General features: G+C 40.6%; 1 protein-coding gene across 1 annotated transcript; it reads left to right on the top strand.

The window, feature by feature from the left end:
• Positions 1–30,164: 30,164 nt before the first annotated feature.
• LOC141595361 (uncharacterized) lies at positions 30,165–31,565 on the top strand. Its single transcript, XM_074415325.1, has one exon. The coding sequence runs from the start codon at positions 30,165–30,167 to the stop codon at positions 31,563–31,565; it is 1,401 nt and encodes a 466-aa protein (XP_074271426.1).
• The last annotated feature ends 40,524 nt before the right edge of the window (positions 31,566–72,089 follow it).

The following is a 72,089-nucleotide window of genomic DNA, read 5'->3' as shown; positions in this document are numbered from 1 at the left end:
TTTTATCATCTTGTTTTCGATTTGTTTTATGCATATTGTTGTTTTATACAGAAATTATAACAATATGTCATGTTTTTGTCAATTGTTAAAATTGATTTTATGCGTTTTTGATCAAATTTGTTGTAGTTTTGTATCATAAAACTTGTTTCACGAGGGTTTGGAGTTTTTCAGAAAGTTTTGTACTCGATCGAACAAGTTTTTAATCGATCGAGTGTTTTTTCTGTCTTGTTTTTGCTCGATCGAGTCCCTGTTGTACTCGATCGACCCCGTTCCATAAACCTTTTGCTCGATCGAGTCCCTATTGTACTCAATCGACCCCTTTCTAAACCCTACTGCTCGATCGAGTTGTCCTCGTACTCGATCGAGTAGATTTGCTGATAAAGGTACTCGATCGACCACTAGTTTAGTCGATCGAGCACTTCCTGTTTGGCAACCCTCTCGATCGACTTGCAGTTCAGTCGATCGAGCCCTTTTGTCCCTCGATCGAGCACTTATGTCCCTGGATCGAAGGATTTATGTTTTGACAGCTTTGAAAATTTTTCTTTTTGCTTTAAATTTTCGTTTGGCTTCAATATGTACTTTATACGGATATTGTACACTCGCTATGATTGTGAAACGGCTCACACACGTACCATTAAGTTATTTTAAAGCGTATTTAAAGTAACGGATTGTAATGGATTAAAATTAAATGATAGAAGCGGTTTTATCACATGAATTTTAATCATTAAAAGGTGGTTTGGATAAATTTAACATAATTACGGAATTATGTCACGAATGAATTTGTTTTTAGTTGATGCATTTTTATTTATCGTTTATTTTGAATGCCGTGAATGCCTTTTATTACGTATTTAATTTTTTTTTTTTACAATCAGTTGTAACTTAGTGTGGCCTTAGTAGAACGTGTTACCGTAATGATGGAACACGGTCTTGGTTGTATTTTGAGATCTCGTATCTCCGTTTTGGTTTTTTTTTTCACTTGTAATTACAGTTTTAATTAGAATGTAATTAGGTTTATATTTTGTAATTTTAATTGTAATTTTTGAGAAGACCAAAGATGGAGACCGGATGCTCACTCCCGCTACTTGGATCAAGATGGAACATCAAGACAAGCTTTTCGGGTCCAACGGTGGATTCCAAAGTTGTATTATGTTCTTATACTAGGATAGGCCACACTAGGACCTTTTTATTTACGTATTGCATTCCTTTATTTATTTTTCGTAACGATAATATGCATCATATTCCGCCTAAAAACCAAACCACCTAATAATTGCATGAAAACTGACACATATAGAGGTCACGAGTTAGTTTTCATTGACATTCTCATGTCACACGTTTTTTAAGCCATCATCCAAAATAATTCATTCACGTAGACGCTAGTTATTCGTTCACTTAATATGAATTATAATTTAGTTGATGGGATCTTCCTCGTATAAACAAAAATTGAGAACGGTCTTTATAGGTCAAACTCCAATGAGTCCCTTCTTCGTCGGTAGGCATAATATGACCCCTTCTACGTCGGGTAAGTTGGAACCGATTGACCTATTTTATCTCAACACTATGGTCACTCGTACGATCCTGTGATCATGGTGTACTAAAGATAGGATTTACAGAAATCTATCGACCGAGAGTTCTTACGGAAGAATTGGCTAAACAGTTGGCTTATCAATTTACGGAAATTGAGTCTTGGGATCACTTGTATCATTCTTGAGGGAGATCAATTATGCAAGTGCAAGAGTCTACATGTTAAAATGAATTTTAAATAGACTTAAATCACCTCGATGAGTTGCTTATTTCGTTTTGTTTTTCTTTCTTTTTCAGTGTAGATCACGTTTTTTTAAAATCGCTAAACAACAAATGGCTGGTTCTACGATAACCCAATGCCAAGTGCCACATTGGACCGTGAGTCCCGGCTTAGATCTTCATGAATCGGATGAATCGGTCTACTCGATCAAGAATGATGGATCCAACTTTGCGGACTGGGAGGCGGCATTACGGAATGCTGCTGCTGCTGACGGGAAGCTCAAATATCTCTTGGAGCCCATCCCGGCAAACCCAGGTCCCACGGCTAGAGCTGCTGAAATAACCAAGTTTAATGATTTCTGTATGGAAGCGGGTGCGATTAAAAACGTACTCATTTTTGCAATGGAACCCAATTTGCAGAAACGCTTCATAGCCCATGGTGCAAACAAGATTTTCACCACGCTCACCAAGGAATTCTCGAAAGCACCGAGAATCGTGACCTATGAGCATACCACTCGCTTCATTGATGCGAGACTCCAGAAGGGCCAACCGGTTAGCCCACACATTCTCGGCATGATTGAGAATGTCGAGAAACGGAGACCTTTAACTGTAACATCAGCGAGAACATTGTTATCGACCGCATACTTCACTCACTCCACGATGGTTATTCGCAATTTAGAGCGAATTACTATATGAATGATTTGAAGAAGACTCCCCATGAACTGCACTCCCTCCTCGTACAGACCGAGAAGGACATGAAGTTCAGTGGGAGCATGAAACAGGATGTTCTCGTTGTGTCAAATAAAGGAAAGGGTAAGGGCAAAGCTCAGGCAAACCTAGCAGTAGGTAAGGCGAAGTTCAAGAAGTCGGGCTCAGGTAAGAGTGGTCCTGGTGAGTCGAGTAACTCATCAGGCGCGACAAAGAGCAAGAAAGATAACATGGAATGCCATCACCGCCACATGATCGGGCATTGGAGACGCACATGTCCTCTGTTTATCATGAGGACTTAAAAGCAGGTCGTGTTAAACCTGTTGGTATGTCTTCTTCTTCTACTTTTATTCATATGATTGAGATTAACCACGCAAGTTACGGAACTTGGGTACTTGATACTGGTTGTGGTTCTCATCTGTGTAATCATGTGCAGGGGCTCCGAAACATCGAACCCCTCGTAAAGGGTGAGGTGGACCTGCGTGTTGGGAATGGAGCAAGAGTAGCTGCCATCTCAAAGGGGACATATGTGATCCAGCTTCCAAGCGGATTTGAGTTGTCATTATATGACTGCTATTATGTACCTAGTCTTTCTAAGATAATTATTTCAGTTTCTGCACTTGACAAACTTGGTTTTTCATTTGTAATAGAAAATAATGCTTGCATTTTCTCATTACACGATATGATTTACTGAAGGCGCTCCATGAATGGAATTTATGTTTTAGATCAGACCACGGAAATATTACACGTAATGAATAAAAAGTTAAAGGTCGGTGACAAAGATCAAACGTATCTATGGCACTGCCGTATGGGACACATTAATGAGAAACGCGTAAAACAGCTCATCAAACATGGAGCTATCTCGGCCTTTGATTTTCAATCATTTGGCACGTGTGAATCATGTCTCATCGGTAAGATGACTCGGATTTCCTTCAAAGGTGTTGGAATGCGCGCTGCTGACCTATTAGGGCTCATACACACGGATGTATGTGGTCCTATGTCAATCACCGCACGAGAAGGCTATAGGTATTTCATCACTTTCACGGACGATTTAAGTAGATATGGCTATGTCTACTTAATGAAGCACAAGAGTGAATCCTTTGAGAAATTCAAGGAATACCAAAATAGGGTACAAAACCTATTGGGTAGAAAGATAAAAACACTGCGTTCGGATCGTGGTGGCGAGTATCTTTCTCACGAGTTTGATCAACACCTAAAGGATCGTGGGATTGCCCTACGCTTAACTCCACCGAACACCTCGGTTGAATGGTGTGTCCGAACGGAGAAATCGAACACTACTTGATATGGTTCGATCCATGATGAGTCACACGGTTTTACCCGATTCATTATGGGGTTATGCTCTTATGTCGGCCGCTCTAATACTTAACCGAAGTCCGTCTAAAGTCATTGACAAGACTCCATATGAACTATGGAAGGGAACGGTCCCTAACTTGTCCTTTATACGGGTTTGGGGCTGCGAGGCTTATGTCAAGTGGAGACACGAGGATAAGCTCGGCCCGCGATCGGTCAAGACATACTTTATAGGTTATCCTAAAGGAACACTTGGTCATTACTTCTATTCGCCAACCGAACAACGTGTTTTTGTTGCGGCTAGTGTGACATTCTTAGAGAAGGAATTTCTCGAGAATGCAAAGAGTGATAGAACCTTCGACCTGTCGGAGATTCCAGAACCAAGTACCGAGCAACTATTGGAGGAACCTATTCCTTCAATCCCGGCTGCGGTTAACATTCCTGAGGAACCTAGGAGGTCGGGAAGAGTCTCTATTCCTCCGGACAGATACATCGGTATGGTCGAAGAACATGACATAGATGACGTTCTACTCTTAACGAGTAGTGAACCCGTAACCTATAAAGGTGCCATGACTAGTTCTAACTCAAAGCTATGGCTTGAGGCCATGCAATCCGAGATGGACTCCATGTATGAGAACAACGTGTGGGATCTTGTTGACTTACCTGCTAAGGTTCGTCCCCTTCAATGCAAATGGCTTTACAAGATAAAGCATTCTGTGGAAGGTCAACAAGATATCTACAAAGCACGACTAGTTGCTAAAGGTTTCACCCAAGTGCCAGGTTTGCACTACGATGAGATTTTTGCACCCGTAGTCATGCTGCGTTCCATTCGGATTATCTTAGCGATCGCCGCTTTTCATGACTATGAAATTTGGCAAATGGACGTGAAAACCGCCTTCCTAAACGGCTTTTTGGAAGAAGAGTTGTACATGGTACAACCCGAAGGTTTCATCGATCCAGTACATCCTAAGAAAGTGTGCAAGCTTAAGCGTTCCATTTATGGACTTAAGCAAGCATCAAGGAGTTGGAATCATCGCTTCGACCAAGTGATAAAAGAAAATGGATTTACTCGATCGGTCGAGGAACCATGTCTATATATCAAGTCGAGTGGGAGCAAGATTGTCTTCCTAATATTGTATGTTGACGACATACTCCTGATTGGGAATGACATACCTCTCTTAACTTCGGTGAAAGTATGGTTGAAAAACCATTTCCAGATGAAAGATCCGGGAGAGGCACAAAGAATTCTAGGCATCCGTATCTATCGAGATAGATCACGACGGATGTTATCTCTCGATCCAGAGTCTTACATAGACAAAGTCCTAGAGAGATTCAGCATGACTAACTCCAAGAAGGGGTTCCTTCCTATGGCTCCAGGGGTGCATTTGAGCAAGTCTCAGGCACCAGAGACACCGGAAGAGAAAGAGCGCATGACACGGATTCCTTATGCTTCGGCAATAGGATCAATCATGTATGCCATGATATGCACACGTCCGGACGTGGCATATGCATTGAGTATGACAAGTCGATTCCAACAGCAACCAGGTGAACCACATTGGTTGGCTGTCAAGAACATTCTTAAGTACCTCCGGAGGACTAAAGATTGGGCATTGACTTATGGAGGCTCTCAAAAGCTATGCGCAACCTTACGCTGTGAGATGCTAGCTTCCAAACGGATCGAGATGACTCGAAATCTCGGTCGGATTCGTTTTTACTCTTAATGGCGCTAACGATCACTGGAAGAGTTCGAAACAAATCACATTCAGCAGATTCTACGACTGAGTCCGAGTACTATGCCGCGTCTGAAGCAACAAAGGAAGCGATATGGATGCGTCAATTCTTACATGGGCTTTCTGTAGTGCCTAGTTCGAATGACCCGATCACCATCTATTGCGACAATAGTGGTGCCATCTTCCAAGCTAAGGAGCCAAAGTCTAGCAACAAATCTAGACATGTACAACGGAAAGCTCATCTAATCCGGGATTACGTGGAGCAAAAGGAAGTAGTGATAGAAAAGATTGCTATAGATGATAACATAGCAGATCCTCTCACTAAAGCATTACGACAAGATAAGCATGAAGGGCACGTAAATTCCATGGGAATCAAACGTGTTCCTGAGTTGTAGTACTCTTTTATGGATTAGATTCATTCTCCTTTGTACTCTATACGACATCATCGTTTTGATATTTATATATATATATATATATTTTGTTTTTCATGTGGAATTGTACGACAATTTTGAACACCACAAAGTGAACTGAACGAACATTATATTTTTAGTCCTTAATTGCCCACATGAGCTGATAACTCTGGCAAATATTTTGTGACGTTGGTTGATGGTGGGTTCAACGAGCCATAAGTCAACCAGGTTGACCGACCAATCACGAGGGCGATTTATACGGATATTTCGTAGGACACCATTGTGACATCGACGTGGAGTCCTAAATGTTTTATAACATTTGCTGCCCGGTCGTGGATAGGACTTCCATGGTGATCCTTAGAGTCGAATCTTTTGACTATCGACTGTCTCTTGAGACTAAGGCAGATTTTGGGTGACTTTGGTTTCTTTCTCACGGTCATCCGTAACAGGGGGCCAAGTAGATTTTTTCTGGGTCATTTCATGCTGTGCTTAGATCGGAAGGAGTCGAGTTGAAGGAAATATTCAGCCTTTATCGTGTACTTGATATTTCTCGGGGCCACTCGAGGAGTCAGAATCGAAATGCATGGCCATGCTCGGATACGGATTCGTTTTATCAGTTAAGTTACTCTCTAGTCGGGGAAACCACTCTAGATACAGATCGATTGTAAAATACGACCTTTGTGGATCCAGATCTGCAAATTGTTTTACATTGAGTGGGAGAAATTTTAAATGAATATGAGAATCGGTTATCGCACATACACTTGTACGGACAAGTGGGAGTTTGTTGGAGCTTGTGTCCTCCAGTTAGTGCGGATAACGTCATTGCACATACACTTGTACGGACAAGTGGGACTTGTTGGGGTTGGTGTCCTTAACAGTTAGTGCAAGGACTTATAAACCTCTAAAAGGATCAAAGGGCATACTTTTGGTATTATTATCAGTTGATCCACGTTTATCAATAACGGTTGGCTTGCTAGATAAGTTTGACGTTATTGTCATACAGATGGCGGTGATCAACTGGTCCCTAAAAGTCACACCTATAGGATACGTTCGAGAGATGTGACGGTATGAAAATACTGTCATGTAGATGCCAAAATTGACTAACCAGTTAGTCCGAGTTATTTGACTAGTAATTAGTCAAAATGTGATGTTGAGATATTATATTTAATACGGATTAAATATCATGGGCTAAGGCGAATTAACCAGTTAATTCGTAAAATTAAATATAAATGATTTATATTTAATTAAATGTATATTGAATATAATTATACAATACTGTTTTTGTCGGACACGTATTAATAATTCAGCTAACCCGTATTATTAGCTGATGCCTAAATTTCCGATAACCGATAACAGTTTATAATCAGACCGTGTTATATACATTTAGCAATTCGGATCGTACCATGAGTTAAAAATAAGAGAAAGTGGAAAGCCCACTCTCCCCAAAAGAAGCTCACGGCCGAACCATACAAAGAGGGGGTCTCTCCTCTTTGTAACTTAATTGTCATTTGCAAAATACATTAGGGTTTTGGAGATTAATTTTCTCTCTGAAACTGAGATCTCACATCTCGAAAAACCTCACATTCAGTTCTCCCTATATTGCAAGGCAATCGGAGAACACCATCTAGCACGAGGGCATATCTCGGACAAGGTCTTGGGTGCAACAATTAGGAGGGAATCTCTGTTGATTTCTGTTCTTTACGCCGCACTATAAGGACCCGAGGTTATTTCTTGTTCCTTATCGTTTCTATTGTATTTATGTTTTATGACAATAATCACATGTTTAAATTTACGTTATAGTCCTAAATTTAAAGGGTATTATACGGATGTATACCCACAAGAAATTCAAGAACCACATGTTTCTTTGGGCCCATTTAATGGCCCACTCTCTTCGGCTCTCTGTAGTAAGCGCCATAGCAGTTTGCGGGACGGTGTCAAGCCTCGGGATCGTCCGTTTCAGCCCAACTTGTATCATCAGCCTTTCCGGGAAGATGCAAACCATAAACTCCAATCCAGGAATGGGCACGGGCCTAGTGGGATCCAAAGAAGACACTCCAGTGACGGATTTGAGGTGCCACCACGGTACGACCCACCTAATCAATGGGCCATCGTCGCTCTTCAACTTGTTCTTCCAGTAATCACAGACCCGAGTAAAGTCCACCATGTACAACCTCGTCCTCATCGCAATCGAGCGGGCATGATAGGAAAGCACATGAACTGGGGGCTCGATCAATCGGAGCCGTTCCATAAGCCAAACCTACCAAAAGCGGGTATTAGGCATAAAAAAAAAAAAAAAAAAAACGTCTTTTACCTGCAGAAGGACGGGGCTTCCCAAATACGGTAGATCGCGGTTGGATTTCCTATTATCCAAGCCCAAAATAATCTCTCCTAAGCATAAGCAAGCTGGGCTCCTGCGCAGCTCCATCTGCTCAACAAGGCCCAGAAGACGGGGATCACCTCTCAAGTCTTCATCAACATGCCCTTGGAAGACATACACATGCAACAAACAAAAGCCAAATGCCCTCCGCCTAGCAACATGAGAAACGGTGGGGTCGGCTCTGTTGATGAATCGATCTATGAAGTCTAACATTCTCACGCCTTTCGAGGTAACTAGACGGTCCACCTCAAGTCTAGTCAATCCAAGCAAGTCTCTAAATTTGCTCTGGTACCCTTGCGAAGTAGAAGGGATGGCAGGCAAGTGTTCGGGATCCCACCCACCAATAGCAACAATTTCTTCAGGAAATGGGCAAATATCACCTCTAGGGAACGCAAAAACATGGTAATTCGGGTCCCAATAGTCAAGGCAAGCATCCAAGAACGGTTTACCAACCTTGATGAGTTTTAAACTCAACAAAGACCCAAAATTATAAGCACCCATATCATGCTTCCCCATATTCGAAAATTCGTTGGTCCATTCCTTCAAGCGGATCTCCAAAGTATTCATGATGAAAAATTTCTTTTGAGAATTTTATGTAAGTAGACGAAGAAGAGACGGAAGAATTATGTGAATAAAAGCTCTATCGACGTCTCTATTTATACTAATTTATGTTTCCAAAAACCCGTCAGAGCAAGACACCTTGGGAACAGGCGCAACACCTGTTGCGCCTCTTCAAGGGGACGCAGCTCATGCTGCGCCTCTTCCTCAGCTACACTTCTGTGATTTTCCGTGTTGGATCTTTCCTAATTCCATGACGAATAATTTCCTATTCCTACGGGTTATTATTTTGGTAAATACGAGAAGGTTACCATGTTTCAAGTTTTCTAATTTCGCGAGCACGCATTTCGAGGCGACATCGACATTTTTGCCATTTTATCACACTTGTATATTTTCATTTTAGGAAGTAATTTTCCTTTTAATTCATCATTTTAGAGAATAATTTTCGTTTTAATATTTCTCATTTAATTCATCATTTTCGAATCTCAACATTTCTATATTACTTTCAATTTCTTAATTTCATTTCTGCATTTCTAACTTATAGATTTCTTTTTTTCTTTTTTTAGGGGGTAACCCTCCCTATCGTCCGGTCATTTCCGGCAAAATTTTTGCATTTTTGCATCCTTTTGAGTCACTCGTTTTGCGCTAATGAAGGCCATATGTATATATAAATGTATGCTTTGCGTGTTTTCTATGTAAATTTCGGCAGCATGACGGCGTAAACCGTCATCTACCAAACCTGTTCAAAACTAACCTGCAGATACAAGCAACACAACCCAACAGCAAAGGCACTCAGGCCATCGTATATACACCAAACAAAGTAAATGTACAACAAACTGGGGGCTCGAGCCCTAAACAAAGTCCAAAAATGTTCAAAATCAATGTCCAAATGTACAAATGTACAAAATACGGCAAAAAGCTACACAAAACTATTGTTGGGCGCCCTCCAACTCTGCAACTCTTGCCGCAAGAATGGCGATCTCGGCGTCCCGAACCTCGAGCTCCCTCAACAAGCGAGCTGTCTCCTCCCGAGACTGAGTCAACTCTCGCTCCAGCTCGCGGTCACCCTGTAAACAATAAATTGGCTCATGTCAATCGATTCAAGCAAAATCGGAAAATCAAAAATCAAAAATGAAATAGGCATAAGGTTCATACCTGACGACCTCGACCGCCGACAAGTGCCTCGACGGCAGTAGCTCGTAGCCGGTTGGCCACCCTCCACAACGCCACAAACCGAGACGGCGCAACCTGCATTTTCAAAAAGAAATTCTCAACAATTGAACAAACTCAATCAAATGTGTTCTTACACAAAAGTTAGAGGCTCAACCTCCGAATCAGATGCTGCCAATCGTCCAGGCCAGCATCCGTCACAGCTACGTCAAAGTCACGCTGCTCAGAGATCGTCGTCCTCCCGGTCGCGTCAGTGTACTCGAGGTCTCGGGGTACTCTGGGGGCTCGATACCCGCCGCCTCGACCTCCTGCAAAGACAAATGGTTCTCACTAATCGATGATCTTTCATCATAAATCTCAAAATCAAATCAAGAGGAAAAATAAAAGATGCTTACCACTACTGGCCAGTACGCCAACCTCCCGTAGAGGAACGCCGAGTAGTCATCGCCAGGCAGAAGGAGGGCGTCACCACTGGCACCAGCCAAGTCCGCCTCCCTCTCAGCCTCAGAAGGCTCCCTAAACATCGTCCTGGGAGGATCGACGGGAACCGTCAACACATCCCGAAAACACTGACGAGCCAAGCGCTCGCCCAAGTACCACACAGGACCCATCGACGTCCTCAACAGCAGTCGGCTCGGGCTCCTAGGCCGAAGGACCTCAGCCACGAAAGGAGGCGCTCCAGCGTACTCCGCCCAAGGTCTGGGCACCCACTGTGACAGGATAAAAAGGATCATTCCTATGATCAATTAAAAGCAAATATAAGAAGCACGAGTGAATATAAGTGAGATACTCACGCTGTCCAGCTGAAGAGCGTTCACGTCCCGCCGGTAGACGTTGTGGGAAGAACGCTTGCTCTTCGTCCGGCACATCACCCAATCCCTCACCACGGGATAGGCCTTCTCCAGCGGCTCCGTCCTCTTGGGCGCGAGGCTCGGGAAGTAGGAGTACACCCACACCTGTAAACCAGAATAATCAATGACGGTCTTTCGTGATTTGATAAAGAAAGGGAATTTACTTTGGTCTAAAGGAAGGTTCGTACCTCCAGCAATAGTCCAGGCCCGACAGCACTAGGAGAAGTCCCCTTCTCCATCAACTCCGGACGAACCTTGGCCCTCATGAAGCGGATGAGGACCGCGAAACCAGCAGTGACCCAGTCCCAACGCCCTAGGGAACTCAGGTCATAAAGGAAGGGAAAAAGCTTCGTCGACAGCCTCTCGCCCTTATCTCTGAGGTAAATCGAAAACAGAAACCACCAGAGCCACAAACGAGCCCTCTACTCAGCTGTACAGGGAGGAGGAGCCGTCTCCCTCCCGTCAATCATCACCAGCGCTGGGGTCTTTCCCGCAATGTAGTCTCGAACGTAGTAACTGGGTATCAAACCCGGCACTGTAACAGCCTTCGGCGACAAATTCCAGCCGATCAATCTCCTCGCCTCGGCCGAGTCCACCCTCATGGCAGTCTCTGGCCACTCCACCTCCTCGATCCCGCACGGCAGACCAGAAATCATGCCGTAGTCCTCCAGAGTGACTCCCAACTCACCGAAAGGCGTATCCCAGAATCGGTCCAAGAAAGCGCGGACCAGGCTAAGGTTAGCCCGCAGCTTCCTCTTCGCGATGTCCCTCCAGATCTGCACCAAAGGACCAAACGTTCCACGCTCGATCATGGCCCGCTCCTCCGCCGACAGCCGCTCGTAGTGCTCCATCGCTGTCGTGTAACCTGAGAACGACCTGATGTTCCTAGCCTCCTATTGTGATTTGAAACAAAAGCTATCTTTAGTTTTGAATAAAATTTGAAATGAATTTGAACAAATGAATGAAAGAGGATGAGCATTGAGTAGTGAATTCCTATTTACCAAACTCTTCACCGTCCTGTAGGACAAGTGACCCTCTGCAGCCCACAACAGGTGCCTGCTCTCCCAAGTCTCAGCCCACGCAGGAGCTCCCCTCAGCTGACGACCTCCTCGTCCAACGTTGGCCCGTCTCGGGGCCTCCTCCTCCTTGACAGCCTCCTCCTCAGGGACCTCGTCCCCAGCAGCCATCACCGCGGCGGTGAAGGCCTGCTCCAAAGCCTCGTCGACAGTAGCAACGTCTATCTCCATGGGAGCTCTCCCAGAAGTAGAAGCCTCATCACATGCAACATTAAAGCAAGTTTAGGCCGCGTCACGTGACGACAAGCCTTGGTTAAGGGATTTTCGAGCCTTCGGAAGCCCTGAAATCGTTCTTTTCTTGCCATCCTTGGCCATATTCCAACCTACCCGATCACTCATGTGGTAATTTTGGTCAAGTCATGCCTAATTTGAAGCTTAGTTCCGGATTCGAGTCGAAATTTCGGCAGCATTTCGTTATAACGGCGATTATGCCCTAGAAAAGTGTCCTGAAAAAGCTGTCACAAACCAAAATTCCGAGATGGTAGAAAGTTTACCCATCATTCAAGGATCCCAAATATCAAGTTTCATCGCAAACGGGCAATCCTAAGGCTATTTTCGAAGCAATTTACAGTTTAGCTGTGAAACCGTCTCAAATTTCACTCAAAGGCTCAAAACTCGACGAAAATTCAAGACAAATACATGGTTATGTTCCTAATATTACCTATTATCCATTTCTAATGTCAATTTGACAAGGCAAATGCGTTTGGGGGACAAAGCCCCAAAATTTCGATCAAATGGGTCATAAACCCTAATTTTTCGGCTCAAAATTGAGTAAATATAGACGATTAAAGCAATAATGAGATACATACCTCGATTAGTCATGATTAATGCAAACTTTTGGATCAAACCTTGGCAGAAATGGTGAAGATTTGAGAGAGAAATTGTGTGATTTGTGTTTCGAAATAATGAACATAAACCTCTGATTATCGCGTTTTTACGCAGAAATAACACTTTGGGGAATAGACGCGGCGGCGCCGCGCCTCTTCAAGAGACGCACTCTTCTTTGCGCCTCTTCCATGTGTTCCCTCCATACGAATTTTCAAAAATTCGTTATGAATTCGTTATTTGTGGGCCCATCTTTGGTGCGCCTCTTCCCCGATGCTATTTTATTCTTTTGGTCCGTTTGACAATTTTCTTTCGTTCCGTCCCGCATTTCCAAGCCAACAGCAGACTGTCGCACGTTATTTATTCCTTCCAAGACCTTTTGCTTGTCGCAACGAGCATGTATTCCTTCACAGAATTCGACACACCTTCATTATGTCTCCAGCGAGAGTAACGGATACACTTTCCCTCTCATGACAAGAAGAATAATTCCCAATCATGTCTCCAGCGAGAGTAAGCGGACGTACTGTCCCTCTCAAGACGTGAGTATTAACATCTCCCTAAGCAGATTTCCCCTCAGCAGTTCCCGCCTGTGTCATGCTACTCGCAATTGTTTCTCGAAGACTACCCAAGCAGTTCTCTCAGCAGTTCCCGCCTGTGTCCTGCTACTCACAATATTTCGTGTTTCCCCGCGGAGTTCGACAAAGGTATCGTTCTCCAGAAATTCCCAAACCAATAGAGTTCCTATACCCAAGCTTTGGTTATCCTTAAGTTGAATTTATATTTGGCCTCCTTCCCGTCAATGTTTTCCTTTAGGGCCCCATACCCTAGCACAATCCTTATATATCTTTTAGGTCTTAACCTTAGCTCCTATGCACCCCGGAAGCATCTCGAGAAGAAGTCTCAGGTATGGTCTCTTCTTATGGCTGGCGAGCCTCCTTACGTAGTCTAATGGACTTTAAACGACCCTCCCCGGAAGTCGACAGACTCTAAAATGTTCCCGACGACAGGTCCTTGGTTCAAACCCCTTGAGCCGCCTCGCGTCACCATAGTCGTCAGGTTGTAATCTTCGATTGACCTGATGGCTATACTTTGACTTTCGCCTTGTCCAAGCCTCAGTCAAAGTGGGGGCTCTGTAGATACCTCATTTCTGCACCTCTCGCAAACCACCCGGTAATGATTGGGCCGCATGTTTGGTACGCGAAACGATTTGTGACAATTCGTAAGATTATCGTCAAGTGATTGCTCAAATATTAATGTCTACCTCTTAGTTGTCATCTACGTGCCGATACGGTCGTTTTGACAGTAATTAGAGTACATTTGGAGTCCGGGCCTAAAACCGTCTCCATTTTCTGATAACCGTTAAATCCCGAGTCAGAATGTTCTGGAATGTTCCGGATATTTCTATTCCATATTTCATAAATTTTATCTTTTGGTAAACAATTTCCCGTAATATTCACTTAAGATATTAAGGAAAACCGAATTATTTTCGTCCTACCATAACTCAAACACGGAAATCTTTCTTCCGCAGGAGGAAACCCCTTGGGAACAGACGCAGCAGGTGCTGCGCCTCTTCCAAGAGACGCAGTTATTGCTGCGCCTCTTCCCAGGCCCTTTTCTGCGTATTTCTCGTATATTTTTCATATCTTTCCGAGATTCACTCCCAAAGAGTCTCCGAAACCCTAATTCCCCCACGTGATTAGTATAAATAGGAGACTTCGCTCCTCATATTTCTCACGCGAGTGTCCGCCCTTCTCTTCTCCCTTTGCATTCTAGACTTTGTTCTTACTTTTTGGCGTCTACGTGCTTGAACATTCGACCACGTAAGCTCGGATCCTTCTGAGTACCAGCCTCGTTTGCATGATCGACCAATTTGACCAACTCCACATCAATCAACTTAATTAATCTAATCGTTTTCCTCTTACGAGGGCACGTTCTTTGCATTCGCGTCGAGCATCACTAATCGATATCTTAGTCCTTCTCGTTTCGTCAACATGTAAGTCTGAGGGTGTATAATCTCTCTTTTATTTGTTGTATTTTATCTTATTGTATCATCAATTGTAAGGTTTATGTCGAAAATATCATTAAAACCGATTTCTAAATCGTGCTTTAAAACCTCTTTTTACGGATTTCCAGTAGATAACCGTCGAGAAAGGACGCAGCAACTGCTGCGCCTCTTCGAAGGAGCACAGTACCTGCTGCGCCTCTTCGTGAGGCTGCCGCAGTTCCTGCTTCCTTTCTTCTTCGTTCGTCCTCTGTTATTCGTCAAAATTCCTTTATTTGTTTCGTTTGTTTGTTAATTCTCCATCATAATAACATATAATTCACTTGTATATTTATTATTCATCTTTAACATGTTTTAAATCATCACAAATCCGACTTAGATCCTTTATAACCAATATTTGCGGGTTTTCGTCATTAAATTCAATTCCGGGTTATAGAGATTCAATTCATCAATATTGGGTTTCTGGAATTCGTCTTTGATATAGTTTTCATATGTCCTTTGTCATGTTTATCACATATTCGTCATTAATCCATCGTGTTTAACTTAATCAATTGATTTAATTTGTTTAGTTTGTTAATGTCTTTCACTCTTGTAATTAATCCATCTTATATTAATCCGTTTAATTCCGTCGCATTCATGTTTTATCGTTTCTATGACCCATTCATATGTAAGTAATCTACTAATCACTTTCATCCGAGTAAATAATTTTAATCAATCTTTAAATTCACCAATGAATGCTAACAACGCGCAATTCCGGCTTCACAGCCAGAATTCAGGTCAGGAACAGACGCAGCATCTGCTGCGCCTATTCCAAAAGACGCAGCTCTGCTGCGCCTGTTCCGGGTTGAATTATGTCCCTGAACTCCGTTTTTGCTTGACTTAGTTATTTAGTTTACGTATTAGTTAACTATTAATCGTATTATCACCTTCTGATCCGTTCGTAATTTATTCTTTTATTCTTTTTCTCAAATTATCCGTTTTAAAGGTATTTTCGACATAAATCGCCTATTCTTTTGTAATTAATGTAATTTTCATTATTGTAATTCATAATTATTGGATTTCTTTTATTGTTTGTATGTTTTCACATGTAATTGAGCATTAAATCCCTAATTCGACCCAATTGTATGCTAAATTAATTGTCCACCGACTTAGCCTAATTCTCACATGCTAGGATTAAAACTTGGATGTTGCATTGCATGCATATAGCCGACGATATATCGAGTACGAATAACTTCCCTAATCATTAGTAGAGGCCGCTATCGAGGCGGGCGGGATTAGGTGTTCGATCAAAAGAGCTTCCTAATACGTACCCTCACCCCTTACTCCAGATCTCCGTGAGCACCCGTGTTCATTGGCATCCACTAGAGTCATTCTAGACATAGAATGCTAAGGGTAACGATTGCTTAGTGTTCATGTCTTTACTTTATGTCTAGACATGGCACGAGGTACTCGAACGGTTCCAATTTCCCATAAAAATTGGTGGCGACTCCATTCAAAATGCAAACGCTTGTTTCTCTTTTCCTCCCAAGCGCCCCCGTGGGCCCCCGCTGTCCACAGGTTGTCGCAAGCGAAATTCCAATAAAGAGGAGAAGCCCATGAACGGTATTTAGTGATCATGAATTCTCGCTGGGGAACAAAATACGTGGTTGTCTGTGGTCTGCTGAAGAGAAATCGCCGATTCGCACGAAGAGAACGCCAAAAAGGAGCCATATGTTGAACATAAGATGTCAGGGAAGATGCGCATGAAGCCCGGGTCCCGTTTGTAGTTGTGGTGGTTCCTTTCTTCGATTTACTTCGGAGACGAGGGAGGCTATCGACGAAGCTTCTTCCGTTTATTTTTGACTTAAGTAGCCTAGGTCGCTGGGATTGGGTTACTCCTAGTTTTGTGGTCCTCACGCCATACATGAGGGGCATGGTCCATCCGGAGCTGATGGAGAAGGGGACTTCTCCTGCCACTGTCGGTCCTGGACTCCTCTTGGAAGTATGAACCTTTCTTGAAAATATGAAAGATCATTTTTGTAGAAAGCGACTTGTAATCATTATTATTTTGCCTGCAAGCGTGGGTGTACTCTTACTTCCCTGTCTTTGCGCCCACGAGGGTGGAGGACGTACCGAGACCCTACCCCGTTGTGAGGGACTGGGTAGTGTGTCATCAGAAGAGCTGGCGGTCTTTTTACGATATTTGTCGGAGGGGCGTGAATGCCCTGAGTTTATAAAACGTAAGTGTCTTTGATCTTCATTGTATTTTTCCTTTATTTAGAGATGATCATAGGAATGACCCCTCGTTTTCTTGCTTTAGTGGGTACCCCGACCTTAGGAGAGCTACTCTGGTGCTCTAGCCTTTGTGGCTGTGGTTCTTCGTCCCCGGAGTTCGAGTAGGTTTTTGCTGAAGACACCAATGAGGCCTCTGTGGTACTTGGGTGAGCGTTTGACTCAGCAGTGCTCTCATGACCTTTACGATTCCCATCGACCCTCCACGGACGATGTTTAGGGATCCTTCAGAGGTTGGGATGGCAGCTGACCTGGCTGGCACAAGTGGTGACGCCCTCCTTCTCCCTAGTGAGGAGTACGCTGGGTTTGTTCACCGGAGGCTGGCGTACTGGCCGATCGTGGTAAGTGTAATTACTGTTTACTTGTCTTTGATAGAACTGAAGAATAATGAATGATTAGCGAAAAATGAACCACTTGAGTTTTGTATGAGATCGAGATGGCGGGCGTCAAGCCCCCAGCTTTCCCAGAGACGTTGGAGTAAACTGACTTGGCGGGCATGACGGTGATCTCAGAGATCCAGTCTTTCAGCGAGGCGGTGACTGATTCTGGCTTAGATGAGTGGCAGCACGTTGTGAGGAGGGTAAGCCCCCAGCTTTGGCTGTCTTTAGTATTTTATGCTTTATTACATAGGAATGCATTTCCTTGAATCTTCTCTATAGTTGAATGAAGGTGGCACCGTCCAGGCATGCGGAGCTGTGGAAGAAGGCCAACCGGCTGCGCGCTACAACCATTTAGGCCCTTACTGTAACACCCCCATACACCGAGTGCCTTACCAGGACCACTCAGGTATGGAGACATCACCATCTCGGTTGCCCGAGGTATGATAATCAAACAACAGCGATAAAGAAACAACATTTATTATTAATCGTTTAATGAATGAATACAATCCTTGAAACCCAAACTGATAGTAAGATACATAATTCCAAACTGTCTACTCAAACCGAAATGTAAATAAAAGCTAAACTACAAATGAAGACTCTATCGTCATGTCGTGGCCATCCCAACTATCCCGTATCATCTCTATACCTGCTCAATATCTGCTCACCATCCCGAATGGATCACCGCAGTTTTCAAAACATCACCGGGTCGGTACTAATCACACAATCAAAACAGATAACAACAATAAGACAAACAGACAAATGAATCGCCACACACACACACACATCCACCCAACCGTCTCAATCACGATCGTCCACTGGACCACCTCGCTGGGGGACCGCAGCCGTTCCCACCTAAGCCCCGCTCATCGTACGAGCGATAACCCCGTCCATTAATGTGCACATCCCCTTTCGTGGCGGGTTCCACTAAGGGCGAAACTAGGGCGTGAGATCACTCCCGCAAGTGACCCCACTCAGCCGAGAACGCATCTCGAGAACCATCAACAACACAACCACAATCACAAACACAATTACAATCATCAAATCAATTAACTAACTACAAAGACATCACCAATATCCCATTATGGGACTAATACCGAGTAGGAAATCCTACCCGGAAAGCACACAAGGCATATCGGTATCTACAAATGCCTCAAAACGCCTCTTCTATGAACTCTCCTCCTAACATATACACATGAATACTACTATTCAATCACTTATTCATAAAAACCCCCAATTACTAAATTAGGGTTTCACTAATCTCAACAAAACGTTATAAAAATTATGCTAGAAGCTTACCCTTGACGCAAGGAATCCAACGACACAACCTACGATGCAAACCGACCGTCTGATCTCCGGGAATTATCAAGAACGCGATTAGGAAGAAGGACCAACTGCTTTCTCTCTTAAACAGGTTTTAGGTTTTGGCAAAAGTGTTTTAAAATAAAGACGAATATGTTTATATACCTTAATCGCGTAATTAACAAAACCCGAGAAAAAACCCCCGATAAACCGGACACTCGATCGAGTACCCAAGGTACTCGATCGAGTACCCCCCTACTCGATCGAGTGCCCCAGCTACTCGATCGAGTGCCCAACAGGTCAGAAACTATTTTATTCTGCGACACACCCCTACTCGACAGAGTAAGGGCTACTCGATAGAGTACCCCCAAGACCATAAATACGGAGTATTACACTTACAGGTGGCTCAGGGTGACAGGTATGAACCTTTTGTACCCGTCTTTATTTTTATTACTTCCAATTTTTTTGAAGTGAAGTATCACTAAGTTTTCTGTGTAGAGGGAGGGTGACCTGGAGCGTGAGCTGGTGCAGTCCCAGGTGGAGACGACCCGTTTGCTAAGAGAGCTCGAGGCTAGAGATACTGAGATCGCTGCCCTTGAGGCGACAGTGACTAAGCTGAAGGGTCGTCAGGACTAGTTTGCTGACTTGTGTTTGTGCATTTTGGATGTCATTTTGGACAGGAGCCCATATTTTGATGTATACTTTTGCATTTCGGTTGTATATATGACGTCCTGCGTGCCTTTGTTGCTGGGTGTTTGTTGTATCTGCTGGTTAGCTTTGAAAACAGGTTTGGCATGTGACAGTTTGCGTCGTCATGCTGCCGAAATTCACGTAGAAAATCACAAGCAAAACAAATAGCAAAAAAAATTAAGATGGCCTAAATTAGCGCGAAAAAGAAGAAAATGAAAAAAAGTGGCCGATAATGGACAAAATGACGCAAAAAAGTGCCCGACAATAACGCGACCGAACGGTAGGAAGGGCTACCCAATAAAAAAGAATTTAAAAGAAACGTCTAAGTGTGTCACAAACATTTTTGAAAAGAGGGAGTGAAATGATTCCCCGAAAAGCAAAAAAAAAAAAATGAACGAGTAAGTGTGTGTGTTTGGTGAAAATGTCGATTTGGCCTCTAAAAACGAACCCGTAAAAGATTAGAAAACATAAATTTGGTAATTAATCGAAATAAGTCCATATAAGAATATGAAACTTTAACTAAAACAGATTAGGAAAGATCCCACGGCAGTTAAACGGGGAAAAGAGCCTGGGAAAGAGGCGCAGCAAGAGCTGCGATCCTTCGAAGAGGCACAACTTTTTCTGTGTCTTCTCTCCAGCTAGTCGGTTCCCAGCAGATTTTAGGAAACTTCAAATCGTATAAATATAGGCTTCGGTTGAGCTTCTATTCTCACAATTCTCCCTTCCTTGACTTTGTCTTTTACATAAAACCTCATATATCTTCTCAAATTTTCCCAAAAAACATGGATGCTTTTGAAAATCGCATTAAGGAGTGGGCAAATGAATTTACGAATGTGGAGAAACACGACATGGGTGCTTTTAACTTAGGATCAATCATAAGTTTTAAGCTAGTGAAGGTAATTAGGTCCTTTTTGGATGCTTGTCTTGAATATTGGGATCCGAATTTTCATGTATTTGCCTTTCCGGGAGGCGAAATTAGTCCTTTTCCTGAAGAAATTGATGCGGTTGGAGGATGGGATGTAGAAGATGTTCCAGCTATACCCCCTAGCTCTGAAGGCTAGAAATAAATTTAGGGATTTGCTTGGATTGACTAAGGCTGAGGTGGACCGTCTTGTGACCTCAAAAGGTGTCCGTATGTTTGAATTTGTCGATCGATTTATAAATAGGAAGGACCCTACTATCTCTTATACGGCGAGGTGTAGAGCTTATGGATTTTGCCTTATTCATTGCTACGTCCTGCGAGGGCATGTGGCCAAAGAGATGAGCGGTGACCCTCGAGTTTTAGGCATAGTGGAGCAAATGGAACTATGCAGGAGCCCAGCATGCTTAGTTCTAGGGGAGACCATTCTAGGATTGGACAATAGGAAGGCGAACCACGAGTATCCTTATCTTAGGATTCCTATTATTTTACAGTTAAGAATCATTTTATATCCTATTCGGCCGTTCTTTTTTTTTTCCCGCCGGTTTTGGATACTATTTCCCGTCCCCTTTTAGCAGATCTGGCTGATATAAAGGTTGCGGTTGATCGAGCCCCAGTTAACGTGACAGGATATCGCTCCCGATCAATTGTGATGAGAACGAGGCTATACATGGTGGACTTCACTCGAGTATGCAATTATTAGGAAAACAAATTGAAGAGTGCAGGTAGGCCCTTCATTAGGTGGATTGTGCCATTGTGGTGTCTTAGATCGGTGACTGGGGTATCGTCTTTGAATCCGACACGGTCAATTCGTTTTCCGACTTGGAATTCATGATCTATACTTTTCCGGAGAGATTGATGAGGCAAGTGCGCCTAAGACAAAAAATCTCGAAGCTAGACACCGTCCCTCAAACTGCCTTGGCGCATACTTCGGAGTCTTGTCGAGAGTGGGTAATTCGCTGGACCCAAAGGAATATGTGGTTCATACCCGTTCCGGTTGGCTCGTTATGGGTATCTGACTCGTATCTTCAGTGGAGGAAAGCTAGCACTCCCATGGAGCGTGAAAAGCTAAGGAAGCACGAGCCCGTAGACTATAAGATCCGCAAAGTGGCAAAGGAGAACCAAAAGCACTTAACTAAGGAGGAAGAAGAGGCCGAATATCGGGTCGTCCGTCCGTCGAAGAAACCAAAGAATGCTCCTTCCGAGAAGATGGTGGTGGATAGAAATAGGAAAGCTAGACCGCGAGATTGACCGTTAGTGATTACGTTGGAGATAAAGCAAGAGCGTCCCGCTCGTGGTCGATACAAGAAATGTGACAAAGGCGACAAAGGCAAGGGGAAAATGGAAGAGTAGCCTTATTCATTTTTAATAGTATTATTTATTATTTGAGTTGTAATAAATGGCGGGGTTTTTAGAATCCTAGCCTAGCATTTTAATTTTTAGCATTTTAATTTATATGTATTTGATGTATTACTATTATTTAAGGAGTAATGAATAAACGATTTATTAATTAAGAAACTTTTACAAATTTTCTTTATTTATTCTTGTCGAATTTCAAATGCAACATGAAAATGTCCTTCTATTTACATCTTGAAATGACCGGTTGTATCCTGTAAAGGATTGCCTACGTATTCATTAGAAAGTGAAATCAAACACTGTCCATAGTTCGAAAAAATGTAAAAGAAAAAATGTTCGAAGCAAGAACTTGTAATGAACATAGAAAAATAAATGTGTGCTTTACTTACTCCTAAGTAAATGCAATTCAATTTATTTGATGATATGAGGATGTCAAAATGTCAAAACGCAAGAGCGAAATGTCATAAGCTTTTTAGCGGGCCAGGGGCTGTTTTTATTTCGTGTCGCAAGAGCGGGACGTGTGTCACGCGAGGGGCATTTTGTCCTATTCTTAGGCTAGTACCGTTTCAATTGGTCTAGTTTAGTCGGATTAGAAAACTCATTCCCGTATAGGTTTGTGATCTTAACTGCACCCCTGAAAGTATGTACTTGACCAAAATTGGTCATGCCGAATTAGGTTTAAATTTTCCCCGTGGATCGACAGGTAAGAGAGCTCTGATTGACTTGATTACTAAATCCCCTTACTTGATATTTATGGGTTTGACCCGTTTATTAAAGGCTCGTTTGATACGTTCTTGGTATGACTACACATTATATAATGCGCGTAGCCTCCGTTCGTCCAAGAGGACGAGTTCATCATACCTATCCCTATTCCATTCAGCTTCTGGAATTTTACTTTCGAGTAAAATGCGTAGGAATGGGATCTCTAGCTCTACTGGATGTACAGCTTCCATGCCGTAAGTCAAATAGAAAGGAGTAGACCCAGTGGGCGTCCTAAGTGACGTGCGATATCCCCACAATGCAAAGGGTATTTTGCTAGGCTAATCGCGATGATTGTCGATCATTTTCTTGAGGATTGTGACGACATTTTTGTTAGCTGCCTCTACCGCGCCGTTAGTTTGAGGTCTATATGGCGAGGAATGGTGCTTGATTTTATATTTGGCTAGCAACTGTGCACCTTCGACCTGAAAATGTGACCCGTTGTCACTGATGATTTTATATTTGGCTAGCAATTGTGCAACTGGAGTGATTTTTCCGATGTTGTCTATTCCCCAAGCAGAAAATGGCTAAGGAGATGTCATGATATATAGCATTGAGGGAGGAACATGTTGCACATTCCTGAAGATCTGGCAGTTATGGCAATGCCTGACGTATTTGATGCAATCTGACTCTATTGGCGTCCAGTAATACCCTAGACGTGTAATTTTCTTTGCCATCATAAGTCCACTCATGTGAGGACCGCATTCTCTATCGCGAACTTCTTCCATTACTTTCTGTGCCTGTGAATTCTCAAGGAAACGCAAGATGACACCAGGTGGTGTTCTTTTGTATAACTCTCCCTGCATGAGGAGGTATTCAGAGGCAAGTAGGTGTATGGCGCGTTGTCCCCTCTTATCCATATATGGTGTATATGCACCATTAAGCTTGTAATTTAGAATGGCCTCGAACCAAGGTTCCCCTCATTTCTCCTCTTTATCTGTAAGGAAGTGTACATAGGCTGGCTCTGACCACCGTACGATGCACAAAGGCATATCTACCATGTTGTCTGTCATATTAATCAAGGATGCGAGTTTTGCAAGAGCGTCCGTAAACTGACTTTCTTCGCGAGGCATGTGTAAATAAGTAACCTGATCGAAGAATTGAGAAATCTGATCTATCTTAGCCAGATAGGGTGCTAGACTTTCACTTTGGATTTTCCAGAATCCAGTGATTTGGTTAATGATTAAAGACGAGTCCCCGTGAACTCGAAGGTTCATGATGCCGAAACTCGCTACGGCTTATGGACCAGTCGAGATTGACATAAAGTGGTGTATGCTCGCCTTCAGGAAAAATAAGCAATACTCCTATTCCAAATCCTCTCAAATTGGATGCCCCATCAAAGTAAAGATCCCAAGAATCCGTACTTGTTTGTAAAATATCCTAATCTGGAAACGACCACATGTCTATTGCTTGCGTATCGTTGATAGGATTATCTACGAAGAATTCAGCCATAGCGCGTCCCTTTATGACTTTCAAAGGTGCGTATTGGGCATCCAACTGTGAGAGCATTAAGGACCATCTTGCCAAGCGTCCATTGAGGATGGGTTTCTCGAAAAGGTACTTGACGGGATCCATTTCAGAATACACTTTGACCGAGTAGCTAAGCATATAATGGCGTAGCTTTTTTGTTGCCCACACAAGAGCGAGGTATGTCTTCTCGAGAGGTGTATACTTACTTTCGTACTCCAAGGACTTCATACTAAGGTAATAGATAGCTCTTTCTTCTTTTCCAACAGTCTGTACGAGCATAGCCCCTACGGCTGTTTCGGTAAGTGTGAGATATAAACCAAGAGGTTGATCTTGTTGTGGAAGCATTAGCACTAGTGGCTTAGCAAATATCTCCTTTATCCTGTCAAATGCCTTTTGATAGTCATTGTCCCACACGGTATGGTCTGTTTTCTTGAGCTTTTTGAAGATAGGTTCACAGATGATAGTGACTTTCGATATGAATCAACATATGTACTGCACTTTGCCCAGGAATCCTCTAACCTCTTTTTCTGTTTGGGGTTGTGGCATCTCGATTAAGGCCTTGATCTTGGATGGATCAATTTCTATACCCCTCTGGCTTACAACGTATCCCAGAAGCTTGCTTGACGTTACTCCAAATGCACATTTCTAAGGATTGAGCCTCATGTTGTATTTGCACAATCTGAGGAAGAACTTGCGAAGGTTAGCGATGTGCCCTTTTCTATTCTTATATTTGACGATCATATCGTCCACATATACGTCCATCTCTTTATGAATCATGTCATGTAGCAACGTAGTCGCAATGCAGTGGTACGTAGCTCCAGCATTGACTAGCCCGAATGGCATAACAGTATAGCAATTTGTGCCCCACTGAGTGATGAAGGTTGTCTTGTGCTTATCTTCTTTGGCCATTTTGAGTTGGTTATACTCTGCATACCCCTCCCTGAAGGATAACAACGCGTGATCTGCTGTATTCTCTACCAATATATCGATGTGTGGTAGAGGGAAGTTGTCTTTAGGATTCGCTTTGTTCAAGTCTGTGAAAACAACACAAACTCGAATTCGCCCATCCTTTTAGGGTACGGGGACTATATTAGCCAGCCAGTCTGAATACTCGGAAACTTTGATGAATCCGGCTTTGAATTGCTTATCGACTTCTTCCTTAATCTTAAGAGCCCATTCTGTCCTCATCCGACGAAGCTTCTATTTTACAGGTTTGAAACCTGACTTAATTGGAATGCGATGTTCTGCAATATCCATGTCGATCCCTGACACGTCTTTTAAGACCAAGCGAAGATATCTTTGAACTCGTGTAGGATGTCGATGAAACTGGCCCTTTCGGTTGGGTATAGGGTAATCCCTATCCTAAGTTCTTGGGGTTCTAATTTCGTTCTTACGTTGATAGGTTCGGTATTTTCTATAACTGGTGCCCCTTTCCCCCTCTTCTTGTATTTCTTCAGTTATATAGGGAGGTAATTCGATTGAGTCTAGGTCAGGATCATCCTCATTATCATCGTAAACAGAATTGCATTCAGAATAGCACAAGGAGTAAGCAGAATCAGATTTATTCATATTAAAGTTTGAAAATAGATGAAACAAAGAAGCCATCTGCACAGTAGTTAGTGGCGGTGGAGGGACAGTCGCTGGGACATTCCCCAAGTTGTTGTTACTAAAGGATACTATGGTAGGAGAAACAAAAGGGTAGGGAGTGACGATAGGAGGAGACTCTCTAGTGACTTCTATAGACTTAGATTCCGACTCCGACTCTGATTCCAACTCTAACTCGAACTCATCATCTTCGAGTTCTCCTTTGAACATCTCTCCTTCTCCAGTAGTGACCTTAAAGAGTTTTCCTTGATTGTTGGTCCACTTGATCGTTTTTCTCAACCTTTCTGCTGATTTGAGTTGGTGTTAGTGATCAGTGTTGTAGAGTTGAAATGGTCGTCTTAAAGTATCATGGTAATGATCTCATCCTGCGCTGCCTTGACGAATCGAACCTCTCCAAATAGAAGGCTAACAGCCTGTTCGTCGAGACTAGCTGTCTGACGCGTTTTAACGGTAGGAACCGTTTCTGGAAGAAGGAAGATACCGTCGTTTAGTACCAAAAATAAATACCTAAGACAACTAACAGAAGTTAGCGAAAGTAGGGTCGATTTCCACAGGGAGGCTATTATATTTATCTGCTATCATAGTCTGTCTGGAAACAAATGGGGGTTTTAAATTGATTTCTAAACTAAGAGAGATTAAGGCAGGAGAAATTAAGCGATAAGAGAAATAAACGATATAATTAAATAAAGAGAAATATGCTAGGAAGTCGGTTCACTATGGCAGTTAAATAACTCAGTCATAAAAAGTTCAGACGATCTAATGTGAGAAGGGTAAGGGAAAGGTCCTTCCGGTCCGCTATCCACCCTAGGATACCACTAACTTAAATTCCGTCCTCATTAGGGTAGTCTACTATTCATAACAGGTCTGTTCATTCCAATCTTCCGATCTAGGATTGAATTTAACCAATTTAAGGAGTTTAGAAGCGTGCACTGAACAAAACGATTACAATTATATTGTTAATGAAAGAGTTCTCACAATTCAATCATCTAACCTATTCACAACATCATTAACTCACTACCATGGCTCCCCTAATCCTAACATAGAGAGAATTAGCTACTCATGCTATTAATAATACTAACAATAATAACAATGAATAAACTAGAGGAAGACATAAAAGATGAGTAATGAAGACGAATCATAAACTAACAATAATGATAGAAAAACAGAGATTAAGGAACAAGGATTAAGAGCAAATAAAAAAGAATTAAATTAAGAGTGAAGAGTGAAGAAAGAATACAAAGAGATGAATCCAGCAATAAGAACGAGTTTAACGTTGTAAAAGAGAAAATAGAAGTCTTCTTAAGAGAGTAATTAAGAAAATAGAGTATAAAGTGATAAAAGATGTGATAGTTTAACCTAATGACGTCTCCACGATAATGTTAAAAGATGAGAGAGAAAGAAGAGAGAAAAAGCTCTAAAAATTAGGTCATTCGTTCCTTGCTTTCTGTGCTGCCGTCATGACAATAATGGCGAGATCATCCTCGTCCAAAACAAATTCTGCAACAAAAAATCCAAAGACTTCATCTCCTTTACCAAATAACAACCAAAAAAAGACAGGACCTTCGCCATCGGAGGTTAATAAAGAGAAGAACGTCAATGAAATCGTTGGTTTGGCTCCTTTTGACTTGGAAACAGTTGAAGTTGATGAGAATGGGGAAGAGTGGGTTACCCAGGGCAAAAAGAAGAAAACTTTAGCCTCTATTTCTGAAGAACCAAAAGAGATGCTGCTGTTTACAGTTGAGGATGTGCGTGATGAGCTCAACTTTTTGAAACCTTCAGTATACTGCTTCATCTTGGGTGCAAATCCTCCTCCGGAAGTGGTGGAGGGTTTCATTCGAAGGATTTGGGTGAATTTTTCAATTGATAAGGTATCCTTCCTTCCTAATGGCATTTTTCTCGTCCGTTTTCTGAATGAAGAGAGTAAGGAGGCCGTTCTCAAATAGGGACACTTCCTGTTTGATAATAAGCCCCTGATTGTTAGGAATTGGACTGCTAATATTGAGTTAACAAAGGATAATGTTAAGAATGTGCCTGTGTGGATCAAGTTGTGGGATTTGCCTCTTAAATTTTGGGGTTAATGTCTACCTAGAATTGCAGGACTAGTTGGGAAGTATATTCGGAGTGATGTGTCAACTATGGAAAAGACTAGGTTAGGGTTTGCCCGGGTTTTGATTGAGGTTCCCTTTGGCAAGAAACTCCCTGCCTCTGTGCTTTTCTTAGATGAATTATCTCAAGAGGTTAATATTGAAGTAGAAAGTGAATGGAAACCCATTTTATGCAGTGACTGTGGAGGGGTAGGTCATGAGAGTATTTCCTACAGGAAACCAAAGCAGAAAATGGCTCCTAAGCCTGTTCCTACCAATCAGAAATGGGTCCCCAAGCAGAAAACTGTGATTGTACCTCAATCTATCCCTGTGACCTCTGCTGTGAGTGTAACTGATACTCTGTGGTCTCTAAGACCCCTGAGTAAATCCAGCATAAACTGCAGGTCTCTTGGTCCAAGGATGGTAAGTATGACCAGCCTCTTGCCAGGCCAGTTACTACTCATAGCAGGCAAGACATAATACGTGCTGGCAAAGCTACTACTCATTTAAATCAGTACATGTTCCAGGATGCTCTTAATAATGCTGCCAAAAAAACTGGTGTTGGAAGTGTCTTAGTTAATAATCCTCCAAGAGCTGGTGTGGGTACAAGTGGTAGTGCATTACTCCCCCCTGGGAGTAATGCATAACATTGGTTTCTGGAACGTGAGGGGACTAAATAGCTCATCTAAGCAAAAGCAAGTTAAATGGTTTCTGCATTCTCATATGGTGGGTCTATTTGGTCTCCTTGAGACAAAGGTAAGCCTTTGTCTCTAAATTCTGTTAGGAAAAGTGTGTGTGATTGTTGGTCTCTCTCCACTAATTCTTCTTATCATTCTGGGGGCAGAGTATGAGTACTATGGAATACCTCTCTCTTTTATGTGCATTTTGTCCATTATAGTGCCCAGTCTATTCATATGATGGTTACTGAAATTAGCTCCAATTTCAAGTTTTTTTGCACCATGGTTTATGCCTATAATGATACCACTGATAGGAAAGTTTATGGCATGACCTATGTTCTTTTGCTGATTCTATTCATGATCCTTGGATACTTTGTGGTGACTTCAATTGTGTCCTAAAATCCTTTGAGAGACTTGGTGGGTCTTATTCTGATGAATAGATGAAGGACTTTCATGAATGTTTAGATTATTGTCAGATGATGTATAGCCCAGCTGCTGGATCCTATTATACCTGGAATAACAAGCAGGAACCACAGACTAGAGTTTATTCCAGACTAGATAGGGTTCTTGTTAATAATCACTGGATTCACCATAGACCTAATGCATATGATCATTTTTACAATGAAGGCATTTTTTATCACACTCCTTGTATTATCCAAGAGCCTGCTACCTCTATGAAGGGGAGAAGGAGTTTTAAGTACTTCAATATGTGTAGCCAAGTGCCTGAATTCAAGCCTTGCATTATTCACCATTGGAATCAGCCTTGGCAAGGGACTAAAATGTTTAAAGTTGTTATGAAATTGAAAAGTCTCAAGAGACCTCTGAAAGATTTAAACAAAGACTTATATGATGATATTGAGAATAGTGCAGTTCATGCGGGAAGATATTAGATAATATCCAAGATCAATTGAGGACTGCCCCTGGTGATCCTACTCTTTTAGTTAAGGAAAAGGAAGCTGCTGGTGTTTACAGAGAGTTGCAAGCTGCCTGTGACAGTTTTCTGACTCAAAAATCAAAAGCCACCTGGGTAAATCAAGGGGACAACAACACTAGGTATTTTCATAGTCTCCTTAGAGCAAGAAGTGTTAAAAATAAAATTTTCCTCATTGAGGATACTGATGGTAATGTGCATTCTGATGGATCCCATATACATTCTGCCTTTTTGAAGTATTATGAAACTTTACTTGGGACTGCTGGGCATACCACCCCTGTTTGTGCCTCTGTGGTTCATCAAGGTCCTATTTGTAACTCTGAGCACCACTCTATTCTACTGGCCCCTGTCACTAAGAAGGAAATTAAGGAGGCATTCTTTTCTATTCCAACTCATAAGGCCCCTGGGCCTGATGGTTTCTCGAGTGCCTTTTTTAAAGATTCTTGGTCTGTTGTTGGTGATGAGGTGTGTGATGCCATCTTGGATTTTTTTTTCAGTCTGGTAAGATGCTTCAACAGATCAACCATACCTTCATTACTTTGATTCCAAAAATTGACAATCCTCAAAATGTCACACAATTTCGTCCTATATCCTGCTGCAATGTCTTATATAAAGTCATTTCTAAAGTTCTGTACACTAGACTCTCCTCTGTTTTGCCTTCTATTGTCAGTAAGAATCAAAGAGGGTTTGTTAAGGGGAGGGGTATTGCTGAAAACATTCTCATTTGCTAGGATCTTGTGAGACTCTATAATAGGAAGGCTGTTTCCCCTAGATGTTTGATGAAAATTGATCTAAAAAATGCTTACTGCCTTAAATTTCCCTACTAAATTTATTCATCTGATTATGATTTGTGTAAGAACTGCTTCTTACTCTTTGGTGCTTAATGGAGAGAACTTTGGGTATTTTAAGGGGGCAAAAGGGTCGAGGCAAGGGGATCCTATCTCCCCCTCCTTTTTACCATTACCATGGAATACCTAAGTAGGATTTTGACTCATGTTACTACTACTATGCCATTCAAGTTTCACCCCCTGTGTAGCCATCTCAAGTTATCTCACCTCATGTTTGCTGACGACCTACTTCTCTTCTCTAAGGGGGATACTACTTCCATCATGATTCTTCTTAGAGCTTTTGCAACCTTCTCTGTAGCCACTGGTCTTCAAATGAACTCTCTGAAGTTTAACATCTATTTTAATGGGATTGCTTCTAGTGTCAAATGTGATATTCTGCAGGTCTCTGGTTTCTTTGAAGGAGCCTTGCCATTTAAGTATTTGGGGGTGCCTATTTCTACTGGTAGGCTCACTGTTAAGAACTGCTCTTGCCTTATTGAGAAGATTACTGAAAGAATCCATGGTTATGCTGCCAATAAATTATCTTATGCTGGTAGATTAACCTTGGTGAACTCTGTTCTTAAGACTTTATATACCTACTGGGCTTCTATTTTCATTCTGCCAAAGGGAGTGTTAAGGAGAATTGATGCCCTTTGCAGAAATTACTTATGGGATGGATCAACTGAGTATGTTAGATCCCCTCTTGTTAGCTGGGAAAAGTTGTGTGTACCAAAAGATGAAGGTGGACTTGGTATTAGGCATAGTATTGCCTGGAATCTTGCTTCAATTTGTAAGCTCTCCTGGTGGATTTATTCTAATCAGGATAGCTTGTGGGTACAGTGGGTACACCACATTTATATGAAAGATGTTCCCTGGTCTCTTTATAAACCTAAACATGATGCTCCTTGGACCTGGAAGACTATTTGTAAGGTTAAGGACAAATTCACAGCTGGTTTTTCCTCTACTGGACTGTGGTTGCCATGTCCTTCTGTTTACTCAGTTAGTAGTGGTTTCCAGTGGATCAGGCAAAAACATCCTACTGTTACTTGGAATAAAATGATTTGGAATTCCTGGTGCATTTCAAAGAACTCTGTTATAAGTTGGCTAATTGCTCGTGAAGCTTTGCAGCTGAAAGATAAGCTTTTCCTGCTGGGAATTATTCCTGATGATATTTGCTTCATCTATGGCACATCACCTGAAAACCATCAGCATCTGTTCACTCAGTGCTGTTATACCAGAAAGCTTGTTGCCTTGCTCAGTCTGAAATTGAATATTGGTCTGCCTATAGCTAATCTCTTAGTCTGGATGCAGACTAAACCATGGGCAAAAATTAAGAAGCAGGTTACTCTTGTCTGGATTCAAGCCTTGTACTATACTATCTGGCATCAGAGGAATAAGGCTAGACTTGAAGGGGTTGTTCAACGACCTGAACATGTTTTTCAGCTGATTCAGTGCCTACCTAAATGTCGATTTTTAGGATGGCATGTATGTATTAAACGGAGTAGTGATAGGGCTTGGTTTAAGACAGTAACTTATTAGCTGCCTTTTACTTAGCCTTAGAATTGTATCCAAAAATGGATAGTTTGTAATAGCTTGTTTATGATCTTAATGAGAATTTCTAACCTTTCACCAAAAAAAAAAATGACGTCTTCACCTTATATAGGGAAGCGTTTATTAACAAAAGTATAAACTAATCACGGAATAAAATCCCGCGTAAATCAGCAAGGTACTCGATCGAGGCATTTGAAACCTCTCGATCGAGTAATTCTTCAGCAAATCCTCTCGTTCGAGCAAGAAGCACGTTCGATCGAAGACCTCTAATTCAGCCCACTTCGATCGAGCTCAGCAGGGACTCGATTGAACTCCAACAATCGTCAAAACCATTCGATCGACCAAAAGATCTCTCGTTCGATTGGTTAGCCACTGAAAACAGCTTGATCTTCGTTTGGTTAGCTTCTAAGGACCTCCTTCACGCTTCTCGAGGCGCAGCACTTCCACTCTAAAGCCTCTATCTCCATAAATGCATGCTAGGGAGACTGAATAAGGCACGATTTCACCACATTGAGGTCCGTTCCTGCAAATAAGACGAAACAAAACCAAAGTAGCCTATTCGGGGCATTTTGCAATACAAAACTATAGAAACGACATTGAAATGCGTGCAATAAGAGGCTAAAAAGACTATATAAATTGCACGTATCAAATCTCCCCAAACCGAACTTTTACTCGTCGTCGAGTAAACTAAATGCAAACTAATGGAATGGATAAGAAAACTCAGAGCTAGCTATAAATTGTCCACTTAAACCATTTAATGCAAACAAAACTGACATTTAAAGCTATAGCAGTCAAGCGCAAACGAGTTATATGGTGTCTATAAATAAGCTGAATTGTCAACCTTGTAAGACCTTAAATAATGGACTCTCACGGGTCACTTTTCTCTCATGAAGCAAAGGGTAAGTATATAAGTGTAAGAGAAGAAGAGAAAATAGTCACTGACCTAAATTACGACCCACATAAAGATGCTTGCAACAAAAATGATAGACAATTCCAATCACCATACATACATTCCAACCAAACAATGTCTGTCACAGCTGAGGGCTTACAAAAAGTATGGTTTAGTGAGGCAATGGGTAATAAAAGGCAAAACAGTTATGCGATATGTGGAGGTAATGCATCAAGCTAGCACCTAAACAATACCATACTAAACAGATCCGATTCTTAACCAATTATAAAATTTAGCACATGTACCCTTCAACTGGCACAAAAACTCACTAACCAATACACAACCCCTCAGAAGATATAAGTAATGCATAGGAGTAAGACCGTCACAAATTTCCCTTTTTTACACGTCCTGTTTTTCTTTTTTTTTTTTTTTTTTTCTTTTCTAGTTCTTTTCTTATTTTCTTGCCCACATCTTTTCTTCTTTTTTTTTTTCATTTTTTAACTCTCTTTTTTTCCTTCCAATTCCGACATATCCTCTTTTCTTTTCTTTTCTACCAACTCTAAACAATATAAAAAAAACCAACTCGCATCAATGGAAAATATACCGCAAAATACACTAAACTAGCTTGATAGGCAGGCTTAATTTAGGTATAGTTAATGGATCAAACAAGCTAAGTTTGGCTAATGTGGAGCTAAATGGGTGAAAATAAAGAAAGGGAAAAATTGCAAGCGCCCCCTACATGTGACACCGACCACAAACCCGAATGTATGCAAGCAAAAAGCAATCGAATTTCATAAAAGTGCAAATTATTGAACATGTTGTGCAAGGGGTATACTACTCTCAATTCCTACATGAACTGGTCATAAATGACACCAGTTATATAGCTCTAAAAACTTTAAAATTTTAAGGTAGTTTGCCAATTTTTTCATGTCAAGTATATATGTTCAGCTGTATTTTAACATTAACTCGTAGACAATGTGCATGACAAAGCTAATAAAATAACAATCTGATGCAAGGCATAAGTGAAATGATAATTTACAGTGCAAAATCATCACAGAAATCTACCATTCCGACTAGACCTATATGCTAAAATAAACGTGATATTTTTTATTTTTTTGGAATTTTTTTATTTATTAAAATTAAAACAATGATGCAAGCAGAAATTAAACGTGAATGCAAAAACAAATGCAAATGCAGACTCAAAGGATGCAATACTCTCCCCAAACCAAAACGCACAACGCCCACGTTGTCCTCCAGCATACACCAGCAGAATTACGGGGAACGGGATAAAAATAACCAATAAATGAATGAAATAAATAAATAAATAAATGGAAATGAAAAAGAAATAAATAAAGCGGAAATACTTACAAAATAAGCGAACTTCCCCAAACCAGCCAGAAAACTGGGGAAGTGAGTAGACTAGCATCTACTCGTCAGCCCCCTCCTCCTCGTCAGCCACCGTGTTGGTGGGGTCAGTCTCCTCCTCGTCTATCCTCCTGTGACGATCTGCAACAAGGTCGGCTCTGACTCTCTCCTCCTGCTCAGCTGTGTCCGCCTCGGTCTCTGGCTGTGGGCACCCCTCCGCCGGGTACCGGTAGAAAGAAGGGTGTGGCCAGCCGTCTGGAACGGGACGTCCTCTCCTCATGTGGTACTCGTATAGAGGAAACAAGGCAAATGCCTGGTCCCGCTCTATACGAGCCACTCTCCTGCACATATCAAGAAGCAAACCATCACGACACCTTTGGTCCATGACCTCGGGCGCCTAAAAGGGTGGAGGAGTAACAAAGTTAACCGGCTGAATCGGTTGTGGCACAGAAGGAGTAGGGATAGAGGTCGGTGTAGTCGTAGGCGTGGACGTGGACGTCTGCCTAGCCTGAGTCGGTGTAGACCCCTCTCCGGTCTCAGGTATCTTCCATGTCTTAGACGCGGAAGAAGTGGAAGGAGCAAGTGAAAGGTGGTAAGAAGGTATAGGTGGAAGTAACCTAACAAACAGAGTGTTCAAAGGTAAAAGACGGGGTACGTCGGGAAAAGGTAGGGTCAAGGGCTCGGAACCACTAATCTTCCAAGTCCGTTGGTCCTTTGCTAACCAAGACCTCGCCAACATGGCATTAATATCTATGTACACATCTTTATCTATATGTGTCAGGCCACGGGGGAACTCAGTGAAGAGGCCACGGGCAATGTATGAGGCTAACCCTCCGCAAGAAATCGTGCCCTTCCTCTTCTGCCCGACAACGTTAAAATGTTGAGTTGTCAGATAGGAAATGTTAAGAACGAAGGGGCCAACACTATCAATGTTCAGATAGCCCGCTAAAATAGACAACTCAACGTTATTAACGTTTTTAGGCTCGTGGCGGCCAAAGATCTTGTCCCTGAGGAGACTAAGAAAGTAACATGCGGGGGGAAGATGGACGTGAGCCATCCTCCTCTGGTCGTAGGGAGTCTATGCTAAAGTGGGCCAAAGTAAAGACAGGAGCTGCCTGAGGGCCGTCCCTAGTCAAACCTAACCTACTCCCAAACTCAGCTAAGGTCCAAGTGAAGGTCTGGTTAAACAGTCGAAATGAAATGCAAGAGCTCTCTGGGTCAGTGTCATAGGCAGCAGAAGAGAACGTAAAAGAGCAAAGAACTCTAGTGTCACTTGATCATACGTGAGTGCTCTCATCGTGGTCAGACAAGTCATCCCAGTCCCGTTTAATAGTTCGGCCACAGGTTCTAAAATCCCCAACTTATCCAATGAAGAACGACACAAAAATTTTGTAGAGGTAATGTTACAGTCCATTAAATGCAAAAAACGCTTACGATGAAGCGGGTTAATGAATCGTACCTGAGGGAACTCGGGAAGCGAGTCCAGAGAGTCATCGGCTACGAACCGGGCATCGACTCGTGCAGCAGCAGTAGGACCCCCTCCTTTGGCCCGTGAAGCAGCAAGGGCAGCAGCGGCTAGCCCAGGAGCGCGGCCAAAAGCTGGTCGAGGTACGAGAGCAGACAAAGGGACTGTGACGGAGGGTGTCGACACAGCAGGGGTCGACACCAAGGACAGTACAGAGGCAGTAGTAACAGTAGCAGCAGTTGTAGCAGTGACAGTGGAAGTAACAATAGCAGTGATAGCGGGCGTAGTGACGGTGGTAGTAGCAGTGACCACTATCTCAGAGCTAGACGGAACAGTAGTGGAACTAGGGGCGGGAACGGTACTACTACTCATCCTAATAATCAAAATAAGTCCTAAGATCAGAGCACAAAACAACAAGACGAATTTTCCCCAAAATTTCGAAAATTCCGAAACCCTAATTGTATAATTAAAGCCTAATAGTACAATTGAACAATAAAGAATAGGGAAGAGGACTTACTTGACGGATTACCCAGAAGAAATTGTAATTAAAGACGACAAATAAAATCCCAATAAAAACACGAATATTCAAAGGGAATTTAAAGGGAAAATGTCGAAATTATTGCAAGGAAAAATTTTTCGGTAATTAATTTGGTAAAATGGGATAAAAAATGGGGATTTAGGGGATTTTGAAGGGATTTATATCGAAAAAATAAAGAATAAATGAAATAGAATAAGGGAAATAGAACACTCGCTTCCGTAATTTCAACATTTTCACTCGATCGAGTGATTTAAATCAGCTCGATCGAAGGCTTTCTCTGCCATTTACCTCGATCGAAGTCTTTGAAAGGACTCGATTGAGAAGTCTTTCCTTCTCCTTGTATTCTTCTCGATCAAGAACAGTTGTTTGTTCGATCGAGGGCTTTGACCCTTCGTTTCCAATCGATCGAGTACAGGACAACTCGATCGAGAACCCCTGAAGATGGTCAATTTGATCGAGCACAGTAAACCATTCGATCGAAAATATTACCTGGGCATTTTGCTCGATCGAGTACAAAAAGTACTCGATCGAGGCTTTTTCTGTTGGCACGCATCCCAATGTAGATATCTTCCCTAAACCTGCATAAAAACACAGCAAAATACTTCGCGAAAATACCAAAATCACAAAACGCAGTCTATATTCGGTCTTACGCTAATAACTAACTACATTATTGTCTAAAGTCTAAACGCAAATTGAAATGTCTAATAGAAATTCAAATTACAAAGTTTTTACAAAGGGACATTTCCCGTTTATCTTCCGAAGAATTTTAACAGCCCAAAAGATGGCTTCCGACTAGAGGAGGTCCCTTTAGCATCACGGGCCGTCCTCGTGGATCGCCATGAGCTTGAACTACCGAAAGAAAAATAGTTCGCGTCTACATACGCCTTCACTTTCTTATTTCCTTTATCTTTCTTATTGACATCTTCTTTCGTATCATTCCCATCAGCGAGCTTGGCTTTCACTGTACCTTTATTGACGTGATCTCCAATATCCACTCTGTCTGTACCTGCAGTAAAAGAAACGACAAAATGGTCCTCCATATCGCTCTCAGTCTGAGGCGGAGGTGTCAATATAGCAGCACAAGACTCAATATTATCGACTGGAGAATCTATATCCGGGTCTATAGAGGGTAGAGCGTTGCAAGGTTGAACCTGCATAAGGGCCCTACGAACATTGGACTGATAGAAAATAAGCTGCTCATCACCTACCTGAAAAGTAAGAGTCTTTCCCCCGACATCGATTACTGCGCGACCAGTAAATAAAAATGGTCGTCCTAATATGATAGGAGTGTAAGAATCTTCGGGTATGTCTAACACTACAAACTCAACGGGAATAAAGAATTTCTCAATCTTTACAGATATCTCCTCTAAGACACATAGGGGCCGTGATAAAGTACGGTCGGCCATCTGCACAGTCATGTTGGTACAGTGAAACTTTGTCAAAGCCAGTCTCTTAGCGAGAGACAATGGTAGGACACTCACGCTAGCTCCCACGTCACATAGCACATTGTCAATCAAATGGGTCCCTATATGGCATGGAATAGAAAAGCTACCCAGGTCAGACTGTTTGGGTGGTGTCTTATTCTGAATTAGGGCAGTGCCCACTTCAGTCGAAGCTACCGTTTCATGATCATTTATATGCCTCTTACACGTTAATATTTATTTCACAAATTTCATATAAGAGGGTACCTGAGTTAGGAATTCGGCGAAGGGAACGTTGACATGAAGGCTCCTCAAAATATCAGCAAATTTACCGAACTGTTGTTCAGCCTTCCTGTTCTGCAATCTCCTCGAAAAAGGGGCCATAAGGGGAATTTCCAAGCCTTCATTTCATTCTGCCAAAGAATCAACACGATCAACATCATTTCCACTCGAGCGACCAACTTTTCCTGTCGATCGAGTACTTTCTTCAACAATTTCACTCGATCGAGGACTCCCATCCACTCGATCGAAATCTTCTTTTTCAATAGTACTCAATCGAACATCAGAACCATTCGATCGAGTACTTTCCATAGTAATTGTCCTCGATCGACCTCCAGAAATGAGTCGATCGAGTACTTTCTTCGGATTCAACATATTTTGTCAAATGACGACTGTTCATGAGCAGGAACTTCGATTTCCGGGTCTGAATTATCACTTCATGTTGGCATTTTAGGTCCCTCATAGGAAATACCACTCCTCAGATTAATTAAATTCACCGTTTCATGATGTTTCTTATGAGGCTGGGACGGTTGAGCTATTTGTGACTCAAGTGACTTGATTGATGCAACTTTTTGTTGGCCACTTTTCTGCAAATGAATAGTCAACGATTGAATCATCGACTTTAACTCGGCCATTTCACTCACGCCACTAGAAGAAGCACCTTGTCGCGGCGGTGGAAAATATGGAGGCTTTCGAAAGCCTTGTTGAGCTTTATGAGGTGGACCGTAAGGTTGTTGTTGCTGCGGTGGAGGTGTATGATTCAACACATTCTGACTAGTCCATCTCAAGTTAGGATGGACTCCACTCTGATTGTTCTAATAGGAGCCTCCTTGCCTATATTGTGGAAAGGCAAAAACCTGCTCCTTCTCAGCTAGACAGTCAATTGCAGTGTGACCATCATTACTACCGCACCTCTCAGATGAAACGGTTTCTTATCTAGTCAACAAGTGAATCGTATGTTGATCCCGAGCAGCCTGCAATTCTAATTTGTCAAATATGGCATTCATGGCTTCCAGCTGAGCCACAAGTGCACAATCAACTGAAGAAACTGTTCTAATTCCTCCTCTTGGGTTCCCATATTCAGCACAATGGGTATCCGTCTCCTCAATGATCCCCCATCCCTTATCATCGTCGATATTCTTTTGGAACCGACCATTTATTGCAGCATCCAAAATAGCACGGTGATCGTCATACAACCTATTATAAAACTGGTTGCACAAGAACTACTGATCAAAACCGTGATGAGGAACGGACCGCACAAGCTTCTTCAAATGACCCCACGCCTCGTACAAGTTCTCATCTGGCGTTTGCTTGAAACTTGTTGTCTTTCCTCTCAGCTGATTAGTTTGTTGTGGAGGAAAGTACCTCTTATACAAGTCTAGGGCGAGGGTTTCCCAGTTAGTAATTCCAGCTGCAACTCTATCAAGATCAGTGAGCCACTCTCGGGCTCCATCAGTCAGAGAGAAAGGAAATAAAACTTCCTTAATCTTGTCCTGCGTCACTCCCTTAGTAGCGGGAATGGTAGAACAATATTCGGTGAAGACTTCCATGTGTTTCCGCGGATCCCCACTAGCTACTCCACGGTACATATTCCTCTCGACCAAATTGATGTAAGACGGCCAAATGTCAAATGTACTGCCATCCTCTGTTGCAAGGTTGAAACCTTTAGGAATGGAAGCAGCTGTAAGCTTAAAGTGACTCGCGATATTAGGCATCTTCACAGAATATGCTGCAGAAATAGAATTGTCTTCTTCAAAAGACTGGTCTTATGCAAATATAAAGTGTTCAAAATCGGGTTCAAAAGTACTCTAGGGTTCCTTTTGATTCGTTCTCAGCAATTTTTGTCTATAGCAAAAAGTCCGCCCCAGTTTAGGATCAACTGGCACTAATTCTGACCTGCTAGACCTAGGCATAAACAACACTAGAGAAAATCAATAAGAACTGTCTCAAGGAATTAAAAATTCCCTAAGACGAAGACGAACGAAAATAAACAAATAAATAGGTTAATTGCCTTCCCGGCAACGGCGCCAAAATTTGATACCATCGTTTAGTACCGAAAATAAATACCTAAGACAACTAATAGAAGTTAGCGGAAGTAGGGTCGATCTCCACAAGGAGGCTATTATATCTATCTGTTATCTAAGTCTGCCTGGTAACAAATGGGGGTTTTAAATTGATTTCTAAACTAAGAGAGATTAAGGCAGGAGAAATTAAGCGATAAGAGAAATAAACGATATAATCAAATAAAGAGAAATATGCTAGGAAGTCGATTTACCATGGCAGTTAAATAACTCAGTCATAAAAAGTTCAGACGATCTAATGTGAGAAGGGTAAGGGAAAGATCCTTCCGGTCTGCTATCCACCCTAGAATACAACTAACTTAACTTTCGTCCTCATTAGGGTAGTCTACTGTTCATAACAGGTCTGTTCATTCCAATCATCCGATCTAGGATTGAATTTAACCAATTTAATGAGTTTAGAAGCGTGCACTCAACTAAACGATTACAATTATATTGTTAATGAAACAGTTTTCACAATTCAATCATCTAACCTATTCACAACATCATTAACTCACTACCATGGCTCCTCTAATCCTAACATAGAAGAATTAGCGACTCAAGCTATTAATATTAGCAGCAATAATAACAATGAATAAACTAGAGGAAGACATAAAAGATGAGTAATGAAGACGAATCATAAACTAACAATAATGATAGCAAAACAGAGATTAAGGAACAAGGATTAAGAGCAAATAAAAAAGAATTAAATTAAGAGTAAAGAGTGAAGAGTGAAGAAAGATTACAAATAGATGAATCCGGCAATAAGAACGAGTTTAACGTTGCAAAAGAGAAAAGAGAAGTCTGATTAAGAGAGTAATTAAGAATAATAGAGTATAAAGTGATAAAATATGAGATAGGTTAACCTAATGACGTCTTCACCTTATATAGGGAAGCGTTTATTAACAAAAGTGTAAACTGATAACGGAAGAAAATCACGTGTAAATCAGCAAGGTACTCGATCGAGGTATTTGAAACCTCTCGATTGAGTAATTCTTAAGCAAATCCTCTCGATCGAGCAATAAGCATGTTCGATCGAGGACCTCTAATTCAGCCCACTTCGATCGAGCTCAGCAAGGACTCGATCGAACTCCAACAACCGTCTTAACCATTCGATAGACCAAAAGAGCTCTTGATCAAATGGTTAGCCACTGAAAATAGCTTGATCTTCGTTTGGTTAGCTTCTAAGGACCTCCTTCACGCTTCCCGAGGCACAACACTTCCACTCTAAATCCTCCATCTCCATAAATTCATGCTAGGGAGACTGAATAAGGCACGATTTCACCACTTTGAGGTCCGTTCATGCAAATGAGACAAAACAAAACAAAAGTAGCCTGTTCGGGGCATTTTGCAATACAAAACTATTGAAACGACATGGAAATGCGTGTAATAAGAGGCTAAAATGACTATATAAATTGAACGTATCAAAGGAAGTAGCAATTGTGCAAGACCTCGATTCGAGCTAGTTGACTGCCTCTGTATCACCAATGTTCGGGAAATCCGTGAAAATATTCACAATCCCCTTCTCTGAGGAAGATAATCAACCTCTCGCATAAACATTAATTAAATGATACGAGTAATTATTTAGAATACACTTACTAATAGCGTGATAAAATTGGGAACAGCGTCGCTTTCATATTTCCCAAGTGGACATAATCTTTTTTTTTTGCTTCAAAAACACTAAATCATAAATATACAAACATGCCATTATTATTTGAATATATATGTCTCAAGTCATACAATAACAAATGACATTATTGAAGGTTGTAAACTTACTCAGTTATCATCCTTACACAACTGTCAGAGGGTTTGCCTTCGCGAGAGTCAATCCAAAGATAATCGTTTTTGTTTCCACTTGGATTGCCAGTAGCACCCAATGCTTCCTATTCAATTTGGGACATTGAACTGTTAGTTCATTTACACGCAATTAAGCATGTTAATAATAAATTTATAGAACCGTGATTCATTTCAAGAATCTCATACTATACATACATATTCTCATTGTAGGGGGCAAGCCATAGTTTTTTGGATGACATCAACCGACGAGCGATACTATTGGTTTGTTCTTCGTATGAAATTCTGTGCACAAATAATGCCTTAGGACTTAAGAATCCGTAGGCGTGAAATGGGAACTTCAACTCAGCGATCTGATTATTCAGGTACCTATTATGCCACATGGAATGAAAAATGTTACTGTAATTGATAATTTTAACAAACATCATTATTCGTATATGGAAATGACTAAATAGTTTTATTAATAAAACTTGCGTCATCCAAATCAAAATGTCAACATCTAAATTGTCAAGGTTGACAAATTCCATCAGTTGCTTCGGGTCCAGTACGGTTATATCAGCTGCGCCCATAATTTCCTCTTCAATGTTAATCATTTCTACATCCCCTCTATGTGACTTCTTTACAGCCAGGTTATGCAAAGCCATCAGCGAAGCAGTTTTCCTTTTTTTCTTATATTCACACGATTCATAATAAGAATCATAAGCAGGCTTGACTGGAACAACTTCCGTTGACGTAGTAGTAATTTCTTTAGCTGCAGCCATGGCTTTGTTTAACTTCTGCAAATGTAAAGATTAAAGTACTTACGATGTGTTAGTATTCGTACCCTAATAAATTTAAAGAACAAGTAATAATTAACGTCTGCGTATAGATACCTCAGGGATTACAACATTGATGAGGTTGTTAGGCCATTGCACATAAGAGCTCAGGGCTTCTTTCAAATAAGTGATCTCCTCAGAAGGAAATGGCACTTTTACTTCCCAATACTCGTCTTTATATAATTGGGACACTTCCACTTTAGTGCAATTGTGACGAAGGGGTATACCATGAACCTTAACTTGTTGAAGCCGGTCGTAAGCGAACACGTATCCCCTGGCAACAGCAACTTTCTGTTTCCCGTGTAAACAGAACAAACGACAAGCCACCTTGCAATCGCCCTTCATGACAGCTTTAATCAATTAGTACACATACATTCACTACCTTTAATAAATTTCATAAGTAAAAAACGTGTACTGAGATGAAGAATTATAAACTAGCAGCTATTAACTTTTTCGGTGTAGAGAAGAACGTCTGATCATCAACTACCTCAATCTCTTCCTGTGTCACGGCCTTCCTGGCTTCCTCTTCCTCTTCAACTGCCTGATATCGATCCTCGGCTCGCACCTGAGTCTCCTTTGCCATTTCGTTCTCCCTTGCCATGTCTTCCTCAACTTCCTTCTGTACATTAACACTTGTCCATATAACACGTGGTGATTTACCAAATCATATAACACATTGTATATATATAAGACATAAATATTATTACCTCTTTTTCCTCCTCCTCCTTCTCCTCCTCCTCCTCGTCCTTCTCCTCCTCCTCTGCTTCCTTTATGACTTCTTAAACCATATCCAACTCTTTTTCTGATGGCGTTTCCCCACTTTCCAACATTCTCATCATCAACCTGGCTATTTTATGTAGTCGTGTTGTAGAAATTAATGTCAGCATATATAGTTATAAATTACGTTGGTTCAAATATAGTATTTATAGATTACCTTCTTGGAATCATCACCACTTCGAGTTGTTTTCCCAAAATACATAGTGATACCAATATGCGTCGATACCCCTCTCACACGACCTGGATGCTTTGCTTTGCCGATTTCCCTAGCAAGAATGTCATCACGTGCTTCAGGCTTCTATTTTCCTTCCTGTACCTCCTTCTCACATATCCTCTACATACACATAAAACCATTAAGCAACACACAATTATATAACTCCGACTACCAGTGGTAGGAGTGACATATTTATTCAAACTTACAATTTTCTCATTGATGTCCTTATCATATTCAGTTTCCGTCTTTCCATTCTTAGGAGTGTGACCTTCCACCCAAGCGTCGTGACGACTGAATTTTCCAAGCTTTGCCTACAATTCATTCATCACATTGATATCCTCTCAAAATATGTATGATTACTATGAAAAAATATAACATCCGACTAAAACACCTAATAGTCTAATACTATAAGAATTATGTACTTACAAGTTTCTTCTTAATCAATCTATAACCACCTCGGGAGCCGTAAAAGACGATCTTTTTCTTTGAAATTTTCGCCTCGTTCCTCTCACTCATAGCCTTTATCAAATAAATTGTATCAAAAAACGTAAGCATGACCAAGCACTAAACTAAGTGTACTTCTTTAATTATTATTATTAAGTTACCTTATACTTGTCAGACTGCCTATAAGCGATATTGCTATCCCAATGGTCTTGACTGACATACGGATACTTCTTTGTTGGTGGGTTCTTGTTCATCTCCCCGGTTTCCTTCTTGAACAAGTGATTCTCAGTAATCTTTAACTTCCATGAACTGATCGAGGGCTTCCCTTGTCTTTGTTTTTAGGTACTTATCATACTTTTCTGGGACAACGTAAGCTAACTGCATATATGATGAGCATAGTTGGTACAAGTGTTTCAGCTAATACACATATCAAGTAGTAACTTAATTTCTGCAAAAACATTTATTATTGTATATACATACCTTTATTCTGTTTATTAGCATGGTGTTCCGTATTTTACTCAGTTCACTGATACGCGGCGTACCGAGATGCACATATTGTCTTACACAACAACCAATCCAACTCGCAAAATACCCGGCATACTCACCATATGGCAGCCCCGTATCTTTATCACATTGTAAAGGATTGGGTATCTTTGAATTTATTGCTTCTAGGGAAACCCTGTGGCGCATCCGACCGCAGTGTATTGCAAATTATTCTCATCACCTGAGTTGTCGCCTGATACATTTCCATCATTTCTTATCCGCTTTTGGACCATATCTAAAGCAGAAAATAATAAACAAATAATAACAATGTATGCTTATAAAAACAAACAAATCTACCGAGAGGAGGGTTTATTACTTCTTTAAAGAGGAGAATCCGGATTGATCTGACGGCGGCTATGGCGATGATGACGATGACTACGACGGCAATGGTGTAGGCTGGTGGTTGAGGGGAAGCTCAATGTTTGAGAATATTTTGTGGGGAGGGGAAGCTCAGAGTATATATGTCACTACAACGAAAACGCGGGATACCGACGGAAAAATTAAGGCCATACTGACGGCTTTTCCGTCGGTATTTCAATTTCCTGACGGAAATTCGGTCAGGAAACAGGGTCAGCTTATTTCGTCAGTAAAAAACCTGTCCTAATGGAATTTCTGTCGATATTTCAAAACACTGACGGATCACTGACGGGAATTCCGTCATTATTACTAGCTTAAAAGTGACAGATTTTCCGTCAGTTTTTTCGTTTTACAGACGGATTTTCCGTCAGTGCTTGAGACACGTGGCAATTCCGTCAGTTTTTATGTTTTACTGACGGAAATTCCGTCAGTTTGTGGGACACGTGGCAGTTACTGGTTAATTCTGGAAAAATGAGGGAAGAAGGCTATGCCGGAAATTCCGTCGGTATTTGGAATTATTGACGGAATTTCCGTCAGGATTTTCGAAAAACAGGCCTGGAAACAGCATCCTGTTGTCCGGCCACGATGCATTTTTTGCATCGTTTCAAATACAACCACGATTCCTATTTGGATCATTTCCAATATAACCAAAACCTGCAAAACACATACAATTGTCGACCGCCAAGCGGGAATCCATTTTCACGTCGATCGCTAATGCGGGAATCAATAGACAACAAAAGAGAATTGAACGCAAAATGTTTTACATAAAAAGATAGTCAAATTCGTACATTGTCTTACTAATTAAACACGAAAGGGAATTGTCTTACCATGGTTTTCATACTCCCTACTAGATGACAATACTAACCAAACTAAAGGTTCTAACCTAAAGGCTCTAACCTAAAGGCTCTAACTAATAGGCTCAATAAAAATACCACTTCCTCCAAACCCGTCATCACCACCCCCAAAGTCATCCCGCCTATGTGGAGGAAATTGTGAACACGTGTTTGGGGGTTGAGATGCTTGCATATCAGCCCAAGCCTTTTGCATTGCCGCCATTTGTTCAGCCTTTTCACGAACCTGTCTTTCAAGAGCAATTCGAGCGGCTCGCTCATCATTCATTTGGGTGGAAAGCTGTGAAATCATGCTAGGAGCATAAGAGAAAGACCGTCGGCCAGCTTTGTTAGGAGGAAGATCATACCATATTTCGGCCCCTTTATCTCCGGTCCCAAACATCTGGTTCTTCTCGTCAAAGCCTCCTACAGCCTTGTAGTACACACAAATCTCGTCGGGAGACTGTCCAGGTGGCAATGGTTATCTCATCTCCGCTTGGAAATCACGCTGAAAATAGAGAAAATCGTCAGAAATGATATATATATATGTATACCTATCTTTATAAGAAAGATATTATCGTTCTTTGTAATAAAAAAAATATTAAATTGAATACAAAAACTTACCTCAATCTCAGCCGCTCGAGGGTTAACCCACTCGCCCTTCTTATTTTTCTTCGTCTTCGTGAACAACTTGTGGGGGTGGCCTCTTGACCCTGAAATTAGTATGGAAACAAGTAAAATCAAGTATATATTTGTCAATCATATATATTAACCACTTTTTAAAAGCTAGATAAACAATACTTACCAATTCCTTGAAAGCATCGGAGCAACTCTTCCGACCAAGAGTGTGGGTGCCCAATGCTTTCCCATCTTTACCACCCGACTTCCTATTTGCCGTGTTGATTTTTGAATGTTTGGCAAAAGTAGGATCATTTGGCCTATTCCTAAGGTTCTCCCACCAAGTAACAGACACTCACTTTGGCTTTTTCTTATTATATTTTAGTCCATTAATAAGAGTGGTAATCCGCCTCGTTACCCTCGACTGCCACTCAGGCACAAGATCATAGCCAGGATCGATGGATATTACATGTGTCTCTTTCAAAAACAATTGTGTAATTAGTTATATAAAACTTATGAAAATTCTTATAAACTTAAGAAAATTATTATAAACTTAAGAAAATTATTATTGAAAAACATAATTACCGCAAAGTAATTCCACATCTTCTGACGCTGTGCGTTGCTCGCTTCACCCCACCTAGTGAAGTACTCATCTCCTGTGTTACGGGTGAACGACCAAGTAATATATTTCTTGATTGGTTCGTCATCCCACCTGAAAAACACATAAATATTTGAAATTAAAACTGTAAATGTTAAGTTTTAAAAATAAAAAAATTAACATAAACTTACCAAAAATGATCTCGCCGAGCACGGGCCGATGAGAGAGTCACCTACATGTTCTCTTGTCTTGTTGTTGGAGGATCAGGATCTTCCTCATCCTCAACCACCTTGCCCTCCCGATCATGTTCAGTTGCATTACTATTGCTCCCAAAATATCTTCGAAAAATGTCCGGCATAATCACTGCACGAAAACAATTCAAATTGTTAGTTAAAAGAAAAAATCGTTAGTTCAAATCAACCATTTCTGCAGGGTATATATAAACAATTGAAACAAACACTAACTATGGAAAACAGAGTATATGTCGTTTTAACTTGATTCTCACAAATTAAGATTTGGAACTATACTACCTTATACCATTATTGTTTTATTTGGTGTTCATGTGTCCAATGGAAAACTGTGAACTAATTACCACTTGCCTCTTCTTTAATTCATTTTATTGGTTAAATTGAGAGGTTTCTTATAACCAAACCTTGGAAATTGAAACACACTATTGATGTTAAGCTAAAACGACATGTAAAAAACAAAAAACCAAATAGGCTAGAACGACAAGTAATAAAAAACGGAGGGCAAATTTTATTGAATGTTTAAACTTTAAACTTTTTTACAAATGTATTAATAATTCTACAATTACAACTAGTCCGCCTCACTATCACTGTCACTACAAATCAAAACAGGTTCATCCTCTGAAAAAACCACTCCTACTTCTTCCTCTGATTCCTCATTTTCATATCTAATAAGTTCTTCAAGTTCATCTTCATCCCCTTCTTCTCCGACGTCTCTGTCATATTCCCCTTGACCTCTTTCCACTGCCACTTCGTATACATCTTCATCCTCAATATCTTCCAACAAAATCTGTGAAATTGAGTGATCATTCACAACCACATCTTCTTGAAAGACACTTTCTTCAATAGGAGCATCAATTTGTGATCTTGCCTGGTTTTAAAAACCGTGGACCACTGAATACCGTGATTACCTTTCTTAATGGTTGGATAAGGAGCATAACAAACTTGATAGACTTAAAAAGCTGCCACAAATAGGTTATGTCCACGAAGTTTCTTTTTCTCGTTTACATCTACAAGTCCATAAACCTTATGGATACTAAGTCCTTGTGGGGAATTATCAAGCCAATCACATTTAAACAATATAACCCTATAAACCCTTTGCTCGGCATAATAAGAAAGCTCAATTACTTCATTTAGGGTTCCATAGTAGTCCAACCCTTCAGTTGAATTCACAGAAACCCCATTGCTTAACGTAGACTTCGAAACATCAACTCCCTCCTTAAAAGCTCGAAACTTATAGCCGTTGATGGAATACCGTCTTCAAGACTTCACCATGTTACTAGGACCCAATGCTAAAGCTATTATTAGATGATCCTTCAATATCTATGAACCTATGAATAAAAAAATGTTAATTAAGTTGTTATATTTTTTTCAATATCTAATAAGATATCTAAATGTGTCGATCAATTTCAAAGAAAATGTATCATCACTTACTTGATTTCGGAACCATTTCGGAAAATTTTTGTCATGTGATGCCCAAACATCATCAGAGGATGTGACATCAGGAAAATTGATTTTGATATGTGTCTCAAATTCCCTATAAGTAGGGAAAGAATGTTTTAGTTATGTATTAATTACCTATAAATTCGATCTAATTTGATAATTAAAAAAAAAAATTGAGTAATGATGAAGTATTAACTTACTTTTCATAAGTCTCTAAAAAATCTCCACAGTTCCTTAGCACATAAAAATGAGCTTCTTCATACTCTTTCTCAGTTAAGTACCTCTGTATACATTTCCCGGTTGTAGTTCCGATGTCATCATTGAATAACTCAGGTAACTTAGATTTCAACTGGTCATCGGAATTTACACCAACATCTAAGTCTTTTGCTTTTGTGTCAATGTGATCTTCGAAATAAAAAGAACAGAAATTTGAAATTTCCTCTAACAAAAAAGCGCTGAATATTGAACCCTCCACCCGAGCTTTGTTGCCAATCTTTTTTTTTAAATGATTAAGAAATCTCTCAAATGGATACATCCATCGATATTGAACAGGTCCTCCAACTTTCGCTTCATAAGGTAGGTGAACAAGCAAATGCTCCATGGAATTCAAAAAAGACGGGGGAAATATCTTCTCTAACTTGCATATTATCTCCGCAATGTTTGACTCCAGACGTTCCATAGAATCAACTCTAATCGTAGAAGTACACAGGTCTCTAAAAAATTGGCTTATATCAGTTACTGCATTCCAATGACCTGTCAGGAGCAACTCTTTCAAGGCAACGGAGAGTAGTCGTTCCATAAAGACATGATAATCATGACTTTTCATGGAATGTAACACCATCTTTTTATGGTCAACACACCGACTCAAATCTGAAACATAACCATCCGAGAATTTTAAATTAGCAACCCAGTCACATAGAGCCTTTTTCAACGCGGTTGATAAAACAAACCTAGATGATGTGGGCCGTTTATAGCAAAGTTAATTAAAGTCTTCTTTACCCTTAGCGTCAAATTTAGTTTTACCTGGTACATCCATGATGGTGTTGATAAGTTGTTCAAAAAAAAATTTCTTAATGTGCATAACGTCCAAGTTGTGTCGAATCAGCAACGTTTTCCAGTAGGGAAGTTCCCAGAATATGCTTTGTTTCCACCAACCTTCATTCTGATCTTTCAATCTTTTCAATTCTTGATCAGAAGCATCAACATTTTAGGCAAGTCTTTTACGGATTCCCACACTTCATCACCCGTTAGTTTCGATGCGGCTATGCGATTCTCAGTTTTTCTATTTTTAAGAAATTGCTTACAATTGTCGCGTAAAGGATGATTAGGTCTTAAGAACTCACGGTGACAATCAAACCAACAACCCTTTTTGCTATTTTTAAGCCAAAAAGATCTATGATCATTTTCTGGACAATACGGACAGGCATGATATCCACTTGTGGACCAACCAGAAAGCATGCCATATGCCGGGAAATCATTGATCGTCCACATTAATGCAGCCTTTAATTGAAAATTTTGTTTCTTAGAGACATCGTAGGTGTCCACGCCGGTCTCCCAAAGTTATTTCAACTCTTTGATCAATGGTTGGAGGAAAACATCTAAATTTGACTAAGGGTTCTTAGGGCCGGGACCTAGTACAGATAAGAACATAAATTGTCTCTTCATGTATAACCAAGGAGGTAAGTTGTACGGAGTCACAATCACGGGCCAACAATAGTATTTCGTCGCAAACTGCCCAAAAGGTTGAAATCCATCCGTACACAAACCTAGCCTAACATTCCGGGGTTCACTTGCAAAATCTGGATGCTCTATATCGAAATGCTTCCACGCTTCTCCATCACTTGGATGTGCCATTGTTCCCCTTTATCTTAATCGAGAGTTTTTGTAGTGCCAACTCATCTCACCTGCTATGTGCTTGGTTGCATATAGTCGTTGTAACCATGGCGCAAGTGGGAAATAAGTTATTGGTTTACATGGAATTCGCCTCCCACTTGAATTCTTTTTACCTTTATACCGAGAGCACGACACTTTGTACATTCTTCAAGATTAGAATTTTCCTCCAAGAAAAGCATGCATCTATTAATACATGCATCAATCTTTTCATGGGGAAGTTGGAGTCCCTTCAGAACTTTTTTAATCTCATTAAAATTGCGCGCCATTTGATTTTTCTTTGGAATTATGTCACCAACGAACGACACAAAACCATTAACGCATCTAAGAGATATGTTGTTCTCACATTTGAGTGATAACAACCTAGCAGCTGCTTGCAACAAACTCATATCACTTCCCTCAAACACTGGCTGTTCGGCTTGCTCTAACATTTTAAAGAACGAAGAAACTTGGGGGATCGGGGTTTCATAACACACTTCTTCATCGTTAATGTCATCAGGATTAAGTCGATCCTCCAAAATTTGGTCAACAGTATCACGCAATGTATTTTCCACGAACTCACGGGAAGGATTCTCACTAGCATTTGTACTAGGTAGTTTCTCACCGTGATATGTCCATACATAATAATTATCGGCGAAACCATACGACCAAAGATGAATTTGAACATCTGCTTTCCTTTTAAAACCTAGGTTTTTGCATTTCTTACACGGACACCTCATTTCACCTAAATTATTGTACTCACTACTTCCTTCCGCGAATTTAATAAACTCTTTCACCCCCTCTGCAAATGCTTTCTAGGGTTTCTTTTTTTCGTCTAATCTTTCATACATCCATTGTCGTTCTAATCTTTTCATGTTATTATGTATCTACACATTTATATATGTCATTAAAAAATAACCTAACAACAAACAAAAACAAGAATAATACACAATAATTTAACATTTTAACCAATATAAATATTGTATTTCTTTGAATTGGGTCCTTATCACTCCAACCTAAACCCATAATTGTACGTTTCAACTCACTAGCAAACATGTACTTGTGATTTATTAATGAGGAAAAAAAATTCGGCAGCAATTCCCATCTGTTCTCCAAATACACGAGAAAGAACTGAACAAACATTATATTTTTGGTCCTTAATTGCCCAAGTGAGCTGATAACTCTGGCAATTATTTTGTGACGCTGGTTGATGGTGGGTTCAACGAGCCATAAGTCAAACGGTTGACTGACCAATCACAGAGGCGAGTTATACGGATATCTCGTAGGACACAATTGTGACAACGACGTGGAGTCCTAAATGTTTTATAACATTCGGTGTCAGGTCGTGGATAGGACCTCCATGGTGATCCTAAGAGTCGATTCTTTTGACTATTGACTGTCTCTTGAGATCAAGGCAGATTTTTGGTGACTTTGGTTTCTTTCTCACGGTCATCCGTAACAGGGGGCCAAGTAGATTTTTTCTGGGTCATTTCATGTTGTGCTTACATCGGCAGGAGTCGAGTTGAAGGAAATATTCAGCCTTTATCAGGTACTCGATATTTCTCGGGGCCACTCGAGGAGTCAGAATCGAAATGCATGGCCATGCTCGAATACGGATTCGTTTTATCAGTTAAGTTACTCTCTAGTCGGGGAAACCACTCTTGATACAGATCAATTGTAAAATACGACCTTTGCGGATACAGATCTGCAAATTGTTTTACATTGAGTGGGAGAAATTTTAAATGGATATGAGAATCGGTTATCGCACATACACTTGTACGGACAAGTGGGAGTTTGTTGGAGCCGGTGTCCTCCAGTTAGTGCGGATAACGTTATTGCACGTACACTGTTGGGGCTGGTGTCCTCCACAGTTAGTGCAATGACATATAAATCTCTAAAAGGATCAAAAGGGTATACTTTTATATTATTATCAGTTGGTCCACGTTTATCAATAACGGTTGGCTTGCTAGATATGTTTGACGTTATTGTCATACAGATGGCGGTGATCAACTGGTCCCTAAAAGTCACACCTATAGGATACGTTTGAGAGATGTGACGGTATGAAAATACAGTCATGTTGATGCCTAATATGACTAAGCAGTTAGTCGGAGTTATTGACTAAAAATTAGTCAAACGCGATGTTGAGATACTTATTTAATACGGATTAAATAATAATGGCTAAGGTGAATTAAGCGGTTAATTCGTAAATTGAATATAAACGATTATATTTAATTAATGTATATTGAATTAATTAATTATACAATATTGTCATTGTCGGACATGTATTAATATATCGACTAATTCATGTTACTAGTCGATATTTTATTATCCGATAACGAGTGACGATTTATAATTAAAACCCGTCATATACATTTAGCAAAAACGAGTCGGACCTCGAGTTAAATAAGGAGAAAGTGGAAAGCCCACTCCCTCCCCTTGCACACGGTTTGGCCGAGAGGAACAAAAGGAGAGTCCTTCTCTCCTTTTGACCTAATCATTGTCATTTGCACAAAAATTAGGGTTTTGGAGGCATTCTCTCTGAAATTCTAGATCTCACATCAAAACTCACAAAAAGGCTCTCTCAATATTGCAAGGCAATTAGAGAGTAATTTCTAGCACAAGGGGCATAGTATCAGACGATCTTGGGTGCAACGATTAGGAGGAAATCTACTTTGATTTCTGTTCTTAGGCCGCGTTTTACATAGGACCCGAGGTTGATTCTTGTTACTTTATCGTTTCTCTTGTTTTTCGTTTATGACAATTAATCACATGATAAATTGCGTTATAGTCCTTAATTTTAAGGGGTTTAATACGGACACATTCCCTACAGGAATGCTTTCGTCAGGCTCGCAAACTTGAGCAGGCATTCTATAACAATGACTCTTTTAGACTCTGGTTTGATTAGGATGAATAGCGGTTAGGCCCATATTTATGGGTTGCGAATGAATATGACTGTCTCCTACTACTTCCGATTCTGCACCGCCAAGGTCGCATTGCCGAGCAGGGGACAGTGCCGTTGCAATGGGAGAAGGACTGTGTGGATTGGGCTGAAGTGAAAGAGACATATATGGTGATATTGTCTCTAAATTCCAGAGGATGGGGTGACAGAAAACATACTCCCTCCATTCAACTCCACACTACACATTTCTTTTTCACGTTTGTCAACGCTTGTTTTACGCGATGTTTTTTCTTTAGCTTGATATTTTAATGTACTCCTAAAAACCTAAGTCATTATAATAAAAATTAGATATTTTTCTGGTGATATTGTCTCTGAATTCCAGAGGATGGGGTAACAAAAAACGTAAAAAAAAAACATAAATAATTAAACTTTAATTCAAACCACCACCATAATCCAAATACGACTTACAATGCCAGATAATAATTAAAGACTTAATTATTAGAATCTGATGAAGTATTAGGATACTCATTATGAACTTCGGTAAAGAGCAAGTCGTAGATCGACCTTTCATTATCACCGGGAAGCGCAGGTGGAATGGCCTCTCTCTCCGATAACATAGGCACGGTGGCAAGAATGTGATTCTTCCTGCAATGTTTCAGCAGATGATGATCAAGATGGGTCGCAACCCATAGATAAGGACCTTGTTGTTTATCATCCGAATAGAAGTCCTCTTTTCCCGCATCTTCCCCCGCAAATCTAGCCTCTAATTTTCTTGCCTGACGAAAACTATCATGACAGTTGGCTTTGTCAAACACGATAAAAGCAAAGCCTACAAAACCTTGCTTGTTTGTAGACACAGGGTACACTTTTTTAACCGCGGTGAAACCGAAGTTATGAAGCATTTGCGTCAACCACCCAAAATTAGGGTTTAAACCCTTTCCATTCACACCATAATGAACCGGGAGATTATGGAGAATGCAAGTAAAAGGCTGTGCGTAGCGAGAATGTGATTGTAGCTCCGATACACCAGCCATATTTTTTTAGAGAGAAATTTAGAAAGAAATTAGAGAGTAAATGTTTGATAATTTAGAATTTGACCTAAAACATTATTTAGACATATTTATAGAATTATTTTGGTCAAATTGAATATTATTGGTCAAATTGAATATTTATTAAAGTTCAGTTTTGAATACAGTAATCAAATTAAAAAATCTAATCAAATACTCACAATTGTTGAACTGAAAAACCGTTATCCCATAATAGAAAATAATAACGGTTACAAAAAAATCCGTAGCTATAACATAACAACGGGTAACAAAAACCGTTGCTGGTGTTAATTTAGTAACGGTTTTCGAAATGTCGATATCTTAAACTGGTAACGGTTTTGAAGAGTCTATCACACCCGACATACTCGAGAGGGGGAGGGGGGGGGGGGGGGGGTGAATTGAGTATTTAAAAAATTATGCCTACTTTTTATTTTATATCAAATCAATGATTAATTACTTAAAGTTTATTAATTAAACTTTAACTAATTAACGAAGTGATTATGAACGTAATGAAATGAACGAAAAGAAAAACTGCAAGGACACACGATATTTGAAGTGGTTCAGCTTCACACGTCGAAGCCTACGTCCACTATTCTCGATTAATAATTTTAGTACCTTTCTCCGGTTTACAAAATTATCAACCCACTCGTATAGCTAACTCTAACTATAACTCAATTTGAATATCACTAGATATTCAGTTTTGACTATCTTAAGTTACTAAGGAAGCACTTGATTGTTCTTCTAAGTGTTCACACATATGAACGAGTAAGAAACAATATGAAGTACTATTATCTTATGACGTAACCTTAAGAAAAATAAGCAAATTAAAGAGCACGACTTTTCGCAAGATTTTCCGAACGTAAAACAATTAGAATAGCCAATTAAAAATTAAACTCAATTTTGTTTGCAAGGGATTTGTAATATTTCGAAAAGCTTAACTAGAATAAAGATTGATCATATGTATTTATAGTAGAGGAAAAAATTAGGGTTTGCACGAAACCCTAGGATGCCGTGAGATAGGCGGTTTGTCTCAAGAGATAAATCTCTATCTCTTTCCTAATTCAATCTAAGATATATTAGTTTAGGTAAATAAGATAAAAGTGAATCTTATTTTTCTATAACTATATCTTTAAGATTTTCAGATATGTAAACAAATTAAATCATGTATATATTTAAGATAAGAAAATATCTTATAAAAATATAAGCTAGATTTAATTAGATAGGTTACTTGTACTAGAGGACTTGTAAAACCTAAAGCTTCTTGGATTAGGGTTAGGTTAAAATAAACTAGCAAACCCTAGGTAGCATGACGACCCATAAGTCATTTTACTAACCAATAGAGATATGCAAGTTATTTATTATAACAACCCATATATCAACTCCACTATAGATACATATGATTTCGAAATATGTTTAAAGAATTTTATCCTTTGAAAAATGATTTTAAAATTATTAAAATCGTGCTATTAAAATGCTACCCACAGTTATAGTAGAAACAGCTATAACTTTAAGTTTGGTAAGTAAAGTTATAGGTGAAATAGCTATAACTTTACCTTCCCAATATTCTTTTCTTAAGATGCCGTCATTAGATGAAGACCTATACTAGCTAATCTTCATGGAGATCTTCAGTGATAGGATCTTCTCTTTATCTTGACCAAAAGCTCTTCATCTTGAGCTTGTTAAATACTTGATCTAGCCTTTTGCTTGAGTGATTATCATACTCGAAACTTGTTACAGTTACCATAGCGCTTTAAGAATGTTCAATGTTATAGCTCAAGCTGCTATAACATTACTTGAATGATGCCTCACAAATCTTCAATGTTATAGCTAAGAATGCTATAACATTACTTGCTAAACTTGTAAACCTAAGTCAATCTAACAAAGACTAAACAAACAATTACGAGCAAGAGTATATATAAAAGAAAGCACACACTTGTCATTATAAAAACTTAATCACATATCTATATGGTCCAACAAATTCCCCCTTTTTGATCATGACAAGTCTCTTATGATTTGTGACTAAGTGAACGTTCCCCCTCAACAAAATACTATAAAAGTTATAGTCAGTCAAACGCAAGAACAATCCACTAATAGACAAAGAATAGCATCTAAGGACTTTAAGAGATTAAAAGTTATGACAAGGAGCAAGCTTAGGCAAATACTTAAGTTACGATAATTTTCTTCCCCCTCTTGACATCATCGAAAAGACGGGAAAAGACATAAAACAACTAGAATGATATAGATCGAGACACGTATTAATCATGCAAAGAAAGATTATAAAACGAGAAAATAATCTACATAAATCATGCCAAATATAAAATAAGAGTACTACAAACCAAAGTAGTCTAATTGCCAATGGGCCGAATAAGGAGACAAGTGATAAAGCCAAATGGGCCGAATAGAAGAGCAAGCCAAAATGGGCCGAATTAGACAATTATTCAAAATAGAAAGTCTAAGAAAAAGAAAAGTAAGGTAAGGATGAGGACGGGTTAAGGGTAGTCGCGTTTCACGACATTCGGGTTCACATAACCGGGACGGGTCCTAAACTCAAGAAAGTCAAGACGATCAAAGTATGAGCGGACATGGTTAGCTTGTGCCGTGAGACACCTCTCGAAATTGAGCACTTTCAATGACAAGGCTTTAGTAGCCTCGTAAACAACCCGCATATCCTCATGTATAGCCTTCCCTTCACGCCATATTGCCCCTCCTTGACTAGCTAAGTTAGCCAAGGACCCGGAATGACGGACACACTCCTTAGCCGCCCTAGCCGCATCCTGAGCCATAGCATCAACCCGAGCTTCCAACCCATGCAAATAAGACAAGAACTCGGCAAGATCCGAACCCTTCGAACCCGAAGCCTCATTCCTGTCTTGACCCAAACCCGAGACCAATTCCGCAACCATCTTATTTTGTGCAACCAAATTCTCACAAATACTCGCCATAAACGAGTCCAACTTCTGTTCGACAACCGAGACCACATCCGACGATTTCTCCACCACATTCCCCTTAGCCAAAAACACCAAATCCGGTCCAATTGCACCAATCTTCATGAATTTAAGATGAGTGTCACACATCTCATCTTTGACAATTACACCATAGCTAGAAGACCTAATTACCCCTTTTTGTTCTAAAAGCCGAGAGACCCACATACCATACGGCAAATCCAAAGTAGTATAAAATTTTTTCTCGGTGACGAAAATACTTGTTTGGACGATTTTATGAAACACGAGACGTGTAAGACTAACTTTGGATCCTTCATGCCACTTAGACATCAAAACCATCTCATAACTCGACAATTTTTCATGACCACCCCTCCTCAGGACAACCGTGTTCCAAAGAAAATTGAGAAAGAATTTCAATTTTGGAGTGAAAGACCCCGCAAGCATATTACTCGACCCCGTAGCATCAACATCAAAAGACTTCATAATTTTTAGCCTTTCTTCCTCCGTCACATCTCCCCATTCCGCACTCGGATTTATTTTGATCCCATCATCAGGGACCGAAAACAGAGTACAAAAATCGGCAAGGGAGATTTTGACTTCGGATTCATTCACGATAGCATGCAACACGTTATTTTTTACGTAGACAGAAGAATAAAACTGGATTACCTCAATAGGATAAACCGGACCAACAAAGGAACTAACTTTCTTCCATTCTTGAAAATTCAAGAAATCCTTAAAAAATTGTAAAGCTTCAATTTTCCCATACCATCTTTCGGAGTAAGAACGACCACCATGAATACCATACCGCATAACATTGTTGACTCGGGTTCTTTCTTCCGTGGTAAACCGAAACTTATCAAGTCCCGATAATGTTGCATTCGGCATATACTCTCGGAACATTGCTCTTTGATGACCTTCTTGAGTAGCTACGACCTCGGTTTCCTCCACCGAGCCTTCAAACCCTACGGGCTTCTTTTTCCCTTTATTTAACTTCCGTCTTTTCCCTTCTAAGTTAGGATCAACCCGGTTATGATCGGGATTAGTTGGTTTTGGGTTTGATGAAGGTGAGGGAGTTTTGAGAGGGACATAGGTTTTGTTGCATGGTGATTTGGAGAACCCAGTCCGAGTTGTGGACCGAGTTGAGGGTAAGTGGAGGCGAGTTGAGGTAGGAGTCATGATGATGATTTGATTTTGGAGGTTGAGTGTGGAAGGGTGTAGAAAGAAAAAGTAAATATTGAGAGTTGTGTGTTGATGGTGACGGTAGAGGGTGGGGTATTTATAAGGAGTGTTAATTGTGAATTATGGTAAAAGAGGTTGAGTGAGATATGGAAGGTTGAGGTGACGTGTGGAATTAGGTAGGTAAATATCCCTTTTTTTTGTTAATTATTTACTTACCATAAAATAATATAAGTGGTTAAGGTAGATAATTTATAAGATATGATAAGATAAGATATGGCAAGAGATAAAGTTTTGGTAGAGAATTTTGGTTAAGGGAAAAATAAGGAGGCAATTTTTTACGACTTTATGATTCATAATAAAACTCAAAATATACATTACTAGCAAATGGAAAATTCTAATATTATAAAATAACATTTGACATAAATAAACTTGCAACGAAAAATACGGACACAGTCATACAATCTCATCAAATCTAATCAGTCATACGGAGAGTAGAATATTTGTGACAAGTTTAGTTGCCACCAATTAAACCAATTTTCAACCGTAAAATCTCAAAACGTTCTCTAGCCAATGCTTTGGTAAAAATGTCAGCCCATTGTTTTTCCGTACTACAAAATTCCAGTCTTATGTTGTCCTTATCTACATGATCACGTAGAAAATGGTGTCTGATGTCTATTTGCTTAGTTCGTGAGTGTTGTGCCGGGTTCTTAGATATGATTATAGCACTTGTGTTGTCGCACAAAATAGGTATACACCCAACATTAACACCGTAATCACATAATTGTTTCTTAAGCCATAAAAGTTGAGAACATACCAATCCAGCAGCAATGTATTCGGCTTCAGCTGTAGATAACGCAATGGAATTTTTCTTCTTTGACCCCCACGTAATGATACACGGTCCAACAAATGTGGCTATGCCGGAAGTACTTTTTCTGTCAAGTGAACAACCTGCATAATCTGCATCTGAATACCCTATGAGATCGAATTTACACTCAAGAGGATACCATAGAGATAATTTAGATGTACCGATTAAATACTTCAAGATTCTCTTAACTCCAATCATATACGATTCTTTAGGGCACTATTGGAATCGAGCACATACGCATACACTAAACATAATATCCGGACGACTTGCAGTTAAATAAAGAAGTGAGCCAATCATACCTCAATAAGTCGTCTCATCGACAGACTTACCGTTTTCATCCAAAGTCAACTTCTTCTCAGTACCCATAGGAGTTGCCTTAGAATTAGAATTTTCTATACCGAATTTCTTGATTAGCTCCTTGATGTATTTTTGTTGGTGTATCATAGTTCCTTCAGAAGTTTGTTGAATCTGGAGTCCAAGGAAGAACTTAAGTTCTCCCATTATGCTCATCTCGAATTCTGAGGTCATTAAATCTGAAAAATACTTGCATAAACGATTATTAGTTGAACCAAAAATAATATCGTCAACGTATATTTGTGCAACCAATAAATCGGAATCCTCAGTTTTCAGGAATATGGTTTTATCGACAGATCCTCTTTTAAAACCACTTTCAAGAAGATATTTGGGTTATTCTACATGGTGACCCTGAACTTTTTCAGATCCCACGCTGTAACCCTGCAAATCAGAAAAGAAAAATGGTAACCCTGAACTTCATTATTATGTATCTCCGTAACCCTTAACTAAAATTCCGTCAATTTGCACCGTTAAGTGCTGATGTGTCGTGTGATGTGGCTATTTGGTCTTGATGTGGCGTGTGACATGTATTACAAGGCGGAATTAATTAGTTAGTCGTATTAATTAGATTTAATAAGTCGTCAGGTTTTTAATATATTATAAGTATCATTATTATTTTATTAATTTATTATGTAGGTGAGACGGGATTGCAAGGCGGGATTGCGAGACGGAATAATGTAAGATGAAAAACAAACAAAAACGACGCAAGTTAAACCATCTTCTACACCAGCTCGCACCACCACCGTGGCTACCACCACAGACCACCACTGTGGCTACCACCTCAGACCACCACGCCAGCACCCCCTCTCGCCGACCTCCACCATGGCGACACCAGAAGCAGCCCAGAATTCATCCCCTCTCCATAAAACTCAGATCTAGTGTTTTTAGGGGGGTGAGATGAGACTACAAGGGTGGAGAGTAGCTGACGGTAGTTCGATGAAGGTTGGTGAAGGGTGGGGTGGCGGCGACGGTAGTGGTGGTTATGGCGGAGGCTGTGATTGTGGTGGATTGGTTTTTTTTTTCTTTAAATTATTCATAAACATCCTAGTCATTAGCCACATCAGCGAACATTAGTCATGTCATTCGCCACATATGACACTTAACGGCCCATTTTGACGGAATTAAACTTCAGGGTCACGTTAATTACATTTAAGGGAATTCAGGGTTACCAAAAACTTTTTCTATTTTGTAGGGTTACCATGTGTGATTCAAAAAAGTTCAGGGTCACCATGTAGAAAAACCCAAGATATTTTGACAATCTGTCGTACCACGACCTCGGAGCTTGTTTCAAACCATACAAGGCTTTATCTAATTTGAAAACATGGTTTTGAAACTTGCTATCGAGAAATCCTGGAGGTTGTTCCACAAAAACCTCTTCGTTCAAATAACCATTAAGAAATGTTGTCTTAACGTCCATTTGATAAAGTTTGATTCTCTTATGAGCAGCAAACGCTATTAACAATCTAATAGCCTCAAGTCTGGCTACAGGAGCGAAGGTCTCATCATAGTCAATTCCTTCTTGTTGATTATACCTGATGTGACCATTATTTGAGCATATTTAGTCCCCAAATTAGCCTCGTTCCTATGTTTTTAAGTTCATATTTGGGTCATTTACTATCTTTAGTCCTTTGTTTTGCATATTCTTTGAGGTTTTGTTTCCTTGGTAGGAGAGGAGTGCAAACCTTGCATTTTCATGGCAAAATAAAGCTAAATTGATCGAATCTAATGACCAAGCATCAAAGAGAAGACAAGACTAGAAGGCCTTTCTACATATTATAGTAGATGGGCAATGATGACGAAATCCTTGCATCTCCGACAAGATCCCGGAGGATTATTGGAGGAAGAAAGAAGAAAAGAAGAAAAAAAAGGCTGGGACGAGATCCGCTCGTCCAACCAGGCAGGACGCCCCTCCAACACTGCAAAAATCCGAGCGTCCTGCCCATAGGGACGCCCGTCCAGAAGCCTCCCAGGACGCTCGTCCAACCTTGAAGGCCGCCCGTCCAGCCACCTGAGAATCCGCTCGTCCCGACCCTTGGACGCTCGGATTGTGTTACAGACCCACACGTCTTCTTCTTGCTCCATGAAAGATGCACATAATTGTGAAAGACCGGCAAAAAGGAGACCCACATCTTTTTCTGAGTGGAGCGATTCCTCAAGGACTTAATCGTCATTTAAGCCCTTAGTAAACCCTAATTTGTGTACCTAATCCCCACTATAAATACCCCATTAGTCTAATTAGATTGATCATGTTCTTCTTATTAATCTTTATTGTAGTTTATATCATTCCAATCTCTTCTTAATCTTGTAATCAACTTCTAATCAAATATTAATATAAATCTCATTTCCTTAATTTCTCTTTTGTTCATCTTTTATTTTGGGTAATTGAAGATTATTTGGGTTATTATTGGGAGATTGACAACCTTCCAATCATTCATCAAGTACTTCTTTTATTCTTTGCTTTATTTTGGAATAATCATTAGGTATAACTCTCTTAATCCTTTTTTTAATTATTGTTAATCATCTTCATTTATTCATCATGTTTTGCTTTGTTAATCTGATTGACAACCTTGTTAACATGTTAAACTTGATAATGAGTGAGTAGTTTCCTTAACTAGGGTTAATGGGTAATTAGGGGAAACCAATATGGGGGATGATTCATGCTTAATTTAATATGTTTTCATAATTTATTTGCTTGCTTGTTGTGATCCCAACTTATGCACATGTTATGTTTGATGAAATGCGAGCCTATGAATCCTTGCATTTACCAATAACTTACCTTTTCAATGAGACTTGTAAGACATAAACCAACTCGAGTCTCATTAGACCATGCATATAGTTGAGTAGGGGAGATTAAGTCGACTTGTAGGTGTTGTACAATCTAATCGATTCGGCTCCGGGACCCAAACCTTCCTAGGATTGCAAGATATAAACCAACTCGATCCTATCACAACAATAATTGCTTGCTTATAATTGAGAATATGTTTGTATGATCAATTCCAATGAATCCCCTATGACCCCATGACACCCTAGTACTTTTAATCATTTGTTTACATCTCATTTTAATCACCTTGCTTGCCTACTTTTATTGCTATTTAGTTTAGTGATCTTCTCATCTCAACCCAAATTGTGACACCTCTAGACACCGCTACTTGCAATCGAAAATCCTACATCAATACCCGTCCCTTGGGATCCGACCTTTACTTGCCTCTTTAGTAATAGTAGAGTTGTTTGTGATGTTATAAATATGGTTTTGGTCTAGGTGCTCCTAACGATAAGTAACCGAAAAATAAGCTCCATGACAGGGCAGTCGTATACCTATCAAAAATAACCAAATGGCTCTAACTAATATAGCTAGGGAAGTCGGGTCGATCTCCACAGGGAGATGGGAAAATGTCAACTTTGTCTAAGTTTGTCACAGTAACCAAATTGGGGGGTTTTAATTGGGTTGTTCTAAACTAATGAGAAGGATAAAGAAGAAAAAGCAAGAGAATAAGGATTAAGCAAATAAAGAAAGCAGCTAAGACAGTCGGTTCACCATGATCATTCGGTCAAGCAATCTAAGTCTCAGGTCAATGCAAGTATGGTCTGAGGAGCAGTGAATATCTCCTTCCGATCTCAATTCGCCCTAAAGCACAAATAGCTTAGCTTCCGCCCTCACTACGGTGCCCTAATGTTCACTACGAGTCTCGCCCTTTCCAACCTTCCGGTCTAGGTCAAGGTTTACTACGATAAAACGACTAATTGCGTCGACTCAATAAGACAGAAAAAATTAAATGCAGCGATTAACAACAGAGACCACATAAGCACAAGACCTAATATGGCAATTAATATTCCTTCATAATCATGGATTTCCTTGTCTTAGCAAGAGGGAATTAGCTACACATTACTATCGAATCAACAACAATAACATATAGATAATAAGAATTAAACATAATAATAATGAAAATGAAGTATCAAATAAAACAATAATGAAAGCAAAGAGAGAAAGATAGAAACAAAACAATAATTACGATTAAGAAATAAAAGGGAAAAATAATACCGATTACAAATTGGGAATCCGAGTTCTAGAGTGGAAAAATGTAAAAGAAAGTCAAGCAGTAGAAAGATGATCTCGCAGTGAATTACGCAGTCTACCGCCTAAGTAGCATACGAAAAAATCCGCCTCTAAACCTAATCTAAAGACCTATTTACAAAAGCCCATACGAAATTAGGCGGAAGAACTCAATTACAGGGCAAACCACTCGATCGAGTAGAATAAAACCGCTCGATCGAGTAACTTGGCGACAAACCCTTCGATCGAGTAGAAATAAACCACTCGATCGAGTAACCCCTCGTAATGCCTTCTCGATCAAAACAATAATTGCTCGATCGAGTAGTCTTCATTATATAAAGCATTCGATCGACTAGAAAAGTAGTCGATCGAGCTATTTTGGCACGTTAGAGACTATGACACCTTCCGAAGTCAGCTCACACGTCTTCAAAGTAGTAGATTCCAAGCTCCGATTCCTTGTTCTCCATAAATGTATGCAGATGGGACGAGTTTGGGCTTGATTTATCTTCTCTTCGGTCTATTCCTGCAATTTTCACAAAACGAACAAAAGTAGACTATTCGGGGGTATTTGTAGCTAGATGCCACGTAAAATAGTATAGAAATGCGTGTAAAAATGAGGTAAAAACCTTATATAAAATACACGCATCAAATCTCTTCAAACCAAACCTTTTCTTGTCCCCAAGCAAACTATGAATGTAACTAAGAATAAACAGTGGAACGGGACCAACGCATCAGCTACATATCATCCACCAAAACCAGTTTAATGCAACAACTAACAAAGTGGCAAATGATAGGTGCAAACGAATTAAATCATTGTTTCAAACTTACTGAACCGTCGACCTTGCAAGACTCAAAAGTATCGGACTCTCACGGGTCGCTTATCACTCAAATTTAGGCACGAGGTGAGTATATATGTGAAAGATAAAAAGAAGCAAAGACACTCACCTAACTCGACCTATATGAACATGCATGCAGTTAACATGAATAAAGTCTCTACAACCGTACATACGCATTCAAACCATACTAATGACCAAGACACATGCCGAGGACTTACATTTGGGTAAGTGAGGTAATGGGTAAGAAGGGGCTAAGATGAATTTAGATATGTGGAGTTAATAGCCAGGCTAGCAACAACGAATCTAAATATTGAACTGCATCCCAACTTCGTACTCAATATAACAAAACAAAACGGTGAAAATTCAATGCACTCAACTCGCAATACACCATAAACTTGTCAACTCCCCATAAAATATAAATAAAACATGGGAGTGAAAATCATTATACAATTTCTCGTTTTTTTTTTTTTGCACATGATTTTTTTCTTTCTTCTTCTTTTTCGTATTTCCAATTTTCTTTCTTTTCTTCCTGTTTTTCATTTTCATTCGCCATTTTTTTTCTTTCATTCCCTTCAATTCTTCCACCAACTTCTGAAATCAGATAAATATAACCAAACTGCAGCAAAGCATTCCAAACAGCTACACATCACTAGCTTGGCTAGGGTAGGAAAGATTATAGTTTGTAGCTAGTAGGACAAAAAGGGCAATTTGGCTATGTGGGGCTCATGGGTAGAATGAAATAAAAGGGAACTGCCTCTCCTAACATGTGTCACCATCCACAGACCGAATGCATACAAGTATTAAGAAGACCAGACTCATGCTTATGCAAATTGATGTTACATGCCTTACAGAGAGTACTACTCATATCCTAAATGAAACCGGTCATGAATGTCACCAGTTTATAAAGCTCTAACCTCAGAATGTAATGTAGCTTGCCAATATATGAGTCAAGTCTATTCGTTCAGATAAGAGAGAAACAAAAACTCGTAGATCATGCACATTATCATGCCAACTAAATGTCCAGAAAATGCAGGGCTAAGGTAGGGATTCAATGTAGCGTCAAAGTTCAAACGTTCCGACTCAAATTAAACGTGAAAATTTTGAAAATTTTGTGAATTTTTTGGAAAAAAGAACGACAATGCATGCGAAAATAAATAAACGTGCAGACGAAAATGCAAGAAAACATGCAGACACAGATATGGATGCATACCTCCCCAAACCAAACCGTACATTGCCCTCGTTGTACCAAAAATAGGGAAAGAAATGCAAACTGAGGAGAAAAGGATAACTGGAGTCAGAATACTTACAAAACGTCGTGAAGAGGGACCTCCACAAACCGACCATGAACATGGGAGGTCAAAGGAAGTCAAGCAGTAGCTCAACAGACGAAGAGGAACAGCTGGAAGATGAAACTGCTCGATCGAGTGGCTTGGAATAGCTCGATCGAGTAAATTGGTGTCAGGAATGCTCGATCGAGTAAAATTCTTACTCGATCGAGTGAACGTGGAATTGTAGTTTGTCGATCGAGTATATATGTTACTCGATCGAGTGATTCTCAACTCAAAAGTGCTCGATCGAGTAGAAAAAACTACTCGATCGAGTGAATACACCTGCAAAACACGCATAAAGAGCAAGGGAAATACAAAGGGTGCATAAAACAACGTTTAATGTTCAACAAAAAGCTAAATGTGAAGGAAAAATTTCAACAAAAATACAGGAAAACAGTCTGGATTGCCTCCCGGAGAGCGCAGGTTTAAGAGGTCCCGCACGACCTTTCTGGCATCAATTAACTGGCGCGTCAAGCTCGTCGAAGTAGAGTACTTCAACACGATTATCTGCTTCATTTGCCTCATGATAATGTGTGACACCCCTCGTTGAGGCAACTAAATATAACTAGTAAATCGTGGCGGAAACACGAGATTTTTAAAACTTTTAAGACTTCTAATGAAGTCCAACGCGAGGTATCACCAACACGATAAATAAGTTTAGATAGTTAGCTTTAAGTTTACAATACAAGTCTATTTATTGGGGAAAAGATATCCCACGAATTAACATAGATTCGAAAAGTAGGTGAGTCTATTATGTGATAACTAAATAAGGTCCAAGGTAAGAACTCGCTAGCTCACACGGTCTTGCCCACTTAAGCTTCATCACCAACCCGTCATTCATAATAAATATGAAAGCCACAACATCAGTGGGAGTAACTCAGGGTTCTCCCAGCCACAATATGTCAAAATACAAGTAATTAGGAATGTAATTAAACAAACAAGCATGAGGATAAATACTTACGGTGACAAGAGGATCATGATTAGTATACAAAATGCAATAAGAGTAGTTACGCATAAATGAGGGAAGAATAATTAGGTCAAACCGTCAAATATTGACTCAACTCAAATGTAAGACAAATTACAAAGTATAGACTCAAACAAGACAACCCTCTAGACTCCAACCTCTTGGTAGGACGACGATCATAATACGGTCCTAGTCTAAACCTGGCCAGACTCTCGGGATGGACGACACCCGATTCGACAAACGATATCAAATCGTATCCAAGACTCGAAATATGGTACACCTAACCGTGCCCGAAAGTCGAGTAACCTCAAATCGGAACCTTGTCACCTAACCGTGACCCCCGGTCCGAAGAGGCGGAAGGAAAAATAGCCCAACTCGGAAACAATGGCACCTAACCGTGACCCAATGTCCGAGGGCAATGAAATAAGATATGTAGAGTAGTCTCACAATGTAAAAAGTAACACTCGGTTCACAAATACGAGCAACAAAGGTTGCACAAACATAACGTAAACAATTCATGTGAAGCATGCATAAAGTATAGGAGTAAAACAATATCAGGTGCACTCTGCCGGTGTGGGCATCGGCTGCCGGCCCACCGGCAGAGGATACCTGCTGAAGGTGAAACAAGGTAAAAATGCTGATGTGTGTGTTTTGCCGGACTAGACCATTCGCCCACCGGCAGGAACACCTACTATAGATGAAACAAGGTAAAAATACCGATACGTGTGTTCTGCCGGTAGACCGGCTGCCGGCCCACCGGCAGGGAACACACCCAGATATAAGAAACACCAAAATTACATTGTCCTCGCTGCCGGTTGGTAGACCGGCTGTCGGCCCACCGGCGGGGACACACATTGAACTTGACAAAACACAAGAGGCGCTTTGCCGGTTGGTAGACCGGCTGCCGGTCCACCGGCAAAGACATGCAAATACTAAATTCTTCTTATTTTTCAACTCATGAAGGCAAGGTCTCGCTGCCGGTTGGTAGGCCGGCTGCCGGCCCACCGGCAGAGACACACAGAGCACGAAATCACCATCATACGACATCCAAAGTCCTCCAAATTCAACTATCTTTCATTTAATCATTTCATGCTCCTCTAATATGATGAATACTCAGAAAATTACCACTTTCAAGATGTAATTAGCATATGGGGTTGTTTATCAATCATTAAAATGAGGTTTAATCATGTAATTATGAGAGAATTCCTTTAAGACAAGTCTCATATTTCAACAAGGCACAAAACTACTCCTTAAACATGTGAGGATTACCATACAAGCATTCTACTCAACATCAAATCACCAAAGGGCATGAAAGACATCAAATTTGACATTCATGTGAGTCTAATACTACACAATTCACACAAATTTAACATAAAAGTCGAGTAACCCTTCACCGTTACCTTTTTGCACTTCAATCTTCTAAAGACTCGTCAATGATGTAGCTATCCTCCTCCGGGTTGTCCAAGTTCTCCCCTAAACACAAAAATAAAGGTATTAAGTCAAGAATCCACATCCTTGTAAGATGAGAATTTCGAAAAAGAGGAAAAGATGACAACTTTCTTACTTAGAAAGAAGGGAAATGAGAAAAGGAAGAGAATGGCGCGAAAAGGAACGAGATTGGTGAAGAATTGAGTGAGATATGGTGATTCTAGGGTTAGTAAGGGAAGGTTCAACAATGGTGGGGTGGTTGTTGGGAAATTTCAGAAATTACAAGTGAGGGAGATGAAGTTGTGAGGGTTTAGTTGAGGTTTTGTGTAGAGAAAAGAGGGGAAAAAGGCCCATGAGTCAAGTTAAGCCCAATAACTCAAAATGAGTCGGTATCCACTAGAATTTTCGTCCCAAGTCTACTATAACTCGAGTCGGAGAATAATATTATTAAAATCTACACTATTATTACCGTTACACGGCTACGGCTATATTTTATGAAAATAAGCTTTAAATAATAATTATTTAATAAAAATCGCTTAAAAGTTTATTTAAAAATATAAGGAAAGCGCGGGGTGTTACAATCATCCCACCTTTTAAAAAGTTTCGCCCTCGAAACTTGAAGTGAAAGGCATTACCTTAAGAAAACAAACTAGGGTACTTGACACGCATGGAAGCCTCCGGCTCCCAAGTCTCTTCTTCTACATCACCACACTTCCACAAAACCTTCACAAAGGGCACCACTTTACTCCTTAGCTTCTTCTCCTTCTTATCCAAGATACGAATCAGTCTCTCCTCGAAAGAAAGACTAGGCTCAAGCTCGGGAATTTCATTTTGCAACACATGACTAGGGTCGCTAATGTATTTCCTAAGTTGAGACACGTGGAAAACGTCATGAACTTTACCCAAACTCGGGGGCAAATCCAATCTATAAGCCACGGCACCAATCCTCTTGATCACTTCATAAGGTCCAATGTACTTCGGACTCAACTTCCCTTTAACTCCGAATCTCTTTACTCCTTTCATCGGGGACACTTTCAAGAACACTTTATCTCCAACTTCAAACTCCAAGGGTCGACGGCGAACATCGGCGTAAGATTTCTGTCGATCTTGGGCGGCTTTCATTCTTTCACGGATGAGCTTCACTTGATCAATCGTCTCGGCTAACTTGTCGGGTCCTAGATCACGAACATCACTTGCTTGGTCCCAACAAATTGGACTACGGCATTTCCTTCCATAAAGGTCTTCATAAGGGGCCATCTTGATAGAAGCATGATAACTATTGTTGTAAGAAAATTCCACCAAAGGTAAGCTCTTCTCCCAACTAAAATGAAAATCAAGGGCACAAGCACGCAACAAGTCTTCTAGAGTTTGTATCGTCCTCTCGGATTGTCCATCGGTAGCAGCATGAAAAGCGGTACTCATCAACAACTTACTACCCAAAGCATCTTGCAAAGCTTTCCAAAATCTTGAACAAAAACGTGGGTCACGATCCGACACGATCTCCTTAGGAACGCCATGGTAACGAACGATCTCTTCAACATAAGCACTAGCAAGACGGTCTAAACTCCAAGTCTCTTTGATAGGAATGAACCTAGCACACTTGGTCAACCTATCCACAACAACCCATACGGCATCCTTTCCACCAACGGTCTTAGGCAAAGCCATCACAAAATCCATGGAAATGGACTCCCACTTCCATAAAGGAACATCCAACGGTTGTAGCAAACCACCGGGTCTCTTATGCTCAATCTTCACTTGTTGACAAGTAAGACATCTTCCAACAGATGACACAATGTCATTCTTCATGTTAGGCCACCAAAACTGAAGCTTCAAATCTTTATACATCTTGTCTCCTCCGGGCTGAATCGAATAAGGGGAAAGATGACCTTTATCAAGAACTCTCTTCCTCAAATCAACGGCATCGGGTACGTACATGCGTCCTTGGTAACGAAGGTAACCTCTAGCATCAATCTCACAATCCTTTGCTTTCCCTTCAAGAAGCTTGGCTTGAAAACTTTTAAAGGTAGCATCGTCCACAAGGCTATCAAGGATCTCTCGGTGAAGAACGGGCTCGGCAACCATAGCACCAAGATAATCAAAACCACTCTCCACAAGTTGCAAACTCAACTTACGAAACTCGGCACAAAGGTCATCGGGAGCACACGAATGACACTCAAGGAATGAGTAGACTTCCTACTAAGGGCATCGGCAACCACATTTGCCTTTCCTTCATGATACAACAACTCTACGTCGTAATCATTCACCAATTCTAACCATCTTCGTTGTCTCATATTCAAATCCTTTTGGGTGAAGATATACTTCAAACTCTTATGATCGGTGTAGATACGGCAATGAACTCCGATGAGGTAGTGTCTCCACATCTTCAAGGCATGAACAATGGCGGCTAACTCCAAATCATGAGTGGGATAGTTCACCTCATGAACTCTCAATTGTCGCGAAGCATAGGCAACAACTCTTCTATTTTGCATAAGAACACAACCTAAACCCATCTTAGAGGCGTTACAAAACACATCAAAATCAATTCCATCCTCGGGCAAGGTCAACACGGGAGCGGTAGTCAACCTCTTCTTCAACTCTTGGAATGCACCTTCACAAGCTTCGGTCCACACAAACTTGGTCTCTTTCTTCAAAAGTTGAGTCATCGGTCTAGCAAGCTTGGAGAAATCTTTCACAAAGCGACGATAGTAACCCGCCAAACCCAAGAAACTACGGATCTCACCGACATCGGTTGGACTCTTCCACTCAATCACGGCTTCAATCTTCGAAGGATCCACCATGACACCATCCTTAGATATAACATGGCCTAGAAAGGACACCTTAGACAACCAAATTTCACACTTGGAGAATTTGGCAAACCACTTTTGACGACGGAGGATCTCCAAAATAATACGGAGGTGATCGGCATGCTCTTCTTTGGACTTGGAATAGATGAGGATATCGTCGATGAAGACCACAACACACTTGTCTAAGAACTCACTGAAGGTCCGGTTCATTTGGTCCATGAATATAGAAGGGGCATTGGTTAAACCAAAGGGCATCACCTTAAACTCGAAATGTCCATATCTTGTGCTAAAGGCGGTCTTAGGGATGTCGGACTCACGAACGGGAATTTGATGATAACCGGATCTCAAATCAATCTTGGAAAAAGTAGAAGCACCTTTGAGTTGATCGAACAAATCTTTAATTCTTGGTAGAGGATACTTGTTCTTGATGGTAACACGGTTAAGCTCACGGTAGTCAATGCAAAGTCTCATGGATCCATCTTTCTTCTTCACAAAGAGAACGGGAGCACCCCAAGGCGAGGCACTAGGTCTAATGAATCCTTTCTCAATCATCTCATCAAGTTGCTTTCTCAACTCCTTCAACTCGGTTGGCGCCATACGGTACGGGGCTTTAGCAATCGGTCCGGTTCCGGGTACAAGATCGATAGAAAATTCTACATCACGCTTGGGAGGGATTCCGGGCAATTCTTCGGGAAAGACGTCGGCAAACTCACAAACCACGGGCACTTCTTCGATCTTTGGTAAGGAAGGGGAGGTAGAAGTCACCACGCATAGAAAGATTTGGTAACCTTTCCTCTTCATGCTCATCAACTTCAAAGCGGAAATCAATTTCACACCTTCTTAGGAACGAACTCCTTTATAGGATACGCGAGTGCCTAGCGGACTCTTGAGGCGGATCTTTTGGTCTCTACACTCGAATCTTGCATCATACTTTGACAACCAATCCATACCCAAAATTACATTGAATTCCTCAAGGGGAAAACGAAGTAGGTTAGCGGGAAACACGGTTTCCGAAATAGAAATAGGAATGTCGGAGAAAGTTAGGGAGCAAGGGAATATTTCTCCGGAAGGTAAGGATATAGAAGTTTCCTCACTACGAATAGGCTCAATGGCTAGTTTTTCCGAGAACTTGGAAGATATAAAAGATAAAGATGCGCCGGTATCAAATAAAATGAGGCAAGGTTGATCAAAAATTGAAAACATACCCGTAATGATATCGGGATGAGCGGCGGCTTCGGCTCGACTCATGACAAAG

The sequence above is a fragment of the Silene latifolia genome, chromosome 8 (assembly GCF_048544455.1).
Source record: "Silene latifolia isolate original U9 population chromosome 8, ASM4854445v1, whole genome shotgun sequence".
In the NCBI taxonomy this organism is placed as follows: Eukaryota; Viridiplantae; Streptophyta; class Magnoliopsida; order Caryophyllales; family Caryophyllaceae; genus Silene; species Silene latifolia.
The sequence above is the reverse complement of the archived record's forward strand: the minus strand, read 5'-3'. Positions and strand labels throughout refer to the sequence as shown.

What these genes read in the sequence shown, in the direction of transcription:
- LOC141595361 (XM_074415325.1), top strand. Translation starts at nt 30,165, where the DNA reads ATGGAATACCTAAGTAGGATTTTGACTCATGTTACTACTACTATGCCA.